The 72089-nt window shown below is 41.0% G+C and overlaps 2 protein-coding genes across 2 annotated transcripts; one reads left to right on the top strand and one right to left on the bottom strand.

The window, feature by feature from the left end:
* Nucleotides 1-3175: 3175 nt before the first annotated feature.
* On the bottom strand, nucleotides 3176-10715 carry LOC127533623 (glutathione peroxidase 7-like). The gene is made up of 3 exons (XM_051947168.1): nucleotides 10504-10715; nucleotides 5567-5828; nucleotides 3176-4425 (listed from the first exon to the last, which is right to left on the bottom strand). The coding sequence occupies exons 1-3, from the start codon at nucleotides 10633-10635 to the stop codon at nucleotides 4262-4264; spliced, it is 558 nt and encodes a 185-aa protein (XP_051803128.1). The 5' UTR covers nucleotides 10636-10715; the 3' UTR covers nucleotides 3176-4261.
* A 9796-nt stretch (nucleotides 10716-20511) lies between these two features.
* On the top strand, nucleotides 20512-67029 carry tut4 (terminal uridylyl transferase 4). The gene is made up of 30 exons (XM_051947156.1): nucleotides 20512-20659; nucleotides 23195-23750; nucleotides 23838-23989; nucleotides 32400-32516; nucleotides 32629-32806; nucleotides 34129-34217; nucleotides 34341-34392; nucleotides 34647-34716; nucleotides 35815-35941; nucleotides 37645-37764; nucleotides 47770-47952; nucleotides 48064-48238; nucleotides 48338-48888; nucleotides 49373-49523; nucleotides 50719-50805; nucleotides 51396-51499; nucleotides 54101-54158; nucleotides 54250-54353; nucleotides 54473-54562; nucleotides 55673-55786; nucleotides 55894-55971; nucleotides 56094-56271; nucleotides 56368-56415; nucleotides 56872-56954; nucleotides 57079-57194; nucleotides 57932-58086; nucleotides 58349-58446; nucleotides 65052-65619; nucleotides 66237-66407; nucleotides 66498-67029. The coding sequence occupies exons 1-30, from the start codon at nucleotides 20657-20659 to the stop codon at nucleotides 66584-66586; spliced, it is 4665 nt and encodes a 1554-aa protein (XP_051803116.1). The 5' UTR covers nucleotides 20512-20656; the 3' UTR covers nucleotides 66587-67029.
* Nucleotides 67030-72089: the final 5060 nt, after the last annotated feature.

Genomic DNA, 72089 nt, shown 5'->3' with positions numbered 1-72089 from the left:
TGAAAACTATCCACAAGTCGCATTGTGTAAAAATCAACGTATCCGACAGTCACTTCATAGTGAGAAAAGGCTCATAGTTCAATGTCTGCTCTATCTCTGTTTACAAAAAGTAATTATCTTTTAACCGTGACCTACCTTCAAGAACCTCTGTTCTCAGTCCTCTTCTGTTGTCCGCCCATACAACCTTTAGCCGCTTGACGAATTTCTCGTCACTTTTGATTGGAAAACATCCACAATGACTGCTAACCACTTCTCCACTGCGGCACTGTCTGATAATTTATTTTCGAAACAGCTTCACGACCTCCAGCTAACTGCCACAGGTCTTTGCTCTTCTTTCTTCTGCCTTTTTTTCAAACGACCCATCGCAAAACTCTGACTCCGAACGGTGTCCTGTATATTGAGCAGCACGTGTGTTATGGGCTCAGTCTATTGGATACTTATTTCGTTGATAATTAAAGCAGTGGTGTAGTCTACGTGATATGCAGGTATACGCCGTATACTCACTAGAAAAGGTCCCGAATTTCCGTATAACCACTTAAAAATGTGCAAACATATGCATCAGTATGTTTTTTAACATAACGTTCACTTTCCCGTTCATTAATTCGTCTTCTCTGTGTCAGGAAGTGGTGAAGCTGGATGGGGCAGGGGAAGGTGTCTGGCTGAGAACAGGGCTCACTAAAGGCCGACCGCGGTCCGGATCCGGACCCGACGCCGTCTATACGGGTGTAAATTTGACAGGTCGCTTCTATTTTACCGGTGCAGCTTTCCAGTGTTTATCATTGGTCTGTCAGCTCAGAAACGCACAGACCAATTATGTACGAGTTCAGGCGTGACGCTGCTCAGCCAATGACGTTGCTACATTGCATCGCAGCTCTGCCTTCAAAACCAGTTGAGAGGTGAGGGACAGAGAGGACAGTAGTGATGGAAGTTCGGCACTTTTCAGAGAGCTTTTGGCACGGCTTCCAAAGAAAAGCCGGCTGTTTCGGCTCCCAAACGGCTCCTAATTTATTATTGTTTGTAGCCTCATTTTAGCCTAACCAGGCAAATATGAATCATTTGTGTTTTGACAAACTCTTTTTCATTCAGTGTTTTTATGAGAAGCCTTATAATTGACTCATTTTGTGCATTTGTTTTGTTACAAAAACAGGCATTCTTACTTTTGTTTAATATTTCAATAAAACTTTTTTGCACAAAAATAAATGAACAAAACTCTGCACATGATGAAGAGGAAACATCAGCTCTACCTGATGGCAGGAGGAGGAGCTGCTGACGCTATAATGTCTATAAGTATCTAATTGGTAGTTTGAAATAAAGGAGCTGCTGTTGCTGTGTGTGTGTGCGCGCGCACACACGTGTGAGTGCACGCGCACATATATGAGAACCTGACCTGGCTTTGGTTTATGAGGCCGGAGTATACCCACTAGAAAAAACTAGACTACACCACTGAATTAAAGGTTAACTTACGTGACGTTATGTTACATTATGTTATGATACGTTACGGCACTCAAATATAGGGATTTGTAGTTCATAGATTCTTTGTCACACTTAGAAACACTGAATGAACATTTGGACACAATATGTTTTATGAATTTTTCATGTATTTTATACCGTAATTATGAGCATTACAGCTCTATAACTCCCAGGTCATGTGATCTTTTGCCTAAATAGATTTAGACCTGGTTTATTACACAGACTGTTTTATTGGTTTTGGACACTATTAATATTTTTTGTGAGTTTTTAATTAATTTCAAAATGTAAATATTAGTATTTTAGCTCAATAGTTCCTAAGTCATGTGACCTACAGACTCCAAATCTATGCAGGATTATAGTATCTCATAGAGTGATCAAGACACAGCACTTTTTATTCCATCTGGATACTTTGCATATTTTATATTGGTATTTAACTGTAAATATTAGCATTTTGGCTCAATAGCTCCCAGGTCATGTGACCTAGAGACTCCAAATCAATGATGATTGACAGGATTGTAAAGGGTGATCAACACACACCAGTTTTCATTCCATTTGGACACCTAATAAATTTAATATAATTTTTTACAGTAAATATTAGCATTTTAGCTCAATAGCTCGCAGGTCATGTGACCTACAAACTCCAAATGTATTCAGGATCATTGTATGACACAGATTGATGAAGACACACCACGTTTTATTCCATTTGGATACTTAATGAATTTAATAATAATTTTTACAATAAATATTAGCATTTTAGCTCAGTAACTCCCAGGTCATGTGACCTAGAGATTGACAGGACTGTAAAAGGTGATCAAGACACACCAGTTTTTATTACATTTGAATGCTTAATGAATTTAATATAAATTTTTTACAGTAAATATTAGCATTTTAGCTCAATAGCTCGCAGGTCATGTGACCTAGAAACTCCAAATGTATTCAGGATTATAGTATGACACAGACTGATCAAGACACACCACTTTTAATTCCATTTTGATACCTAATAAATTGAATATGGATTTTTTACAGTAAATATTAGCACTTTAGCTCAATAGCTTCCAGGTCATGTGACCCACAGGGGTCCACTGGATTGTTAATAAAAGCTGTTCTACGCCAAAACTCGCCAGCCGACTGACTGAATGAATGAGGAAATCAAACAGCGTGTGGCTGAAAGAGGGCGGAGACAGAGAGAAACTCGAGATTTCCTGAGATAAACCTGCTCCCGACCAGGTTAGAGTCACAGAGTCTGTTACTGCGGTAACTGACCGAGAGTTTAAGTTACCCCTCTTTGTGAAACAGGCTAGAGTTACCCCGCTTTCTCTGGTTAGAGTTGCATCGCTTTGTGAAACGGAAAACTTTCTCTCATTTCAGGGTTAACAAACTCAAGAGTTTTCACTAAACCTGCTTCGTGAAACATGCCCCTGGTCATTAATGGACCATCAGCCATGTGAGCTGGAGTGACTATCTATTCTGGTACTCCCCATTACTGAGAACTGAAGAAACCTCTTGGATCAGAAGTGAAACGTCTTCAACAACCTACAAGAGAAGTCCAGGTGATTTCGATTGAAACTCCTCCGAGTACATCAGTAGTCTAAACATCTAATGGCACAAATATTATACACAGTTACTGCATCTTATTCCTGTCTTAGCCAATATAACATATCCAAACTTCCGTTGCTCAAAATGTAACAACGAAGCTGCCCATTGATCGTTGTCAACTCAACTTTATTATTTGCCCCTTGAAGGGCGATTTGTTCACAGATGAGTTATAACATACATTATGTAGTGCTTATAAATGATACACAGTGGGATTTCAATTAAAGGATGTAACGGAGGATTTTTTTTTGTTTAATTTGTCTGATTCACATAAAATGAATATACTGACCTTTAGTGAACTTGTATGTATGGTTTCTAAAAGAATAAAAATTTTATAAAATAACTGTGGACATGGCAGGACCTGAAAAACATCAGCCAATCAATGCGCTCGGACCGAGGCGTTTGGTTTGCTCCCTTTCCTGTCAATCAAAAATCTTCCGGCTCAGGCCTAGTTACGTAGATTATGTACGCCTTGGACTTAGGTGTTTTCTGTATGTGTTGCTTTGGTATAGCTTCGTAGTTAGCTGGCGACTTGTTTTGCTCATCTTTTTTTACATAATGGCAGATAAAGATCCAGGGGGACCCAGCCGTAAAAGACAACTTCACAAGTGCTACGCAAGTTTCTGGAGGGGGGCGTTTCTTTGTAAATGTTACGAGGGGGGAGGTTAGAGGGGGTGAGGGAGAGGTTGTATGTGCGCATGCGCATGCTACGTCCAAAGTCGTAGGAAATTAAATCTCCTCTAATGCCTTTAAAGGGTTAACCTCAAGGAGCAGTAAGGGGTGACTTAATACATCAAAGAATGAGGATTTCTCAAGAAGGTGAGTCACAAAGTATTTTTGTTCTGAAAATATCTATAAGATACAACAGTCAATGTGTCAAGTTTATTCCACATATCAGTTTGAATTAAAAAAAAACCCACACACATAATGAACATGACTGAAACATTTGAAAACAGGATTTAAATGTAGCTTCAAATGCCACACAAATGACACAAAACCTGACACTGAATGTAAAATCATAGTGGAAACATCATCAGTGCTTTCAGAAAGCAAAAGAATGTGCTTTCATTATGTGAACTGCACAGCTTTTCTAGCAAAGTCAACTTCTACAAACGACATAAATATGTTCTGTTTATCCATTTGGGTAATGTACGAAAACTGCAAAATAGTGAGGAGCAAATGATTTTTAGACTAGGGGTTACAGCTCTTCTTTCTTCTTCAAGATGATCTGTCGCACCATTTCAGCTATTTTTGGTCGGATTTCTTTAACAGAGACTGTCGGTCCCCAAGCATCCACCACTTTACCGTTTACATCAATTAGATACTTCCAGAAATTCCAATCAGGTTCCTTTCCAGATGACTCTGTTAAACATAAGAGACAAAAGTTAAGTTAAAGAGTACAAATTTTCCTCCAATCTGTCTTCTTTATTGCAGGAAACTTCTACTGGAAGACACATGACGGCATCTGTGACACTTCAGCATCCCCATGGTAGCGTTTACTACTGTGCTAAGGAGTTATGTGACGATCGGTGTACGCTTGTCTGTCTGTCCATTCGCAACATTACTCAAAATGTGGATTTGAGTGGACTAATGGATTTGGATGAAATTTTCAGGGAAGGTCAGAAATGACACAAGGACCAAGTGATTCGATTTTGGCAGTGATGCGGCTTATAGTCTGAATACACGGATTTGTTAAAGACTTCTGTATCATATCATCATATTTCTGTATCTGCATCACAGCATCGTAACTATGACAAGTGAACACTACGTCAGCTGCCTGCTGACGATCACAAGATTGCGATCCTACTACCGCTGTGGACTTATCGGGATTTAAGCTTCGGAACTGACACGACTGAGCAGCCTTGGTGGAGTACTATGCTCTCTGAGTGCTTTTCTTATTTTGCATATGTCATCCTGGACACAGTGGCGTGGTGGTTAGCACTTTTGCCTTGCAGCTAGAAGATCCCTGGTGCACATGTCTGCTTTCCCGGGATCTTTCTGCATGGAGTTTGCATGTTCTCTCTGTACATGCATGGGTTTTCTCCAAGTTCTCCGACTTCCTCCCACAGTCCAAAAATATGCTGAGGTTAAATGATTATTCTAAAGTGCCCATAGGTGTGAATGCAAGTGTGATTGTTTGTCTGTATATGGAGCCCTGCGACATACTGGTGACCTGTCCAGGGTGTCCCCTGCCTTCACCCTAAGTCAGCTGGGATAGACTCCAGCTCCTTACGACCCTAATTAAGATAAAGCGGTGTATAGATAACGAATAAATGGATGGAATCTTGGACACAAGCACGGACAGTGCTGCAGAGATAATCTCTTCCTCACCGTTTTAAAACAAGATAGCTGCAGATGTCTTTTTTGTCTGTGGGAAATAATCCATGTTTAATTATTTTCAGACATTTTGTTGACAATCTAGGTAATGACTGGAAATAATTGGCAGATTATTCGATAATGAAAATGATTGTTCGTGCAGCTCTAAACTTTGCATCATACTCACCAATAAGGTGCTTGTAGACGTTGTTGGCCCCTGTTCCTATGACAGCAATTTTGCTGAACAAAGGGAAGGAGACTCCGTAGACTCTGCGTACAAAGCTGTCAATCTCCTTGTCGCTGCCGGGCTCCTGCTGCCCAAACTGGTTGCAGGGGAAAGCCAGCACGTTGAAGTGATATGGGCCAAAGTCCCGCTGCAGCTGCTGCAGGTCGTTGTAGTGTTCCTCAGTAAAGCCGCATTCACTGGCTACATTTACCACCAAGGACACCTAAAGCCAGAGAAACTCACTGTAAAACACTACAATACCGGTCCTCTCATGAACATTAAAAAACATACATCAGAAGGAGTATGTTGAAAATACAGGCCCCAAAGTAGAAACTCAATATAACAAACAGAACACACCTGTGATCACTGATACAGAAGGAAAAAAAGTTGTGATCAGTGAAACTAAAGGGAGTGAGCCTATGATTTCCAATTATCTATTTGTGTGAGCATTGTTAGAGAATGAGCTGTGAGGAACAGAACTCACAGTTTTTGACTGCGAGACTTTACAGAGTTGGAGAAGGATCCTGGAAGATCAGTGGTGACAGTTGCAGCAGAAATCAGGAGGTACTGAATGAGCCATAGCACCACTTATCAGACCTGCAGTAACTGTGTGTCAAAATGATGCTATGGAGAGTGCCCTACTTGCATAGTATACCTCTAAAAACACATGGGCAAGTGCTTCCAGCTTGGTGTAGGGGTAATCAGTGGAAACCTGAGTTTCTGTGGTAGTGTGACATTAAAAAATACATTTTTTAAATCTCAGTAATGAAAGGTGTGCTGACTTCAGTTGCATTGAGTTCCTACTGTGGGGTCGGTATTTACAATACAGTAAATCTAAACAATTTCTAGTCTGACATCAGAGCAAATACACTACAACTTAGAACTGATGCAGTTACTGTATTGTGGTACAATATTGAATCCTTTAACATTCACGTGATATTGCACATGACTGTACTTACTTCTCCAGGTGTATTTCTTTGGTAATACGCATTTCCATACGGTACAATGTTGTGTTTTCAGTTCACTAAATTTCAGAGGAAAATATTTTCACCTCATTACATGTGACCGCGGCAGGGATTGGCTTCTTTACAGTTGAATATTTTACACAAAGAACAATTTGATAACCATGAAAAATACAGCACATTATTAAACATTAAACCTGTAGTTTACAACCACTTTGGGACTTCTTAGTGGGGCCTCCTGCTGTGTTTCCTTATGTTTATGACAAGTTAGCAGTTGCATTAAAAAGTGAATAAATCTTATATGCCAGCTCACGGTTTGAACTGGTGAAAGGGATGAAATGAGTACTTTTGACACTATGTGTTAATAAGCAAGTTTTACTGTAAATTCTTGAGTACTTTTACTTAGCCCTTGATGTTCCAGTACTGGACCCAGGCTATATCTGGTATTAAAATGCAACCAGTCACTGTTTTCAGAGGGTTGCTGAGCAGGACACATTCACTCAGGAGGTCACCTGATAGTACTGTGACTAAAATGGCTGGAACATTGCTGCATTTCTGGTGTTACACCTGATATTTAACTTAGAATTGTGATCAAGCAAAAGTCAAAATATGACATTTTTACAAGCATTCTTGATCAACAAAGCCCATGGTGCGATTTTATAGCTGTGAAATTATTACTAACTGAATTATTTTTCTTTTTTCCCCTCCAAAACAAAACGCTGTAACATATTGTTGACTTTAAAGTATTATGTAGACTTTCTGACAGAATATTTACTCATAACGCGATTATTTTAAGTAACTGTATTGATACTTCAGATTAAATAAATGCAAGTATTTTCTGGTTACTTTCCTCCCTACTGACTGCATATCTTTGGGTTGCGGACAAAATAAGATACTTGTCATCTTGGGCTCCGAAAAACACTGATTAATATTTTTCATCATTTGTGACATTACACACGTGGACAAAATTGTTGGTACCCCTCAGTTAAAGAAGGAAAAACCCACAATTTTCACTGAAATAACTTGAAACTCACAAAAGTAACAATAAATAAAAATTTATTGAAAATTAAATAATCAAAATCAGCCATCACTTTTGAATTGTTGATTAACATAATTATTTAAAAAAAACAAACTAATGAAATAGGGCTGGACAAAAATGATGGTACCCATAACTTAATATTTTGTTGCACAACCTTTTGAGGCAATCACTGCAATTAAACGATTTCTGTATTTGTCAATGAGCGTTCTGCAGCTGTCAACAGGTATTTTGGCCCACTCCTCATGAGCAAACAGCTCCAGTTGTCTCAGGTTTGATGGGTGTCTTCTCCAAATGGCATGTTTCAGCTCCTTCCACATATGTTCAATGGGATTCAGATCTGGGCTCATAGAAGGCCACTTTAGAATAGTCCAACGCTTTTCTCTCAGCCATTCTTGGGTGTTTTTGGCTGTGTGTTTTGGATGGTTGTCCTGTTGGAAGACCCATGACCTGCGACTGAGACCAAGCTTTCTGACACTAGGCAGCACATTTCTCTCCAGAATGCCTTGATAGTCTTCAGATTTCATCGTACCTTGCACACTTTCAAGACACCCTGTGCCAGATGCAGCAAAGCAGCCCCAAAACATTACTGAGCCTCCTCCATGTTTCACCGTAGGGACAGTGTTCTTTTCTTCGTATGCTTGGTTTTTGAGTCTATGAACATAGAGTTGATGTGCCTTACCAAAAAGCTCCAGTTTGGTCTCATCTGTCCAAAGGACATTCTCCCAGAAGCTTTGTGGCTTGTCAACATGCATTTTTGCAAATTCCAGTCTCGCTTTTTTATGAGTTTTTTCAGCAGTGGTGTCCTCCTTGGTCGTCTCCCATGAAGTCCACTTTGGCTCAAACAACGACGAATGGTGCGATCTGACACTGATGTACCTTGGCCTTGGAGTTCACCTTTAATTTCTTTGGATGTTGCTCTGGGCTCTTTGGATACAATTCGAACGATCCGTCTCTTCAATTTGTCATCAATTTTCCTCTTGCGGCCACATCCAGGGAGGTTGGCTACTGTCCCGTGGGTCTTGAACTTCTGAATAATATGAGCCACTGTTGTCACAGGAACTTCAAGCTGTTTAGAGATGGTCTTATAGCCTTTACCTTTAAGATGTAATTTTTTTTCGGATGTCCTGGGACAATTCTCTCCTTCGCTTTCTGTTGTCCATGTTCAGTGTGGTACACACCTTTTCACCAAACAGCAGGGTGACTACTTGTCTCCCTTTAAATAGGCAGACTGACTGATTATGAGTTTGGAAACACCTGTGATGTCAATTAAATGACACACCTGAGTTAATCATGTCACTCTGGTCAAATAGTTTTCAATCTTTTATAGAGGTACCATCATTTTTGTCCAGGCCTGTTTCATTAGTTTGTTTTTTTAAATAATTATGTTAATCAACAATTCAAAAGTAATGGCTGTTTTTGATTATTTAATTTTCAATAAATTTTTATTTATTGTTACTTTTGTGAGTTTCAAGTGATTTCAGTGAGAATTGTGGGTTTTTCCTTCTTTAACTGAGGGGTACCAACAATTTTGTCCACGTGTGTACATCCCAAACAAAAACAGAACCTTTTAAACTGCGATTCACTCAAAAAAAAACAAAAAAAAAGAAAAAGTTCAGTTTCCTTTCAAAACAAATAGCTGCCCAATCAATGATTTGCAGAGCTACACAGACCAGGTCCACAACAGAGAAATAGGTGAGTATGTTCATGCAGCATGTCTATGTAGATTCTCAGTCTCTTGGTTAACCGTTTTCTGGAGCCAAAAAGAAAAGTCCACATGCTTCTGAAACATGCTAGCGCAGGTTAATATGTGTTGTGGCTACATGCTTCAGCTCACATTCAAAGCAGTGTTTTACTGCAAAAGTCTGCACATGCGTTCTTTGATAGAATTTCCCCTCATTCAGTTTGATGATCCTATTCTCTAGTGACATCTGGAGTCAGGATGGAGCAACTGCAAGTGGGATGTATCTGAGGTGGTGGAGATCTGTGCATTATTCTAAATCCGGAATGGAAAACTCAACAGTCAGCCGCATTCGCTGTTGAGTTTTCCATTTCCATGAAGCTGGAAAAAAAGGGAATCTCCTTGAATCCTGAGCAACGGAACCAACTGAAGGACCAGATTTCAGAAAATGGCGATGCCATTAAGAGAATATCAAACTTAATATTAATAAAGAAGTGTTTTAAATTCCCTGAGTAACTGGTATGGTAAAACTCAGAAACTTCTGTGAAGGAGATTTGTATATGTTTTAGGGTAAATTTGCAATCTTTTAAAATTGTTTAAGTGAGCATAATTTGAAGTTCTTAATTGAAATTATTTGTTTGTGTAAAAATTAAGTTTAAACTATGTATGATTATCTTCCCATTATAGAATTAAAAAAAGAGTCAGGCTTTTTAATACACATAATGATAATGATTTAATACACACAGATCCAGAGCTGCTTTCAGAAGCAGTAAGTGCACCCCTACCCCACCCCCGAAAAAATAATGATAAAAATTATGCTTTTCTTTAATGACAAAAAAATAAATAAATAGTAATAAATAAATAACTCCGCAGATAGAATCGTAAGCTTTTGCACTCCGATTACAGTTAACCTGGATTTGTGCTCCGTACCTGGTTTGAATGAGAAGCATGGAGCTCCTGCAGCTCTGCAGGCCTCCTGCCACGTAGACTAGCGGGGCTACAAGACGGGACAGCCAGCAGCCCCACTGATCCGCAGCTATTATGTTAGTCACATCTACAACACAGCGTTAAGAGGGAGAAGTGAAAGAAAGAAAAGGAAACATTCCCCAACCACGTGCATTCATGCAACCGGCTGTCATGAGGAGAGAGTGCTCGCAGCGAAGACACTGAACATCACCGACACACGGTGGAATAATGAGGAGTTCAGAGCGGGACTTACCGAACCCCGGTATTTCTCCAGGGAGACCAGCTTCCCCCGGCTGTTCACCACTTTAAAAGTGTAAAAGTCTTTCTGTTTGCTCTCAGTGAGGCTCAGCAAAGTCAGCAACACGGTGAGCGCCGCAAGAAGCATCTTTCCAGCCAAACTGCCAACGTAACAACTGGAAGAAACTTCTCCAAATCCTGTAGCGTCTGTAAGGCCAGTGAACACACCACCGTCTGGGGTCCGAGTCAGCTGTGAAGTTACACACACACACCGAGGACAACACTTCCGGAATGGGCCGCCACCTACAAAATAAAACCCGAAAAATTCATGTTGCAGTCATGGATGGGCCAATCAATCAATCAATCAGTCAGTCAATCAATCAATCAATCAGTCAATCACACATACATACATGTAGAAATGCAGAAGCTATAAAAACATTCACCTGCTTGGAAATGTGTCCCTTTTATTACCTTTCAGCATTGAACATTTGTCAATTCACTTTGGATTTTTGTGAAAAACACAAATCTCAAAGAGGGTTCTTTCATGACAAAGTGGAAACAGATTACCACAAAGTAACACCAGTTAATATAAAATATAAATTGTATAAGATCCAAGGCCTTGGCCCGTCTGGATTCTATACTCGGCACAGGGGCCAGCATCATTTGGACAGGGGCACTGGCCTCTGTAGGCCTCTGTGTAGAACCACCACTGAGACAATGGATAGATGGATGGACTTTAAAGGGTGTGAACATTTATGCAATCACCTATTTAGTGTATTTGAGGACCAGTTTTCCAGACAGTATCACCGCTCTATCCTGTTCCTGTAGTTCTCGGATTTTGAACGTCAGGAAACCAAACCACTTTTGTTACATGTGACTGATTTCAAATATTCTTGATGTTCCACATTTCAACACTGGCCCTAATGACCTCATTGTTTCAGCTGATGCATTTAAAATAAATAAATAAAACAGAATGTTTTTTTATTTGAATATAAAGTAAAATAAAAGCTTTTAGTGCTTAAATATCATTGTTGTCATTTTTTCATGTGTCCCTGTGATTAAACACTGACCCCACCTTGGCCCCTCCAGTAAAGTTGATCTAGAACTGCCACTGCATTATCTACACTGCTTAATCCTCATTAAGGTCATGGGCGGGCTGGAGTCTATCCCAGCTGACTTAGGGTGTAGACAGGAGACACCCTGGACAGGTCACTAGTCTATCACAGAGCGACATATCGAGACAAACAATCACACTCACATTCACACCTACAGACAATTTAGGCTGAATCCCAAACCGCCCCCTACACACTCCCCCTCCACTACCGAGTGTCACTCCAAAAGAAGTCACACTCGCACCTGTGGAGGGCACCTATTATTGAAGGGGGAGGGTATAAATACGACCGTCAGGAATGGGATGCTCTGTCGCCTCACCGGAAAACGGAAGACGTCATTGCCATGGTAACACAAAGACGCCTACTGTGCATGGCTGTAGCGCTGTGGCACAGGTTGCAACTAACAAGGATCGCTGCTGCTTCCAGAAGACGAAAGCGTCCCACTTTTTTTTCACTCACATGTTTTCCAATCCTATTATCTGGCATTTCAAATCCAACACATGAATGAATGAATAAATGAATTCTGTCAGTTGTATTCAAATTTTAAGGTGTCAGGGGGTGCACAATTAAATCAAACGTCAGCAGAGAAGAAGATTTGTTTCTTTTGATTTATCTTTTTACACCACTCTTTTTGTGATGTTCTGTCAGTGAAAAAGGCGTGGGAGAAATAATGGACGCATGTGGAACTTACATTGATAAGTTGTTTCCTCCTCCATTTCGACGTTGCACTTCCTGAAAAAGTTGTCCAGAGTGAGCATCGATGCAGACTCGCTATTTAAGGGCTGAACACTCTCCCTCCGCACTACGCGGTTTGGGATGGCCCTTAATATGGAGGACCCTCCGCGGGAATGCGCAAACGGAGGGGTAGTGTGTAGGGGGCGGTTTGGGATTCAGCCTTAGAATTACTAATTAACCTCAGTATGTTTTTTGGACTGTGGGAGGAAGCCATTGGACCTGGAGAAAACCCATGCATGCACAGGGAAGACATGGAAACTCCATGCTGAAAGATACCAGGAAAGCTGGCATGTGAATCAGGGTTCTTCTAGCTGAAAGGCAAAAGAGTCCACCACTAAGCACACACACAGTGCAGCCCAGCCTTTAAAGTAACTCCCCTGATTTAGGTGCACCCATTTTTGCAGTATACAGCCCCTGTAGCTGGTAGGTCCAATCACTGGTGAATCAGTACTCCAGGATAGAACTACACCATGAAGACAAAGAACACTGTATTTCCTTTGGAATCCAGTTAAATCCATCATTCAGAAATGGAATGAACAGACGTAGCACATGGGTAAATCTGCTTAGAGTAGACAGCCCTCAAAAAATGAGCGGCCATGCTAGACAGAGACTAGTGAGAGTGGCCACCAAGACACCTATGACTCTTCTGAAGGAGGTAAAAGCTTCAGCAGCTGAGATGGGAGATAAAGCACATACGCCTGTTGCCGAGGTTCTTCGCCCATCAAAACTTAATGAGGGAGTGGCAAAGACAAACCCACTGTTGAAAGAAATGTCATATAAATCTCTGCTAGAGTTCACCAGAAGTCATGTGGGAGACTCTGAATTCAACCAGAAGAAGATTCTTTGGTCTAATAAGACCAAAACAGAGCTTTTGGCCGTCAAACTAGCCACTATGTTTGGCACCATGATACATAGGCATGGCATCATCATGATGTGGGGATGCTTCTCAGCAGCAGATGCTGGAAGTTGTAAAGGTAGCGGATAAACCAAATGCCACAACATGTACACACGTGGACAAAATTGTTGGTACCCCTCAGTTAAAGAAGGAAAAACCCACAATTCTCACTGAAATCACTTGAAACTCACAAAAGTAACAATAAATAAAAATTTATTGAAAATTAAATAATCAAAAACAGCCATTACTTTTGAATTGTTGATTAACATAATTATTTTAAAAAACAAACTAATGAAACAGGCCTGGACAAAAATGATGGTACCTCTATAAAAGATTGAAAACTATTTGACCAGAGTGACATGATTAACTCAGGTGTGTCATTTAATTGACATCACAGGTGTTTCCAAACTCATAATCAGTCAGTCTGCCTATTTAAAGGGAGACAAGTAGTCACCCTGCTGTTTGGTGAAAAGGTGTGTACCACACTGAACATGGACAACAGAAAGCGAAGGAGAGAATTGTCCCAGGACATCCGAAAAAAAATGATAGACAAACATCTTAAAGGTAAAGGCTATAAGACCATCTCTAAACAGCTTGAAGTTCCTGTGACAACAGTGGCTCATATTATTCAGAAGTTCAAGACCCACGGGACAGTAGCCAACCTCCCTGGACGTGGCCGCAAGAGGAAAATTGATGACAAATTGAAGAGACAGATCGTTGGAATTGTATCCAAAGAGCCCAGAGCAACCTCCAAAGAAATTAAAGGTGAACTCCAAGGCCAAGGTACATCAGTGTCAGATCGCACCATTCGTCGTTGTTTGAGCCAAAGTGGACTTCATGGGAGACGACCAAGGAGGACACCACTGCTGAAAAAAACTCATAAAAAAGCCAGACTGGAATTTGCAAAAATGCATGTTGACAAGCCACAAAGCTTCTGGGAGAATGTCCTTTGGACAGATGAGACCAAACTGGAGCTTTTTGGTAAGGCACATCAACTCTATGTTCATAGACTCAAAAACCAAGCATACGAAGAAAAGAACACTGTCCCTACGGTGAAACATGGAGGAGGCTCAGTAATGTTTTGGGGCTGCTTTGCTGCATCTGGCACAGGGTGTCTTGAAAGTGTGCAAGGTACGATGAAATCTGAAGACTATCAAGGCATTCTGGAGAGAAATGTGCTGCCTAGTGTCAGAAAGCTTGGTCTCAGTCGCAGGTCATGGGTCTTCCAACAGGACAACGATCCAAAACACACAGCCAAAAACACCCAAGAATGGCTGAGAGAAAAGCGTTGGACTATTCTAAAGTGGCCTTCTATGAGCCCAGATCTGAATCCCATTGAACATATGCGGAAGGAGCTGAAACATGCCATTTGGAGAAGACACCCATCAAACCTGAGACAACTGGAGCTGTTTGCTCATGAGGAGTGGGCCAAAATACCTGTTGACAGCTGCAGAACGCTCATTGACAAATACAGAAATCGTTTAATTGCAGTGATTGCCTCAAAAGGTTGTGCAACAAAATATTAAGTTATGGGTACCATCATTTTTGTCCAGCCCTATTTCATTAATTTGTTTTTTTAAATAATTATGTTAATCAACAATTCAAAAGTGATGGCTGATTTTGATTATTTAATTTTCAATAAATTTTTATTTATTGTTACTTTTGTGAGTTTCAAGTGATTTCAGTGAGAATTGTGGGTTTTTCCTTCTTTAACTGAGGGGTACCAACAATTTTGTCCACGTGTGTATGTGAAATCCTTCAGAACAACCTGATGCAGTCTTTAAGAGAACAGTGACTTAAAAAAGAAGATTTTTATTCCAACAAGACAGTCACCCAAAGCTTACCACTAAAGCTACACAGAAATGATTCAAAGACAACAAGGGGAATGTTCTGAGTTCTGGAGAGTCCAAGTCTGCCAGAAACTTGGGTGTCATGATCAGTGACCAACTAACCTTTAAGGCTCATGTGGCCTTTGTTGCTTGGTCGTGTCTATTCGCCCTGCACAACAAATCAGATCCTTCCTGTATGAACATACAGCACAACTCTTCATACAGGTTCTCGTATTATCACGTAGTATCACTACTGCAGCTCCTTACTGGCAGGCCTCCCTGCATGCACGGTCAAACCTCTGCAGATGATCCAGAATTCAACCTGCCAAAAACAGCTCGTCACCCCACTGTTCAGATCACTTCACTGACTTCCAGTTGATGTCTGCATAAGATTCAAAACTCTGACACTTGTCTACAAAACTACAATGAATGCCTCCTCCTACCTGAACTCTTTCATTCAGGTCTACTCTCCCTCCTGCTCACTACACTTGGCCAACAAAAAGCTGCTGATCCAACCACCACAACAGGTCCGGTTGATAGATAAAACTCCTTTCCTCTATGGTTTCCTGGTGGTGGAACAAGTTACCAAACTCTGTTCCATCTGTAGAGTCTCTCTCAGTCTTTAAGAGGAGAGCAATACAACTTCTTCACTGAACACCTTTGCATGTGACAGACGGCAAAATATATTTTAAAAATCCTATTACATCTTCAGGCATCACAGTCCTATTATCAAACTTGAACTTGTTTTATAGCACTTATCCAGGGTATTTTGTCCTGACTAGATCCTTGCTTGTGTTTTATCTACTTTCGCTTTGGACAAAAGCGTCTGCTAACTGAAATTGTAAAACTATAGAACTGTAGTATGAATTGTGCTGTACATGCTATCAGACAGTCAGCCATAAAAATATGTGCAAAAGTCTGGACAAGAAAATACCTGTAAGATGCGCTTTAAAACAAAGTGATGGAAATATAAAATATTAAAATTTTAAAACCATTAAGAGCAACAAAATCCATTGAAAACATGTAGGCCTTGAGATTGTTCTGAAAAATGAGGGAGGAACATTAGACTGAAAGAGGATGGCTGCTCCAGAGATATTAAACTGTTGCCTGGGGACCAGACAGCCTTTATATTGTGTATTACAAATACACATAAAGTCAGTCTGGAACTGCTCCATTGAACCAAATCTAGCCCAGAGGCGGGACTACTGATCACAGCTTGAATTGGAGAGAGCCAATCAGCGTAACGCATGTGTTACGCAATCACTAAGCGACCTAACAACTGCCTTTCCGCCATGATATTTTGTAGTTTTAACAGCTTCCTTTGCCGTACAGGGGTCCTGAGGAAAATCTAAGCTCTCCCTTTCAACAGTGGAGGGCAGCATTACGCATTCTATCGTACAGCCTGCCGGAATTAAAAGAAGAAGAAGAAGTAGTCCAAACAGTTATGGCAACCAGTTTTAAGGACAAATTCAGCCCGTGCAAAACAGAGGAAAGCACACGAGAGAAACCTCGCTCTGTTGCGGTCGCCATTTCGTTTGTATGCGGGAGGTGCACAGGTGTTAGATGGGTAATCTCGGCCCTGAAGATGACGCATCGTTAACTCCCGCCTCTGGTGCTCTGATTGGTTCGGTCTGATCTGCTCGGAGCTTGACAACCTGTCAAAACGTGTCAATGGAGGAGGGCTAGACCGTATTCCCGTATATCCCTTATAACGGGAATACAAAGTCTAGCTAAGCTAGGCTAATTAAACTGTGACTGCAGAATTGATAGAATATTCCTTACTTGACAGAGATAGAAAGTACAGAGACAGACTCTGACCAAATACAGACTCAGTGACTACAGTATGTCATGGCTGCCTACGAAGAATCGCTCCATGACACGTGTGGTAACGAGAGACATGTACTTCCTCTAAAAATGTGACAAATCCAGAAAAACTGCAGAAATTCAACTTGTCCATTCCAAACTTCAAAGAGCTAAACAACAATTAAATTGCATTTTTTCCTTATTTTTTTGCTATATTCTAGTTGTCGTTTTTGTTTGTTTAAAAAAAATATATTCAGAACTGTAATTCTTTTGCTCTATTTCTCATCACACCATGTTTGATAGGCTTGGTAATATTGTTAACATGGTATTCATGTCAGTAAGAGTAAGAAAGAAAGAAAGAAAGAAAGAACGATTGATTACTGTCGTGATTGTAGAGCAGGGGTGTCAAACATTCGGTCCTAGGGCCAAAACCAGCCCCCCGGAGGGTTGAATACGGCCCATGGGAAGACTTTGTTAAGTGAAAAAATTACAGAGAAGACATTAAATGCAAATTGTAAAACTATAAATTTAAAATAATTTCTATATCATGACAAGTTGTTTTGATCATAAACTTTTTGATCACTGTTCTTTTGTCATTTTGTATCTCATTTTGGCAATAATTGGTCTTGTTTTTGTCATTTTGGTTTTGCTTTATTCATCGTGTTGAGCATCATTTTTGTTTGTGTTGTGTTTCTTGTCTCACTTGTGTTGTTTGTTTTTTTGTCTAATTTTTCTAATATTTGTCTTGTTTTTGATGCTTTTTTGTTGTCTGACTTTTGTCGTTTTGTTTCTTGTTTTTGTCTTTTTTGTCTAGTTTGTGTTATTTGTCCATGTTATGGTTGATTTGTAACTTCTTTGTCTCATTTTTTTCTCTTTTTTTGTTTTGTTTCATGTTGTCTCATTTTTGTAATTTTGTTTCTTGTTTTTGTCCTTTTGTGTGCCCTTTTTCCATCTTGTTTTTGTTGTTTTTTGTCTTTTTATATTTGATTTTTGTCATTTTGATCACAAATTGAAACACTATATCATTCAATTACACATGCCTGTGACTACATGCTTTGTGCCTTTGTAGACACTCTGATCTTTAAGTTGTAATGTGAAATGACAAACTGAGGTAGCCTTGCCGCGCTACACAACCCACGGCAACTAATTTAATTCTCTGCCAGGGTCGGTCTAGTTACCCTCGGTAAGCCTAGAAGTTGGATGCTCCTAAAACTGGCCGACGAATCACCATGAAGTGTAGAGTCAGAAGGCGGGCGTAACTAAGTGACAACAGAGGCCAGTGTTGCCAACTTAGCGACTTTCTCGCTAAATCTAGCGACTTTTCAAAGCTCCTAGCGATTTTTTTTTTGTCAAAAGCGACTAGCGACAAATCTAGCGACTTTTTCTACTGTTTTGGAGACTCTGACAGGAAAACTCGGCTCATTCTGTAGTTACTGTTTTCAACAAGCAGCAGGTCAGGTGCTGCTGTGAGCTTCTCCCCCTCCCAGAGCACAGGCTGTCAGTCCAGTAACCCCGCAGCAGTCCCAGTGAGGGGAGGGGGAGAGCCACATCACTCCGCGGCCAGACGATAGATGAATCGCGCATGCGCAGTCACTACAGATCCCATCCAGACTTACGGAGCCATATAAACTAGGGATGTGCGGACTAGTCGTTTAATCGTTTAACCGCCGACTCATTTATTAAACGTTTAGTATTTTACTAGTCGGTTAAACGCTAGTGTGCCTGCCCCACCCCCCGACCGGGCGCTGCCATGCAGCTCTACGCTCGGGCGGCCGCACGCTCGTCCTGTCTGGGCTACCTGGTTGATCCTGCCAGTAGCATATGCTTGTCTCTTTTTTCAACCCCCGCTATCCCCTTCATCATTAGCGGTGTTTTGACCACTCCAGCTACACCCGCCACGTCCCTTCCTGCCACCCCGAAGCAAAGCATCGGCTCCAGTATGTGCTGCTCGTGGACTGTCATGGCGCACCGACCCGCTGCCGTTACGCACAGACGCAGCCGCATTTTCTGTCTCAGTGGACGACTGAACATCTTCATCAGAGGGCGAATATTCCTCTTCAGAATATGAGTAAGCCATTACTTGACAAAGTACTTTGTCAGCGTTGACCAGACCTCTCGGTATGGTGAGTTTTCTCACTCTAAAATGTGCCGTCTTGCGCTCTGATACGCTCCGACGGCGAGTCTCGTCTCCTCGGTTTTCAAACTCTAAACTCCAAAACTTTGAATGAAAACACGCCCACAACTGATGCTCAGATTGAAGTTCCAGATGTCCGCCATCTCCTGGTGTACAGTACATGAGGCACACGAGGCAGTATATTTGAAGCTATGGCTTATTATGTTCAGCAATGTTGCTTGTCGCAATATTGCCACTTTGGTGCTTAAAGGGTTAAATTGCAAGTTTTCCGAACCGACTAGTCGCTAATTTTATTGGCGACTAGTCGGTTCGGAAATTAGTCGAAATTCCCATCCCTAATATAAACGCAAATGGTTCTTCATTGTCATGCTAAAATAAACCACAGCATTTAGCCTCTAGTACAAAAACATATTTTGGGTGTTTTATAATCACTTTTTGGTCTCTTCCACAATGTTATTCCTCTCTCCTACAACACTGATTACAATTACATGCAAACTGGGAAATATGCTAATTAGGCGATGACGTCATTTAGCGACTTCTAGCGACTTTTAAGACAGCCAACAGCGACTTTCCTTACTGAGGAGTTGGCAACAGTGACAGAGGCGCGACGATTCTGACAGAAACAACCGGAAACAGCCATAGAAACAAGGATAGACAAGAAGATGACTGCGCACAATACACAGTTATCTTTCGACTCGGCTTTGGTCACAGCCCTTAAAGATTTGAAGCTAAAATTCAACTTGAAAGATAAACAAAGGATAAGATATGAAAGATAAATAAGGCTTCACCGAACTCCCGCATCCTCTGATTTCCGGCGCTCTAGGAACTACGTCAGCCTATTCGTTGCGCTGATTGGTTGTATACCTACCCAATTGCTGCAGAGTGATTTGAAAGACAACCTTTTTGCCCGCCTCCCTCCCTGTCAAGAGTTCCTAGACCCTTGCGTCTTCAGACCTGGGTCTAGCACGGCTAGGCTAAAACTGAGGCATAGTGCTGCTGAAATTGAATTTAATTTTCTTAAGAAATTTCAGGTCGTTCATGATGCTTTGTAAAAACAAAATTCCTTAAATGTGAACATTTTGGCAGTAAAACAAAGGAAAAATACGACTTGTGGTTATTTGTAGGGCCCAGTTAAGATCAAATTGGGCTGAACGTGGCTCCTGAACTATAATCAAATTGACACCGCCGCTGTAGAGTTTCCGAGCCGTTCCTGAACGCAGCACGTTACACGCCCCTCTTCATCATCACAGGCACTCCCACAATGCAGCGGGGTAGTGTATTAACATGGCGTCAATGGTTGCTGTTTTTACCAGGGCCGTGGGATTTGAAAAACATTATGTAGAGCAGAATCATGGAGACAGCTAGACAATAATCCGTAATCAACCTTGGTGCTCGAAAGTAAGTTAGTCCGTGCTCTTGTGTGTTGCAATGCTCCAAGTGTTTCTGTTCTCTTCTAATGACTTACTGATATGTGGCAGCTGAGTGCCAGTATTATTTATTTCTCGTAGCTCCAGAGCTAGCAGCTCAGCCGGACGACCGGGCACTGCAGCTAACGGTAGTTAGCGGACGGAGACGGCAAACAGCAGCCTCGGCTCAGCAAAGAGTCCCCAGGAAGTCAACGAGAGCCCTCCCCATAACACAGGAAACACATTTTGGTTTTAATGGTGAGCATTTTTGAGTCGATAACAATTGTGCCCACACCCCACTACTTTTCTTTTCTGTTTTGGAAGTTTAGTGAACGATGTAAGTCCAAGTCTCTTTCCCCTGAACTACCTGAACAAGACGGTAGCCATAACTAATGATGTCTGCGACCCCTAACCTGCCAGTACCTGATTAAATCATCCCTAACACCGGCTGTGGAGGGGAGATGCACGGGGAAAGCTCTGCACAGAATAGACTACCGCCGATCGGGTATTTTCAGGGCTGCAGACTGCTAGTAGTCAAGGAGAGCAATGTCGTGTATTTGAAACCTATAATTTGACAGTAGAAATGAAAATCTGAGTGTTCAAATGTTTGAACAACACAAACTGCAACACAACACTTTAATGAAAGGCCTTTGTTTATATTTTACAAGAGTTGAATTTTCAGAGATTTTTCCTTTGAATCTATCTTTTAGTGCTGATCTGCAAAAACTTTTGATGTGGACCAAATCAGATAATGCAGTTTGCAGAATGTTGCTCAAGACCACAAAGTGGCACCAGAACCAAAGTCCCTTTATATTTAAAATAAATTTCTTTCATTTACAGTCCACTTTAGAAAAAGTAACAATATACGTAATCTGACAAATGCTAAACATCAAACACAATAATTGTAGGTGTGTATAAAATTAAAACCAATCACACATATTCTGAAATCCTTATCCGAAATATACAGAATATTCAGATTTACTCTATCCAACAGTCTTGAATGCAAAACATTAAGTTTACAGTGATGGTGAAGGGAAAAGCGTTTGAAAATGAATAGCCAGTAATACGATTTGTTCATGAACAGATAATTAGTTGAATTTGTTGCAGATTATTTTGATAAAAAATTCTACTGCTGCTGGTTTTGTCTGCTTTATATAATTGAAAATTGTCTGAAAATATATTTTGGTTTTGGACTGCTGATGGGCCAGAACGAGACTTGTAGCATGCTATGCTATCCCTGGACATGCTGTTTATAGACTACTGCCTTATTCAACAGCGCCACTGTTGCTCAGCAGCTCTGTGGTTGCATTATAAAAAGAGGCAGGTGGTTTGCTTTTTGACAACAGGTGATGCCATCCTGGTCTCATTCCCGTGAAGCAATGTTTCTGTCGCTATCATACTTAAGTGTTAGGTTCTAAACTACATACCCAAGTCATCATCGTTCCATGTAATCTGTGTAGTCTTCATGGTCTCCGGGGACTCCAGTTATGTCACGCGGGACAAGACTCCTTCCACTTTCACTCCGTTTGTAGGCTGCCCTGCCGGAGGTGACAGGACCCTGACCTACTGTTGCCATCAGATTAAGCAATTCCTCATCTTTCTCCTGAAGTTGTAAAATTTGTGACTTCTGCAATCTGGTACGAGACCATTTCCCTGCAGGGATTAATGAAGTTCTTCAGATTCCCATTTGAAGACAACCACAAGTATGATATAATGCCATTTTAGTTTCTTGAAAACATATTGACAAAGTTATTCATTTAGAAAATGGTCCAAGTGTTAATCAGTAATTAAAATCATTGTTAACTGCAGCATTAGCCTCATAAAACTGAAGTACCGTGGGGCGGCATGGCTCAGTGGGTAGAGTGGCCGTCTTGTAACCAGAGGGTTGCTGGTTCGATCCTCGGCCCGTTGTGCTCATGTCGAGGTGTCCCTGAGCAAGACACCTAATCCCTTCCGCCATCAGTGTGTGAATGGGTGAATGTGACGTATCATGTAAAGCGCTTTGGGTACCTTGCAGGTATAGTAAAGCGCTATATAAATACAGACCATTTACCGTGACAATGCTTTCTGCTGTTGTGCAACCAACTGGCAAAGTTGTGTTTAGAAATTTCAAATAGGTAGGGATTACACATCATGTGGGATTTTTTTGTGCTCTAATTGAGAAAACATCTGTCACTGAGGCTTTCATTGATTTCACACCAAAATATTTGAGTCTGATTTAGTGAACTTGTTGATTTAAGCACTTTGCTGTGTTGTGGAAGTGAAAACTTCTCCATGTTCTGCTTCCAACAGAATGTAATCAGCCCCCTAAAAATTCAAAGCACACAATTTTGTTCAAGTAGAAAACTCAAAATCAGTTAGAAATGACACCTACACCTCTTCTTCTTTTGAATTAAAGTTTGGCACAACATGCTAGTAAAGAATGCCCTTTGTAATTTGATTATCTATTTTCACATGGTGGAGTCAAACCAGGAACTCACTGATGAAGACATTTGTACCCATGTATTATTCTCCTTGGCCTCTTGACTGTGGGGTCCCCTGCAGGCCGCTTTTAAATCTTTATAAAAAAAATTCAAAAGTGACATCAAGGCAATTTGTATGATGATTCACACAGCGATTAAAACTTCATCTTCTTTTGACTGCTGGAGATTTCTCTCTATTAGTAGATAACTGTCTTTATGCTACTGTTGGAGAGCCTCGTAGGTTACATCCAAAATATGATCACAGTATTCTTTGCTCTGTAATTTTAATAGTTAGACTAAAAGCTATGATTTCTTTCTGTCTAAATTTCAGGTGGTCTGCCTCCCTGGTCATCTTCAGTGTGCTGTTGACTTGACCAGGGACAAGAGCAGCAGGACAGGAGGGATGGACGAGTCCATAAGTCCAGTAAAATCAGTCAAACAATCTCAGCCCAGAGGAGCCAAAGCTTGGTCCAGCGAGAAGTCGAATAAAGAGACTTCTGTTCAGAGAGAGCGTAACAAGTCTGCACCCCGTAGCAAAGAAAACCTCACTGCTGCAAAGGATGAACACAACATAGGCAGCCTGCTTAGCCGTGGGCCCGGCAAGACTTCTGCAGAAAACTCCCAGGACAAGAGGAGAGGACGAACCTCCAGGCTGACTCGGCTGACTGGAAGAACGAGTTCTGGTGAGAGAGGCAAAGGAAGAGTGGCAGGCTCTCAACAGCAGCTGGTGGCACAGGTTCCTGATTCCAGGGCGTCTCTTTCTGCAGACAGCAGCCCTGTAGCGAACAGAGAGCCCAGCTCTCCTGTAGTGCCTAGTACACCTGAGAAAGGCCTCACAGAGCAGGCCAAGAGCTCCACTGGAGCCCTAGCAAAGGAAAAGTCCCATGGTGAGTTACAAATGTGTTTTTTTTTTCTCAGATGATTAAGGCTTCTTTAACAAATGCATCTCCAGTGAACTGCTTTGTTTATGTTAGTGGTGAAAGCTGCCGCATTGATGCATCAGCCTGTTGAAGAGGGCACAGTGTTGAGGCCCACTGTGGAGGAAGGACCCCTTACAGAGCAACAGCTGGGCCTCCGACAGGCAGAGGAACGCCTCTACAGAGACTACATCCACCGACTGTTGAAAGTAAGGAAACGGTTCATTTCTGCCTGATGTCTAGCATTGTTTGTGACTGAATGTCTATCAGACGACCTTAGATATTAATTGTCACGCTTAGTTAGATGTACGAGGTAAACAGTGGCCTTTCCTGAACATTCACTACCATAGCTTATTTTAAGATGCTTTAATTTTGCTGTGCTGTAGTGATTTCTCAACTAATTGCTCTGGGACAGAAAGAAAATTAAGCAGACAAAGTTTTGATAATATATTGATTTTTTTTTTTTAAAGTTTCATGTTAGTAAAACATGCCCAGGTAATTTTATCCTCTCCATTGTGAGATTTTGTTGCCTTTCTCGATTTTTTACACTTTGTAAGCTGAACACACTCTTGGTTTTGAAGTGTTGAATTCAATTCAATTCAATTCAATTTTATTTATATAGCGTCAATTACAGTCAACTCGTCTCAAGACGCTTTACAGAACCCAAATGCCTGACCCCCAGAGCAAGCCCAAAGGCGACAGTGGCAAGGAAAAACACCCTTTTAACAGGGAAGAAACCTCGAGCAGAACCCGGCTCTATATAGGGGGGACCCATCTGCCTGCTGGCCGGGCGGGTTGAGAAGGACAGAAGAGGGCAAGGGGGAGGGATGGGAGAAGAGGGAGGGGTGGGAAAGCAAGGAAAACACAACACACATTTGGATACATGCATGACAGGATATGTGACACAGACAAAGTATAAGCTAACATTGAAAACTGACTCATAATTTACTCTTATGATGTACGGCTCTGACATTAAACATACTCCATATATAGCTAGCAGTAAAATTCAAACAGTATGTAAGTTAGCATAACAGTATAGTGAAGGCAATGCAGAGTTGACTGGTGGAAAAAGGGAGTTGGAAGCAGAGGGCTGGAGGAAGGTCAGCAACAGCATCCCACAGTGGACATGGTGGAGACTGGACCAGCTGGTGGAACATCAACCGCAGATCTGAAGCATCCAGCTCTGGGACCAGGGACACTCGGAGAAATAGCACAGGGGGAAACAGAGTGAATGTACTGCAATAACGGTATACATATTAAATGTAAAGGTAGATAGAGAAGGGCTCAGTGCGTCAAGAAAAGTCCCCCAGCAGCCTAGGCCTATAGCAGCATGACGAGAGGCAGAACGAAGGGACGTCCAAGAAGGAGTCAGCTGTGCAAATGAAGACACAAGCCGAACCCCTGTGGGTCACCCAGTCAGCCCCAACTATAAGATTTGTCAAAAAGGAACGTTTTAAGCCTGGTCTTAAAAATAGAGAGGGTGTCTGCCTCCCAAACCCAAACTGGGAGCAGGTTCCACAGGAGAGGCGCCTGATAACTGAAGGCTCTGCCTCCCATTCTACTTTTAGAAATTCTAGGAACAACAAGTAAGCCTGCAGCTTGAGAGCGAAGAGTTCTACTAGGATAATAAGGTACTATCAGATCTTTAAGATATGATGGAGATTGGTTATTAAGAGCTTTATATGTCAGAAGAAGGATTTTAAATTCTATTCTGGATTTAACAGGAAGCCAGTGAAGAGAAGCAAGTATAGGGGAAATATGATCTCTTTTGCTAACTCCTGTCAGTACTCTCGCAGCAGCGTTTTGGCTCAACTGTAGATGTTTGAGAGAACTATTTGGACAACCCGATAATAAGGAATTGCAATAGTCAAGCCTGGAAGTAACAAAAGCATGAACTAATTTTTCTGCATCACTCTGAGACAGAATGTTCCTGATTTTTACAATATTACGCAGGTGAAAAAAGGAAGTCCTACAGACTTGCTTTATGTGTGAGTTAAAGGACATGTCCTGGTCAAAAATAACTCCAAGATTCCTCACAGTAGTACTGGAGGCCAATGTGATGCCATCCAGAGTAACTATTTGCTTTGAAAGCGAGTTTCTAAGATGTTTGGGGCCAAATACAATGACTTCAGTTTTGTCTGAATTTAGCAGTAGGAAGTTAAAAGTCATCCAGGTTTTAATGTCCTTAAGACAATCTTGCAGTCTAGCTAACTGATCAGTTTCATCTGGCTTCATAGATAAATACAATTGTGTGTCATCTGCATAACAATGGAAGTTAATACAATGCTTCCTAATAATATTGCCTAAAGGAAGCATGTATAATGTGAAAAGTATCGGTCCTAAGACAGAACCCTGAGGAACTCCATGATTAACTTTAGTATGCTCAGAAGAGTTATTGTTGACATGCACAAACTGGAACCTATCTGATAAGTAGGATTTAAACCAGTCCAGTGCTGTCCCTTTAATGCCAATTGAATGTTCTAGACGCTGTAATAAAATGTTGTGGTCGATTGTGTCAAACGCTGCACTAAGATCTAACAAAACAAGTATAGAGACTAGTCCATTATCTGATGCTATGAGAAGGTCATTAGTAACTTTCACTAGAGCTGTTTCTGTGCTATGATGCACTCTGAAGCCTGACTGAAACATTTCAAACAAATTATTCCTTTGTAAGTGTTCACATAATTGATTTGCAACTGTTCTTTCCAGAATTTTAGAGAGAAATGGTAGGTTGGATATCGGTCTATAGTTAGCTAACACATCTGGATCTAAAGTGGGCTTTTTAAGCAAAGGTTTGATGACAGCAACCTTAAAAGCCTGTGGTACATAGCCTGTTACTAGAGAGAGATTAATCAGATCTAACATTGAAGAATTAATTAAAGGTAAAATCTCCTTGAAGAGTCTAGTTGGGATAGGATCTAAAAGACATGTTGATGGTTTGGATGTAGAAACTGATGAAATTAGTTCAGGGAGACATATAGGAGTGAAGAATTCTAAAGATTCATCAGGTCTAACAGCCAATTCAGAAGCATCTGTGACATTTGTAGGAAGGGCCAGATTAATTTTATCTCTAATCATAACTATTTTCTGTGTAAAGAAGCTCATGAAGTCGTTACTGGTTAAAGCTAAAGGAATACAAGGTTCAACAGAGCTCTGACTCTTTGTCAGCTTGGCTACAGTGCTAAAGAGAAACCTAGGGTTGTTCTTGTTCTCATCTATTAAAGATGAATAATAAGTTGTCCTGGCATTACGAAGAGCTTTTTTATATATTACTAGACTATTTTTCCAAGCCACATACACTTCCTCTGAATTAGTGGAATACCACTTTCTTTCCAGCTTTCGGGATGCCTGCTTTAAAGTCCGCAGCTGGGAATTATACCAAGGAGCAAGTCTTCTCTGAGATATAACTTTCTTTTTTACAGGTGCAACACTATCAAGAGTTGTACGCAGTGAGGCTGAAGCAATATTAACATAATAATCCACTTCTGTGGGGGTAAAATAATAATAATTGCCTTCTGATTTATCAGTAAATGTTGCTGAAGTAAACAGTGAGGGTATTATTTCCTTAAATTTAGATACTGAATTGTCAGACAAACACCTACTGTAATGATATTTGTTCTCAGCTGCTAAACAATCCTTTACTTTAAATTGAAATGTTATCATAAAATGGTCAGAAAGAAGAGGGTTCTGGGGAAATACTGTTAACTCTTCAATTTCTATGCCATAAGTCAGGACAAGGTCAAGAGTGTGATTAAAACTATGAGTTGGTTTATTTACATGTTGAGAAAACCCAATTGAGTCTAATAATGAATTAAAAGCTGTTGTAAGGCTGTCGCTGTCTATGTCAACATGAATGTTAAAGTCACCCACAATAATAACTTTGTCTGAACTGAGTACTAATTCAGATAAAAAGTCTGAGAATTGAGATAAAAACTCAGAATAAGGAGCAGGAGGACGATATATAACAACAAATAAAACTGGTTTCTGAGCTTTCAAATTTGGATGAGAGAGACTAAGAGTGAGATTTTCAAATGAGCTGTAATCAGGTTTAGGCCTCTGGTTCAATTTTAAACTAGAATGGTAGATTGCTGCTACTCCTCCTCCTCGGCCTGTGATTCGAGGAATATGACAGTTAATATGACTAGGGGGAGTTGATTCGTTTAGGCTAACAAATTCTTCCTGCTGCAACCAGGTTTCAGTCAAACAGAACAAATCAATCTGGTGATCAGTTATCAACTCATTTACTAGCAGAGATTTAGACGAGAGAGATCTAATATTTAACAGACCACATTTAATTTTCCTGTCTCTGTGTTCTGTTGAAATAGTGGTATTAATTTTTATTAAATTTTTGTGGTTACTATTTCTTTTGTATATTTTTGATTTGTGTAATTTATTGAATTTTGGTGGTCGGGGGACAGACACAGTCTCAATAAAGTTAACTGAATTACTGGAGGGTGACAGCTGTGAGGAAACTGCAGAGAGGTGTGTAAGACTACAGCTCTGCATCCTGGTCTTAACTCTGGGTTGTCATGCTTTAGGAGTACTAATAAAATCAGCCATATTCCTAGAAATGAGAGCTGCACCATCCAAAGTGGGATGGATGCCGTCTCTCCTAATCAGACCAGGTTTTCCCCAAAAAGAGCTCCAATTATCAATAAAGCCCACGTCGTTTGATGGACACCACATAGACAACCAGCGGCGAAACGACGACATGCGGCTAAACATGTCATCGCTGGTCAGATCAGGCAAGGGTCCAGAGAAAACTACAGAGTCCGACATGGTTTTGGCGAAAGTACACACCGATGCCACGCTAATTTTGGTGACCTCCGATTGGCGTAACCGGGTGTCGTTACCGCCGACGTGAATAACAATCTTACTATATTTACGATTATCTTTAGCCAGCAGTTTCAAATTTGCTTCTATGTCGCCCGCTCTGGCCCCTGGGAGGCATTTAACTATGGTCGCTGGTGTCGCTAGCTTCACGTTTCTGACTATGGAGCTGCCAATGATCAGAGTTGGTTTCTCAGCGAGTGTGTCGCTGAGCGGGGAAAAACGATTAGAAACATGAAGCGGTTTGTGGTGAGCCGGGACAGCAGGCTTGAGTTTAGGACTGTTTTTCCTACGAACTGTCACCCATCCACCCGGCTGTTCGGGCGCTGCTAAGGGACGGCTAACAGATGCTACACTAGCTAAGCTATTGCGGTCCGCACCGGCTAAGGGGGCCTGGCTAGCTGCTAGCGGGTTATTTTCCATGGTGCGGAGCCGCGATTCCAATTCGGAGAGCCTCGCCTCCAGAACTACAAAAAGGCTGCACTTATTACACATATCGTTATCACTAAAGGAGGCAGAGGAATAACTAAACATGTGGCACACTGAGCAGGAGAGGGAAAGAGAGGGAGAGGAAGAGGCAGAAGCAGAAGCCATGCTAACGACACCACACAGTGCTGAAACAGTGTTGAGCACACTGTTTTCTGGCCATGACTGTTGAAGATGTCACCACAAGCTTTGGGAACTATTCATGTTATTGTTTAGGTAGAACAATTAATCTGTTAATAAAAAATCCTTTCTTAGTTACAGATTAACTGATTTAAATAGTTGTCCGTAGCTGGTTTTGAAAGGGTAAGTGAACATCTGCAGGTGATGTATACTAGAGCTTGACTGTGAAATAGTTCAGTAAATATACCATACTAGAAGTTTGATCTACAGAACATGCTCCAATTAAACAACTGAAGCCCAACTACACTGTGAGGGTTTGAAGCCTAAAGAAGCCTTATTGTTACTTCACTCTGATAGTTTAGCTTTAAATTTCAGAATGATGTTTGCAGGCATGTTATTTGGTTGCGGATACGTGAAAATTCGCGTATCGAGGTATCAATTTTGAGACCCAATGTGAATCGCCCAAATTCGATGAGAAAAAAAAATATGAGGTGTAAGGGGTATAGGGTTGGATCGCACATAGTTGTCAATAGTGCGCTGGCAAAAGCACGAGTTGGAAACAACGATTGGAGAGCATTATCGAAAGTTAGATGTAGCTGGGAAAGCGAGGTGCATGGTGTGCGATGATGAGACAAAATACAGCGACAGAGGATGCCAAGCGCTGATAGACCACATGAAAACGAAAAATTATGCCAGGTAATTGTACGAAAAGCGCTCTAACCACCAAATGCCCAGCAATTTTTTCACCCGGCGGAGGGAAGAGACGCGACAACAGGACCAAACATACGAGATCAGTAGTGTGTACTTGCAACAACCCAGTGGCATTGCCCCACAAGTTCCTCAACAGAAGAGGCTCACTCCCATGGTCGATCAGAAAGCACACATAGTGATGACTTCATGTGGCTCATTCAAATTTGAATCCAGTATAAATATTTGGTTTCATCACATTAACATGACTTTGTGCTGTTTTGGGGGGTGCCTAGAAGGTCCCATACAGACATTTTTTAAGCCTTCATGTTTAAAGAATTCTAGGTGTCAGAGTTCACCAGAATGCACCATTTCAGTCTTTAAATTTCAAAAGTTTCTTGCATGGGAGGGTGGCCCCGCCCCCCTCACAAACCCTCCCCCAACTCGGTCGCTCCGCTCCCTCGCTTCCAAGGATTCACTTATTTCGTAATTTCCCAATGACATGCCTGTGTTTGGAAAGAGTTTGATATTTAAAGTGATGTCCTCACTTTTGTCCACTGAAGAGGGAAAGTTTCTTTATGCTTTTCATATATTTCCGACTTTTCTTGTGAATGACACTGGTAGCCCATGTTTCTCAGCCTTAAAGTAATAAGTAGCACGGTGGTTTATTTAAGATTGCATTTAATACAGCCAGTATTAAAAAGGATAATGTTGTTTCCTTCGAGTGGTGGTTCTGAAACTGTCACCTGTATTTAATCTAAGAGAGCTGTGATAGGCAGTATTGAATAGCTTGAGGGTATGGGCAGCGACACGCTTGTAAGCTTCATATCAGAATAGTCAAGCACAAGTCAAAATGTTTCCCATATAATCAGCATCTACTGCTACAAAAGGCGATGTTTATTTTGAAGAAAGAAACCTGGCTTTCATAGTCAGTTCCTCAAAATGACATTTAGAAGATAACTTTTCATCTAACCACATACCCAATTATTACTTCACCAAGGAATGCAATGGAGATATGTGAAGATCGGCGTTGGTTTGTTTGTCTGTCTGTTAGCAACATTACTCAAAAATGGACCAGCGGATTTGGATAAAATTTTTAGGGAGGGTCAGAAATGACACAAGAACCAAGTGCCTAGATTTTGGCAGTGATGCAGCTTATAGTCTGGATCCATGGATTTGTTAAAGATTTTTGTATTTTGTATTTTTGCGGCATGGTGTTACTGTAACTATGACAACAAGTGGACACTACATCAGCGGCCTGCTGACGATCACATGATTGCGATCCTACTACAAATCCATCATTGTGGACTTATCGGGACTTATCTGAAATGATACAAGGAACAGTTGATTAAATTGTGGGGGGCGTTTCTGAGTCCCATCAATTCCCTCCGGTCACTACGTATTCGGTACCTGTACATAACACACACATGCATAACACATCTCTATTAAATGACCACATGCTATGTTGCAACGATTTCTGATAATCAGTAACTAATAAACAAATGCTGCATTTCTAAAAAAAATGTGCTGCATATCCGACAATGCCATAAGGAGGAATGAACAGCCTTGGAAGAGTGCTACGCTGTCTGAGTGCTTTTCTAGTTGTATCAAGTAATGACTGAGGGAATATTTAGATCACACCAGATCACCGTCTTGTTTGCTAAAAAGCTTAGCCAAGAATTGGCTACAAAACTGTGTTTTGTTATTTTGCCACTTTTATATTTTAAATATTTAATTTAGAATTGCTAAAAAAATTAAAATGAAATGTAGTATGTTCTTGAAAAAATAGTGTCACACAAGAGACACTTACATTCTAGATGCATCAGAGGGCCCATTCTGTAAGACGCAGTTCTGTACTGAATAAGGAAAAAATAATCATTTTAGCTTGTTTGTGACAAGTGTGGACTGCCACGTGAAATAATTACGATTAATGAATGCTTCAGATTAGAGTTTATGTGCTTTCAGCTTCACTCAGGCTGGACTGGTAAAACAGCCGCCATAGAAAAGTCGGAAAGTTCAGGTTAGAAAACCATCAGATCGCTGCTTTTTCACTTTAATGGATTGATTCAAAAATAGTTTTTTTTTTTTTTTTAAATGGCATTGACCAGCCAAAAACCTCCAGTTTCACTTAAAATAATTTGAGTGTGTCGTTGGTTTTTGTATTGTATTTTTTGGACCCTACATAATTGAAGCGCTGTTTTCTAGAAGACAAAATGAAGTGAATACTAATGCTCTGCGGAAGTCTGGCTTATTTGCTACATTATGATGAAAATGGAAATTTTCCATTTCACTTCGTTTCATCTTTCTATCCTTTGGAATCATCACAATTCTATATTTTTCACATACAAGGGGTTTGTTTTTGCCTAATATGGGAAGGTGGTGTTAGTTGTTGTAATTCTGATTGCCTGGAGGGCAAAAATGACAGGTCCCCAAATTTCCAAGTGAAAAACTGAGTGAACATAAACTGACTGCCTTTTCCTCTCTTTGTTTTTGCAGCAGTCACCTGAGTATCCAAACTACCAATACTTATGCAAGCTCTGTTCTGTACACATTGAGAACATTCAAGGAGCACACAAACACATCAAGGAAAAGAGACACAAGAAGAACATAATGGTATGGGAATTTTAAATTTTATCCTCAGCTTGATTTGTTAGTGCTGTCCTGAACAGCCATGAAGTAATGGTTTCCACTCATTATTTGACACGTTGTGGTTGTAATGTAATAGGAGAAACAGGAGGAAAATGAGCTGCGTGCCCTGCCGCCCCCTTCTGCTGCCCAGCTGAAAGCCGTGGATGCGGCCGTTGTAGAAACAGCGAGACAGCATGGGATCTCAGAAGAGGACTTTGAGGTTCGAAAGGCTATGGTCATCAGGATGGAGGGGATCATACAGAGGCATCTCTCAGGTTGTATGCTGTGATGTCACTTAGTGTTTCCATTGTGTTGTAGTAGTCCAAGAGTAGTAGGAGTAGTTGCTGAACGTAGCTGTAGTTCAGTAAGCACAAAGGAAGAACAGCATAGAAGTCTGATGTGTTGGCCTCTGCGGCGAATATTACTTTGCCACTCAATGAGACTATGGACAGGACAAAAAACAATTTGCTGTCTGAGTTTGAGGCTGAGAACTGGCTTATTGTTTCCACCAAGTAGTGTAAAAAGAGGCAAATTCATGATAAACATTTACATTTCAAGTCCTGTTAAAATAGATCCTTGTTGACTTCCAGGTTTTAGTGCCTTTCATTATCAGGAGCAGCTGGTCACAAGTTGGACATCTTTCTGAGTGTGAATTATTCTGCATCACTACACACACATATACACACACACACATGCATATATATATATAAAACCACACACACTGTCTGACCCAAATAAAAATCACCAGCAAATGGGTAAGAGCCTTCTGTTGGATAATTACTGCAATGATCAATACGTTTAAGCAGCAGCAGCATTTTATTTAATCCTAGCTGATGGAGTGAGGAGCTTCTCATTTCTTAAACAACCAAGTTGAAAGACAAATCCTGTGGTCATGGAAAAGATGTTAATCTGTCTCAGAAGGATCAAATTATTGGCCTGCATCAAGCAAACAACTGAGGAGATTTCTACTAAAATCAGGTTGAGAACCGTCCAACGTATTATTAAAACCTGAAGGATAGTGGAGAACCATCATCTTACAGGAACAAATGTGATCGGTCATGTGGTCTGATCAGTCCAGATTTACCCTGTTTCAAAGTGATGGGGGCATCAGGGTAAGAAGAGAGGCGGATGAAGTGATGCCCTCATCATGGCTAGTGCCTGCCAGCCTGTGGGGGTTAGGGTTATGACCTGGGGTTGGTCAGGTTCACCAACCTTATGTTCCCAAAGAATGAGGTTAGCTGACTACCTGAATCAGGGTCATTAGGATGCTTCAGAACAGTGTGGACTGTTTGAAACAATATAGAACCTTGGATTTTCCTGTTGACTGTGAGTTTACTTGAATGATTTTGGACACTTTTTGTTCAAATGTAAATGGAAGCTGAGAAATATTTTTTCCACAATGATGCCTCTTGTACATCGTCTTGTTGTCTTTTGGGAGAAACCTGTTTCATTTCCGGTTTAAAAAAAAACAAACAAAAAAAACTTGCTGGTTGAATAAAAGTAACTAAGTCAAAATGTGCCAGTGGTATGATTAATTTAGGGCTTGGCTGTGTTTATTTATGCAGTAGCTTCCAATGTTTTTTCTTTGAATTTCCAGCTTGTTCTCTTCGTCTCTATGGTTCGTGTCTTACCCGCTTTGCCTTCAAGACAAGTGATATCAACATTGACGTCACCTACCCTTCCTCAGTAAGTCTGCCTGAGCTATTTCACAGAAGCATGTTGTATTTACTGTACTAACACAGGAGAACACTGCAAATCAGCAATGTTTGGTTTTCATAGATGACAGTCTCTTTCTTTTTGTCTCTTCAGATGACACAACCTGAAGTCCTGATTCAAGTGCTGGAAATCCTCAAAAACAGCTGTAAGATTTGCCAAGTTCATTAATAATTTTAACTTAATGCAAGCCATGATTAATTGCATGAAGTTTCAGATTTGACTTGGCAGAACTTTCATTGATTTTCTTACCTACATTTGTCTTGAACTTGGTTAAAATGTGCCTCTGTAAGGACCTCATAAATCTTACTATTTTGTAATCTAAAGGCCCTGCCATAAATCTGTGTTTCTGTGGTTTTCTTCAAGGCCATTTACTGTCTCTATTCTGTTTTCTCTTTTTAGCTGAATTTTCTGAGGTTGAGTCAGATTTTCATGCCAAAGTTCCTGCTGTGTTCTGTCGGGATGTCAGCAGGTAAGAACTACTTACCTGTACTGGTGGAATGCATTTTTTGGTCATTTTTACATCTCTGCATGCCTTCAATCTTTTTGATTTTTCTGTCACTAATTGTTAAATATTCACTTGTGACTTTGTTTCGACAATTATGAGTTGACACCTTAAAAATGTACCATCTCCAAAACAACAGCCTTTTTAGATCATTTACATTCTTATTCATTCTTCTTCTTCTTCTGCTTTTCTTTGTGCTTCCTCTTCTTCCCTCCTCTGAGCTTCTTTTTCTTCCTCACTAATTGTTAAATGTTCACTCGTGACTTTGTTTCGACAATTGTGAGTTGGCACCTTAAAAATGTACCATCTCCAAAACAACAGCCTGTTTAGATCATTTACACTTACTACTTATGTAACTGCACATTACGGTAGGACATTACTACGTTGTGTTGCGCTGCGGTAAAAGCACGACCTGGTTTCATGTGTGATTTCGCACATGAACAAGTGTTCCTTTCAGCAAAGTATTGTGCAAAATTTCCTGTTTAAAGGTTAGCTGTTGTCAGTGTAACAAATAGTTGTCAGTACATCCATAGTGTAAATGGGCCTCATGTTGCTGCCTACTGTGGAACTGTATCCATGGCAACATTAAACTTTTGGCGTCTTGTTAAACTTTTTATCTATTCACACAAGTGGAGACTTTTATTGTGCCATTTTCAAAAAAAAACAACTCGTGTCCAAACTCATATTTTGTACATTGTCAGGTTGCGCTGTCATCTCAGCGTATTTTCTGCGAATTTATTGAGTGCAGCATGTACAAAAACAGAAACAAATCAAGTTGCTAGGCCTCGAACTGCACACTGCAGAACATTATTTTATGACCTCTCCTTTGGTGCCACACAAAAATGTCTTCTAGTGAAACAGCGATGCTCCTCATATAAAGCCTGCACTCTAGTGTGGGCATGTTTTTATCTATTCTTTTTTTAAATTATTTATATTTTGCATATACGTTTTTCAGATAATGACCCTGACAGCAATAAAAGAAGCCACAAACTGTGGTTCCATGTCATTTCGAGAATTTGATCCAGTTTTTTGTTGTTGTTTTTCCACTGCTCTCTTTTGGCACAGTGGCCTGATGTGCAAAGTGAGCGCAGGTAATGATGTTGCTTGTCTCACCACCAATCACCTGGCAGCCCTGGCTAAACTGGAGCCCAGACTGGTTCCCCTGGTGCTGACCTTCCGTTACTGGGCAAGGGTAAGGCTCTGATTTGCAACGACATCAGCTGAAAAAAGAAATGGTTATCAGTTGCTTATAGGATTTAGTGTGTTCAGTTGTTTTCAGAATGTTCTGGTGCGTATCAGCTAGTCCTGATATTCCTTTTTAATTCAAAAACAGGTTTGTTGGGATTTTCTAGAATAAAAATGCACCTTTTTTAAGTCTTGTAAACAAGGTGAGAATTACAAGAGAATGAACATTCGTGTATTTATCCACACATATGATTCACTATTTGTACAGTTTCAATACAAAAAAAGTGCTCAGAAAGCGCAGTACTCCGCCAAGACTGCTCGGTCTTTGTATCATTTCTGACGGCTGAAATCTTTAGAAAATTTGTGGCAGAAATGAAGACCTCATATAATGTGACCATTTAATATAGATGTGCCCACAAACAAAATGACCTTGCTCTGAACACAGGCGTGTGTTCTGCATGTGTATGTTATGTACAGATACCGAATCGCGAGACCTAAATATGTAGCGGGCGGCGAGAATTGATGGGACTCGGAAACACCCCCACAATTTACCGTGCTTTCCCGACTATAAGCCACTACTTTTTTCTCACGCTTTGAACCCTGCTGCTTATACAACGATGTGGCTACTGTATAGATTTTTTTCAGGCGAGCTTCATGCTGCCAAAACATTTAGCCTCGTCGCATCATAATGAAGTTACTGAACAGGTCACGGTGGACCATTGACTCTGTTCAAATTAAATCAAACGTACTTAAACTAAATTCTTCAAATCGGTCATTTTGCACTTCATGCACACTCTATCATGGAAAACACACATAGGAATGCATATGATGCAGCTTTTAAGTTAAAGGCAATCAATTTGCGTGTCAAAGAAGGAAATAGAGCTGCTGCACATAAACTTGGCATCAATGAATCGATGGTGAGACGTTGGAGTCGGCAGCATGAAGAACTGACTCTGTGTTTTACTGCCTTGTTACAGGCACTGTTTGGGAAAAAAAATATTTAATTAAAAGTTGAAAAAATCTTTGTTACAATGTAGACACCTACAGCTTGTAGATAGATGCGACTTATATATGTACAAAACTTTTTTCTTTTTAAATTTAGTGGGTGCAGCTTATATTCAGGCGCACTCAATAGTCCAGAAATTATGGTAGTCACTTGTTTCTTGTATGATTTTTGACAGATAAGTCCCGTTAAGTCACCAGCAGTCGATTTGTGGTAAGATCACAATCATGTGATCTTCGGCAGGCAGCTGACGTAGTGTTCGCTTGTTGTCATGGTTACAGTGATGCCATACCGCTATCCTGCAATGATACAGAAATCTTTAACAAATCCGTGGATCCAGACTATGAGCCGCATCGCTGCCAAAATCTAATCACACACACACACACACACACACACACACACACACACACACACACACACACTTTGCCTCCTTGGAGAATTAATTATGTCCTGGTACTAAACACGTTGCATTTTAAAGGCATGTTGGCAAAGCTTTCGTATTTATTGATGGATTGTTCACTAATTTTAAATACACTGTGCGCACTAAATGCCACAATGCCAAACCTAAGATTATGTTCAGGACAAGCTATTTAGAGTATATTGAGTGTGGAGTTTACCTTTGAAAAGGTTGATTTCAGTTATACCTTTTTACAATCAAATACAACCATCTGAAAGAATTGTTTACATTTTATCGTTCATCTCCACAGCTATGCCACATTGACTGCCAGGCTGAAGGTGGCATCCCCTCGTATTCCTTCGCCCTCATGGTCATTTTCTTCCTTCAGCAGAGAAAAGAGCCCATTCTTCCTGTGTACCTGGGCCGTTGGGTAGGTGAACTGTCTTTAGAAAACTGTCACTCTGCCTCCTCACCGTTTGGAAAGAGAGATGAGAAATGCTATGTAGCAAAATTCAAAGGAATATGTGAACTAGGAGTGTTGTATTTGGGTTCACCTTTGTCATTTTTTTTAAAAGAAATGAAATAGAGGGAACTGTTTTGAACCACTTTTTTATTTTTACTACAATTGTTAAAATAATCACACATATAGGGTGTATTTTTGAACCTTTGTCAGGCTGTAAGATTCAATTACCTTCAGATAAATACACACCTGAGCACTGAAAATAAATTGTGAAAGAAAAAATATGATTCACCAAATCTCTTCTACAACTAACAAAAGCTTTTCTCATTTATAGCATCATGTGTCTGGCAGTTTACTTAATCTGATTAAAAACTAATAGGAATGCACTGTGAATTAGAAATGACAAGGCTGTGTTGATAAAATGTCTAAATATCTCATTTTTACTTGTCTTTGCCCCCTGCCTCTCTACTTTGATATAAAAATGGGGAAATAGACTGACCATCTTAAGGCCTCTACACACTGTGCGATTTTAACAATCTTTTTTAAGTTCACAGCTTTCTACACTGTACAACATGAATCTAGTAATCTTTGGCCACGACGTGAAGTTTGCTGTGTGCAGATTGTACGATGAAAACGCAGCTGAATCGTAGCCTACGATGTATGTGAGTCGACATGAATGCGCAATAAGTGTGTGGCATCCATCCTTGAAAAATAAACAACCGAAGCATAAATGGAGCACCTGCAGTCACAGGGAATCTAGGGAAACATGAAAGGATTTGATTTGTATTTATTTAATAACATACACTAAGTGCTGTTTCCACTATTTACAGCGGTGTGTGTATGTTTGCTAGCAGCTAATGTTAGACTACTAACCTGGGAGCTGCAATTTCGCTGCGATATCCTTCCATGCTTCGTCCTTTTCTGTCCGGTTGTGTTGCGAGCTGGAGGACTCGTCAAAAAAAGCTTCTGCTGCCGCAACTCCACTAGATTGTCTTCTTTGTTTAAATCCCACATCTGTTTGGGTTTAGTGCCAGTGTTGCGCTGATCAGTACGTCATTTCATCCTGCATTTCTGTAGGTTAGTTAGTTATCGTTGGTTACAGCAGCAGTCACACTTTGAGATGATCACCCCAAATTTCTCACAGTCAGAATTCGATCGCAGTTTGTCTTTGGTCAGACGACCATGACAACGACCATCCTTGAACCTGTCTCACAGTGCAATGTAGGACCACAGATTTAGAGTCATGACCAAAGATATTGCCATGATTCTTTCACTGTTGTTATCTTTCATCTGTGACGTTGGAAAATCACACAGTGTATAGTGGCCTTTAGACAGTGCAGTTAAAACTGTAAGTGTCAACCACCTGTGTCATACAGACAGTGTCTGTCTGGACCCACATAATTTGTCTGTGACTAGTATCATGTTTTGTGAAAAAGGCCTCTACAAAAAATCCCCCAAAGTATGCCCCAAAATATCCATGCACTGCTCTTTATGTGATCTCATTGGATTTTTTTTAGCACTATGCTGCATACATTTGCATAAAAATGAGAAACAAAACAATTTGATGCTGCTATAAATCATTAATATCTTCAAAATGTAAAATTTATATTCATTAGTTGCTCAGATAAAAGATAATATGACCCATTTAACTAAGACTGCATTTATCATTTGTGGCACCACTAGAGAATTGTAATGCAGACAACGCTATCAAAAGGTATTAACTCATCTGTAATGTTTAGATAAATTTAGTCAAGCATTTTTTTCCTTGAAGGCTGTGTTTCGTTAGGAAGGGCTCACATAGTTACAAATGTGAGATGACACAGTCAATAACAGGAAGAGCTTCACCAAGGTTACTTGAAGTTGGTTGTTAAAAGTTTCTTTGCACTGGGGTAAAGTGTAAAAACCAGCCCGGGGCCCAGAATGTAGCAGAATAAATCAAGTGTAATCAGAACACCTGTGAATACCTGAGTCACCACCTGTGTGAGTGATGTAGCTACTTATGTGCTTGTTAAACCACATATGGGGTCATGGTATGGTGGCACTGCAGTCCTCCAGAAAAGAATGCTTGTTCACACTGAAGTTGTATCCTGGTTCAAGACATGAAGTCCACATTTTGTGACGGTAATTTGTTTTGAACAGGCAGACATGTTGTTTCCCACTTTGGAGGTTTTACTCACATTTGGAGGACACAGTTACAGTGGGTACAATAAGTATTTGAACACTCTGCAATTTTGCAAGTTCTCCCACTTAGAAATCATGGAGGGGTCTGAAATTTTCATCGTAGGTGCATGTCCACTGTGAGAGACATAATCTAAAAAAAAAATCCAGAAATCACAGTGTATGATTTTTTTTAACAATTTATTTGTATGATACTGCTGCAAATAAGTATTTGAACACCTGTCTATTAGCTAGAATTGTGAGCCTCAAAGACCTGTTAGTCGCCTTTAAAAAGTCCACCGCCACTCCACTTCTCCTCCTAAATTAGAAGCACCTGTTTGAGGTCGTTAGCTGCATAAAAACACCTGTCCACCCCATACAATCAGTAAGACTCCAACTACTAACATGGCCAAGACCAAAGAGCTGTCCAAAGACATCAGAGACAGAATTGAAGACCTCCACAAGGCTGGAAAGGGTTACAGGGCAATTGCCAAGCAGCTTGGTGAAAAAAGATCCACTGTTGGAGCAATTATTAGAAAATGGAAGAGGCTAAACATGACTGTCAATCTCCCTTGGACTGGGCCTCCATGCAAGATCTCACCTCGTGCGGTCTCAGTGATCCTAAGAATGGTGAGGAATCAGCCAAGAACTACACGGGAGGAGCTGGTCAATGACCTGAAAAGAGCTGGGACCACCGTTTCCAAGGTTACTGCTGGTAATACACTAAGACGTCATGGTTTAAAATCATGCATAACACGAAAGGTTCCCCTGCTTAAACCAGCACATGTCCAGGCCCGTTTTAAGTTTGCCACTGACCATTTGAATGATCCAGAGAAGTCATGTGGTCAGATGAGACCAAAATGGAACTTTTTGGTCTTAATTCCACTCGTCGTGTTTGGAGGAAGAAGAATGATGAGTACCATCCCTACTGTGAAGCATGGGGGTGGTAGCATCATGCTTTGGGGGTGTTTTCCTGCACATGGGACTGGATGACTGCACTGTATTAAGGAGAGGATGACCAGGGCCATGTATTGCCAGATATTGGGGAACAACCTCCTTCCCTCAGAGAATTGAAGATGGGTCGTGGCTGGGTCTTCCAATATGACAATGACATGAAGCACACAGCCAGGATAACCAAGGAGTGGCTTCGTAAGAAGCATATCAAGGTTCTGGACAGTGGCGGCTGGTGAATTTTTCTCTTTGGGGGGGGGGGGGGGGGGCACTTAATTTACCAAACCAAATAGCAGAGTCTGCAACACCGGAATACAAGAATTGATGTAAATTATGTTCACAGCCATTTGATGTGCTATTACTATGCACCACTACGAGGGTACACCTAAGCACTACTGCTGAGTCAAATAGACAATTAAATGCACATAAATGTTACCAGCTAGTGAATTTGAATTTATCTCCCCAGTGTTTGATATGATTTGCTCCAGATAAAGTGTAATTGGTACACACAAACCCTTAAAATCTCCTTTTCTACAATTAAATTAAGAATGTATAAATATGCTAATCTATTTTTTACTTCAAAAGTAAAAAAGGAAACAATTCATTTTTCCAGCTTCAAAGAGTGCCAAGTGCTTCTTCTGTCCAGAAAAATCTTTGGAACAACATATTTATATTTACGTACTCAAATAAACAAAAACAAATCCATACCTGTGAAACCAACAAACATTGGACACTTTGTTAAAAAAAAACCCTAACTATAAGGCTTAAAGCAGACAGCGCTTCTATGAGCTAACTTTTACATTAACAACCTTACATGACAATGAGAAAACGACAATGAGAAAACAGCAAATCTGCATATTTAAGATCAAAGCAATAAAAATTTGTCACTTTGCCTGAAAAAAAAAAACTGAAACCATTAGGCATTATACTATGTATAACTGCATGTGACAAATAAAACCTATCTTAGGCTGTGAGCCCAAAGTGCTTCTGTCAACTAACATTAAATATTTACAATGAAAATAAAGAAAAACAGTAATTCCTCAGATTTCAGAACATATGAAAATCAACAGGCTTTCAGTCTAAAGTGCCACTTGTGTCAACTGACATTTCTATTTACATTATTAAATGACAAAAAAGTAAATCCTCACATTTTAGAGATTAAAGCCAGCACCTCTACATCTGTGTTAATTTTTGTATGCAAGTTTTGCTTTTCTCTCTTTGAGACATGCAAATTTCTCAATGACTCTATGGTTAAAATCTGGGGTCTCCCTGACAAGTTTCTTTTCCATAGAGAGCATGGCCAGTGCATTAAGATGATCCTGCGACATCGTGTTCCTGAGGAAGGTCTTGATTCTTTTTAGTGTTGAGAAGCACCTCTCAGATTCAGCTGTCGTCATTGGAGTCGTGATGAGGATGTTCAGGAGAGACACAGTCTGAGAAGGTGTCCTGAAGATTGTTGCTCATGAAGAGCTGGTACAGAGCCACAGCACCATTGCAACTCCTGAACTCTGTGCTGCTGAAGATGAGCGACAGTTCAGTTTTCAGCTTGCCCTTGTTCAGCATTGGATAGGCCTCCATGGTGGTGTTGAGCGCTGCTTCAGGGAACTGGCTGTCGTACTCCTGGAATCTGTCTCCTTGAAGCAGTGTAGCACTGATTAGGTGTTTGGTGAAGGCAAACCTCTCTTTTTCATGGCCCAGGATTGTGTCACAAACCTATAAAGAAAGACACATTATATCACACAGAACCGACATAAAAATGTCTTGTCCAATTGTTCACATAACAGCTTACTATGATTATAACACTGTAAAAGACCATACAACACACTCAGGTCATGTCCATATTATTGAATCTTATTTGGAAAATGTTTATCTACAACAGAATAGCATATACTTTATTGGAGAAAGTGGAGGTTTGGAAATATGGTTGTGGACACCTTCATGTCCCTCTTTAATTTAGCAGCTTTCAAACATGTTACTTTACAGAGGAAAATAACAGACTTCAGCCTTGAATACCAGTGTTAATTCAACACAGATAATCAATTATTGTTGCTGACATATGTGTATGCACTAGCAGCTGTTGTGCAGTTGAATTCTGTGTTTCATAAATGCCCTGCTGTCTACATGTGGCAGTTTGTCCAACAGGTTTATGAGCGCTACATGGAGCCATGTTGTTCAGATTGCTAAGGCCAGGAGGAACCGGTCTAATACCAGTTGATATTAGATTTATTTATGAAGCTGTGTGTCCTGATGAGTGGTGAGAAAAGTTTGGATTGTTCAGGTCACCACTCATCAACTTCAGGGAGAGACGACGTCCACATATATATAGAAAGGAAGGACAACAGTCACAGACATATCGTAGGATACTAAGTTACCAGAGCCTCAGCTTTGATCTCACCTCTGTAGCTATCCTCTGTAGTTCATCTGGTCCCAGTGTGCGGCGCTTCTTGGCCAGCTGCTGCTGAGGCACACAGCTGTGATGTTCTTCACTGACAGTAGGGAGGGAGTCTCTGAGCAGCCCCAGAAGAGAAAAAAATTAAACTTTAGTTGTCAGGAAACGGAAAGAAATTAAGCACATTAAGTATCATAAACAATGAGCTATTATGGTTAACATTAATCAGAAGTTTTTTTTATTACAGTCATGTGATGGGCACATGACTGAGTGTGAGTTTTTCATTTCACACAAATTATCCACAAATAAATAATGATGGAAACAAAATCATTGTCAAAATCAATCATTGTTACTCATCACTAATACATCCAAGACTGCATTAGTTTTAAATATTTCCTTTAGCATTAAGTGTTTGGGTAAAACTCAGTTTATTTTATTTTTTCACAAACAATAATGATATAATGTAAATGAACTGGGAATTAAAGGTAATAAAGAAAATGTTAATACTCTGAAAATGATCAGTTCAATCAAAACTTTTATTATCTGGACTGATGGATTAAAAATCTAACTAAGAGGAAAATGATATTATATAATAATTTTATTACAGTTTCTGACTTGGACATTTTTGTCCCATAGTACTGCGTATGACACTTTTTGTGAGAGGATGCATAAGGGTTTAATATGGTTACATACAAATGTATTTACCTGATCATCTGCACGTTGTCGGTGAAATGCTGCGTCACTCTGTGGACAAAGACCGAATCCATGGACCTCTTCTGGAGTTGGCTGTAGAGTATGTCCACATGAGGCATGATGCGGTGGAAAAGATCCAGGAAGAAACGGAAGGTAGCATCCTCCAGGAGTCTCACAAAACCTCCAGCTTCACGGACAGTGGTAGAATCTAAGTCACCTGAGTCCCTGATGGTTTCGAAGCACTGAAAGAGGTCGTCTTTGTGCTCAAACACAAAGACGACCTGGTTTGGAAATTTGTCTCTATAGGACAAAAATTCCCTCAACCAAATTATCAAGTGGGCTGGTCGGTTAATTGGGATGCCTCAACCCACTATGTCAGCCTTGTATAGCACACAGCTGCAGCGTAAAGTCAGCACCATTCTAAAAGGCTGCTCACATCCCCTGAATGGGGAGTTCCAGCTCCTTCGTTCAGGCTGCCGGTTTGTGGTCCCTAAGGGACTGACAAAACGCTATAGGTGCAGTTTTGTACCCTCAGCTATTTTAATGCTTAACTGCAAGTCCACCAGGTGAACACTCTTGTGCAGATTGTTTTTAGGTAGATCAGGATATGTTGGAGCAGTTTCCCTTTTTTTATTTCTGATTATGCTTTTTGTGTGATTTGTCTGGTCTGAATGTTTGTTAGGTGTTTTGTTATTTCACTTGTTGTTGGGATCGCCGAGTTCCTTTTTGCACAACAATTTTACCATTTGGTACAATAAAGAAACCTTGAACCTTGAACACAGTGTTGACAGCACGGCTGTGGAAGTTCCACCTTACTGTGCTTGCTCTTGGAAGCCTGTGTGCCACCACTCTGTCAAGCACGACACCTGCTGCATGATAATGTTGAGCTGGTGAGCATAGCAGTGGACATAGTGTGCATTCGCATACACATCACTCACTTTCTTCTGTACACCACCTGTGGCTCCTCTTATGACACTCACACCATCATAGGCCTGGGAGATGAGCTTGCTCTTCTGGGGCCTCATTTATAAAACATTGCGTAGGATTCATACTAAAGTTTCCGAAAATCCGAAACGGGCCTATGCCCTTCGCCCCTGATTTATAAAACTGTGCGTAAGCACAGCTGCATGCAATTTCTTGATAAATCACACACCAGCTGGAAGATTGCACAGGTGGATCCACCTCACATTCCGCCCACAACACACCCACATTTTACCATGGATGGTTGATGCAAAGTAACTCATGAATGTATCTGTATATAAATAAGCTGCGGGATTCACGGCATTTTACGCAGCACCGGCCTGCAGTCTTTTCACTGCTGTGCGTCAGGATGAATGAATCATGTGTTGACCCAGGCCACCCTGCCACTAAATTTGTTCTGATCATGTCCGATGTACAAATAATTTGTACACTGATTAAATGTACATTTTTTCGGTTCACATAGACTAATTCATTTTCACTCGGGGGTTGTGGTGTGAAGCATGTGTGCCTGCGTGCCTGTACAGGCTGATTAATGGTTGGACGCTCATCCCATTCGGCCGCATATGGATAAATAAACAAAAGTGACATAAGTGACAGTGAAGAGTGACAGGAAACGGGGAGAAGAGTAGGGGGAAGACATGCATAAAAGTGCCGCGGGCAGGAATCGAAGCCGGGCCACTGCGTCGGAGACCACCCCTGCAAATGGATCTTTTGCTTTCCCCGATGAGCCATACGGGCGCCGGGTGATCAGTAAACAAAATTATTTAATAAAGATCACTGCACCGGCCCCAGATGTGGACCGGCCCTTCGGTCAAACGACCGAATGAAATAACGTTCAATCCGCCCCTGTTTATATATGAACATAGTTCTGCAAATACAGTCGTCGGCCGAATGACGCACTATATGAACACTCTCATCATGGCCTCTCAGGGCGAGCGCAAAGGTACCACAGAACTTAATGCAGTCTATTATTTTAGACAGCACATGCCTATTTTTGTCGACCTCCTCGTTATGTTTACGGATGCCTATCCTGTAGCCATCATTAAGCTGAGCTGCTATGTTAGCTCTCCCAAACATGCCCAGACACATAGCATTTTCCATGTGGCTCCTAGCTTGCTCATGCCTTCTTACTTTCTCGGAAAAATGCTTTAAATCCGCCATACCTGTCTGAATCCAGGCTTGATCAGTTCCCTTGGTTTGAAAAAGCAGGCAAGGGAAGCAAAATAAAGCACCTGCCTCACTGCATCCTGTCAGCCTAGACGTCTTCTCATACCAGGCCCGTGAAAAAGACCACGTGTATCTCCTCCCTCTGTCCTCCGACTGTTGTCTAATTAAGACGTCCGGCCGGTCAGGTCCGAGCGCCGTCACTCTGTTTCTCCTGCAGTGTTCTCCTCTCGAACGGCGTTGTTTTCAGTGACTTCACTGAATTTTCTTTCTCCATTTTCTCCTTTTTTGGCTCTCTCAATGACTCGTTGATAAGCTTGCTTGCTAATTACTCCTACACTCTGCGCTGAACGTCACTCGCTTGGCGCTTTTAATTAAAGGCAAGCGGATGAACAAACCGCTCGCTCTCTGCTGCCACCCCATGGCCGGTGGTGTGTAAAGCGATCAGAGGGAGACAGCAGGGCGCGGTCAGCCTGCGCCCCGCTGTCTCCTATCTCTTACATTGAAGAGGAACGAACTGCGCATGTCAAAGTTATAACGAGAGTCAATGGGGAAAGATGAGTGCGCCCCGGCCGGATATATGTCCACTATTAGTAACTGTAGACGTCTGTGGGACGTTTCTAGTCTGACTTTTTATTACAAATTATACATTTTAGTAACTCTCTACAGGCTCTATTATCCATTTTGCTTGTTAAAAACATAGGATATACATGTAAATGTAATTTTAGAAATGTTTTATTAAAGGAAGGGCTGTGACTCTCCATGATGTGAGACAGAGGGGGCGGCGCCCTAGCGCCCTCTATTGATAAGCCGCCCCTGGTTCTGGAGTGGCCTCACCAGTCTCCAGACCTAAACCCAATAGAAAATCTTTGGAGGGAGCTCAAACTCCGTGTAACTCCCAGCAACCTGACTGATCCAGAGAAGATCTGTGTGGAGGAGTGGGGCAAAATCCCTGCTGCAGTGTGTGCAAACCTGGTGAAAGATTACAGGAAATGTTTGACCTCCGTGATTGCAAACAAAGGCTACTGTACCAAATATTAACATTGATTTTCTCAGGTGTTCAAATACTTATTTGCAGCTGTATCATACAAATAAATTGTTAAAAAAAATCATACACTGTGATTTCTGGATTTTTTTTTTTTTTTTAGATTGTCTCTCACAGTGGACATGCACCTACGATGAAAATTTCAGACCCCTCCATGATTTCTAAGTGGGAGAACTTGCAAAATCGCAGTGTGTTCAAATACTTAGTTCCCACTGTACTGTGTTTTTTCCATTTGTAATTATCCCGTAAACTACCATGTGTCTGTAAATTGTTAAACACTCTGCCCAGGCAGTCTCCATCAATCTGTGTCATCAGGATAGGACATTTATGTGACTCTACTGTATATCTGACATGTTTGCATTGAGGGGATTTATTTATTGCTGGTTTACAAATGACAAACAAGATCAGTTTAAAACTCCATACCACAGCAACAGTGAATGATGGCGTCAGACATAAATTGTTTGTTAGAGATTGTTATCCTGTAGTCGTAGTCGTTGAATGAAAAAACAAAGCTGTGTGAAGAAATTGAACAGTCACATCTTTGCTCACAGCTAGGTTTTCTCTGTTATGTTTTACTTCATTTTACTCCTTTCAGATTGAAGGCTTCGATGTGAAACGTGTAGACGAATACCATCTAACTGGAATTGCGTTGGACATGTTTGTCCGATGGGAACACAGACCTCCAAGCTCCACAGAGAACCGAAACGATGCCAGAGGAGAAGGCAGACCCAAACTGGAGCAGAATAAGCCTAATGATGCTCACTATTCAGAGGGATTGGTGAGTTGTACTTGAGCACGCTGTCAGATTGTTGAACAATTTATGGGAGGTCGTGTTAACATTGTTGCTTTGCCACCATCGCTTTAGCAAACCTCTTATTTTCTTGTAAAGACCCGCCTGACCTTGGACCTTGGTAAAGGCGTGTCCCTGGGCCAGTTGTGGTTGGAACTCTTTCGTTTCTACACATTAGAGTTTGCTCTTGAAGAGTACATCATTAGCATCCGCTTAAAGGAGCTCCTCTCTCGAGAAGTGAAGAACTGGCCTCGTCGCAGGCTCGCTATTGAAGGTAAGAGACCTCCTTGTTTGAGTTGTCTTTCCCTCTCTCTCACACACACACACACACACACAAAAATTTACATTGTGTGTCTTTTTATAATTCTTCTAGATCCTTTTGCCTTGAAGAGAAATGTTGCACGGAGCTTGAACAGCCAAATGGTGTTTGAGTACATCCAGGAGCGTTTCCGTACGGCTTACAAATACTTTGCTTGTCCCCAAAAAAGGGGCTCTGGAGGACATCAGAGAAATAAGAAAGCAGGGGAACATGGCACAAAGTCAGAAAGGGTTCAAAAGAAAGAAACTGCATTTGTGAACAAGGAAGAGGATGATGGGAAAGGTGAAAGCAGTCAGGGTGCTCAGAGAGGGCAATTTGAGTTTAAGGAGAACGAGGAGTGTGACAGCGATGATGAAGGTGGCTCCAGAAAAAGGGAGGAGAAGACTTTAGATGCCACGCTCATGGACATGGTTCTCAATGAGGGGAACAAATCTTCTTTCTCCCCCAATGGCCTGCTGGACAGTGACAAGGATGGGGAGGAGGAGGAGGAGGAGGAGGAAGAGCACGAGGAGGAAGAAGAAAGCAGTGTTTCAGAGAAGGATGTGCCTGTTACATCAGATGATTTGCACTATGTGTTTGACAAGATGATTTTCACTGGTGGAAAGGTAATTCTAATGAACACCATTCACCCGCTATTTTTTGTTTTGTAGTTAGTAGCACAGTCAGCTAAAAGTATTCAAATTTCAAATCTTGTATGTGATTATTTGTATATAGCTTCCAAGCTATCTGTACCTCTGTGGACAAAACAAAAACATACATGGTTGATGCTTCTTCTATATTACAGCTGTGAAAGCAGAAAAGCTCATTTCTCTGTCACTACTACTGATGAATGCATGTCATTTTAGTGAGATGTTTAAACTTAGGAAGGGCTTTATTACTGCGTGATGGGAGTGTTGAGAATCCTGGTACTTTGATTTTAGTACTTCGTAGACAGCGTAATCATTACGACATTTTATTTTTCAGTTTTGCAAAGTGGGGCATTACCTCACTATACTGTTGTGGCACAGTGATGTCCTGTTGATTACACAATGGTTCCAGCAATGATTATGTCAAATATGTCATTTAATGCATGGGCTTTTTTTGTTCCAGCCTCCAACTGTTGTGTGCAGCATCTGCAAACGAGATGGTCACCTGAAGGACGAGTGTCCGGAGGACTTTAAGAAGATTGAGCTGAAGCCTCTGCCTCCTATGAACGAACGCTTCAGAGACATTCTCGATGGGCTCTGCAAGTTGTGCTACTGTATGTAGTCACTAACGCAATACTGACTTTTTGATCATTTTGGTTTTTTGTAGTGGATACTTTCATTTAGCTGGAGTGAAATAAACAAGTTCTTTGTTTACTTCATATTGAATATATTAGACAACAGTTGGCATTAACTTCTATTTATTTTTTGTGTAGCTTGAATGTGTTGAAAAAATACCCCCACACTATTAAAACTGCTCTATATCAGTAAATCAGTATGTAAACAAGAAAAGCACTCAGAGCGCAGTAATCTGCCAAGGCTGGCCAGTCATATCATTTCCGACAGATGAAATTTTGAAAAAATTTGTAGCAGATATCACGGCAACATAGTGTCTATTTAATGTATATGCGCCCACAAACAAAATGGCCTTGCGCTGAGCACAGGCGTGTGGTGTGCATATGTACGTTGTGTACGGATACTGAATCATGTGACCTAAGTATGTGGCGGTAATTGATGGGATTCAGAAACACCCAGACAGTTTAATCAATTGTTTCCTGCATCATTTCTGATGGATAAGTCCCAATAAGTCTGCAGCAGTGGATTTGTATTAGGATCGCAATCATGTGATCGTCAGCAGACAGCTGATGTAGAGTTCACTAGTTGTTATGGTTACAATAACGCCGTGCTGCTATTGATGATAGAGAAATCTTTAACAAATCCGTGAATCCAGACTATAAGCCGCATCACTACCAAAATCTAATCACTTGGTCCATGTTTCATTTCTGACCTTCCCTGAAAGTATCCAGATCTGACAGTCCATTTTTGAGTGATGTTGCTAACAGACAGATGGATTCACAGAAGAACAAATGTACGCTGATCATCACAAACAAAACTCTGCCGCGTTCCTTGGCAGAGTAAAAAACAGTGTTGTGGCATTACAGACATTAATGTACAGACACTGCATCACTATAAAACAAAAGAACGCATCGTAGAGCAACATCACAAAATGACTTTTTTATTGTTTGTTTGACAAACGACAAAATATGTAATTTACGATGATGATGACCAGCAGCATTTTCTCGCATTGCTGAACCTGAAAACTGTGCAATGTGTGGAATCTGGTTGAGAAAGGACTTTATTGATTAAAGCATCATTAATAGCTGCTGATTATCTTTATTTTGTTTGAATAATCAATTAATGGGCTCCTCATTCCAGCTTTGTGTGAATATATTTGTGTTCTGCTATTTGTAGATGAACTGTCACCTATACATGCTGAGCAGCAGAAGAGGGAACAGATCCTCGCAGGCCTGGAGAGGTTTATAAGGAAAGAGTACAATGGTGAGTTTTTCGCAAAAAAAATTACTTTTCAGAAGGATTTTTCCTGCTTTAAGAATTTTTGGCTCCTTCAAAAGTTTTTTTTCGTCTGGTGTCAATATAAAAACGACGACTAAAAGCATTTTTTAAACCAGTTGTGAATTGAGATGTGATGTACCCAGCAATAGAAAACATTTCAACTTTAATGTATTTGAACATACCATGCTTACCGTTATGCACAGTCACCCGCCAAAGGGCCATTCTGAGCAAAGACACCTGGTCACCTACTCCTTCCTCTTCTCTTGTGTTAATTTGTTGCTCACTTATGATGTATCTTGAGTCCTTGTTCTCTACAGTTCAATTTAAAAGGCTTCCATCACTTAGTGAGCCATAATATTTTGCTTGGAAAACTTGGAAAATCTGCAGTAATTGTTGTTCCAGCACAAGTTTAAGTAGAATTAGTGTAACTGAAGAGAATATTTCTAAAGAAAAACTCCACAACATTGCCGTTTTTATGTGAGCCCCGTATTGTAAAGGACTTCTCTGGGTATTGTTTGACAGCATTTACATATGGACATAGACGTATATATTTTTCTCTGTTTTTGAATCCACAGAAAAAGCTCAGCTCTGCTTGTTCGGGTCTTCCAAAAATGGTTTTGGCTTCCGTGACAGTGACCTGGATATCTGCATGACTTTGGAGGGTCACGAGACAGCAGAGGTTGGCAGACAAAACACACATACACACACAAAATGATGGACCACCCCAGTTTTTCCAGTTTTTCTCATTGTACTCTGAAATGAAAGCACAGAACAAATAAACAAATAAATAATATAAAAAAATCAATTAGGGACCAAAATATACTCTAAACTCTAGACACATCAAAGTATCCACCTTTGTCAGATAAAACAGCTGAACACACTTGTGGCATTCTTTCCACAATGGAAATCAAATATTCTTCAGAAAGTTCTTCCATCTCTGTTGCAGAAGTTTCCATAAATGTGTGGTTCTTGTAGGTTGCTTTGCTTTCACTCTTCTGTCCAGTTCATCCCAAACCAGCTCCATGGGGTTTAACCCTTTAAGACCCACCATTATGCAAGTCTGCCAGGACATATTTTTACATGCTGTAGTGCCATTTTTGGAGTATTTTTATTTGATTTAAATAAAAATAATCCTTATATCGCAGGTTTTAAAAAATATGAATTGACTTATGTCTTAACTACTGCAAAAAATGCTTAAAAATGCAATAAACCTTAAAAAAATGAAAATCATTTCTGTTTTTTCCACATAAACTTCAAAATACAGAATTTGCACAGCTGTATCCCTCAAATTTGTAAATGTACAAAAGTTACACAATATCCTTTGGAACAACAAGAAATTTATTTGGAGTCTGCACATCATTTGCTTTTTGAGATATGGTCAATTTTGTAACCTGGAAAAAAAGCGAAAATAAACAACAGTGCAAAATTTGCAAAGAGACAACATTAACATCAAAACAAATCATTTACAATAATGCAATCAAATGTCTAAGTGTGCCAGATACTTATCAACACACATGTACAAAACCATAGTCAGACGGAGCTGGGCCCCTTCCTCTCCCTCTCGCTGGGGTGCCAGGAGATCAGGAGACCTTCATTCTCTCCTATTCCTCCTCCTCCTTCCCAGCATTGTAAACGCTGCACACAGAAAAAGTTACGTAGTACGTTAGAAGTGCGCAGCACATGACTTGTAATAATGATGCATATTTTGCGCTGAATGCTTTCAGTGTTACATTTTGCTTTCTTTACTTTTCTCCAACTCAAAACAAACAACTTCTCATGAATATAGACTTACATGTCACTGGAATTATCAATTCCTTTGACAAGGTCAGCTTCATCCGTGCTGTTTACGGAATCCGGGCCAGACGAGGAGCTGGACTCTTCATCCGACGTGTGACAGGTCGTGGCCACATCATGATCACGTTTTTTTCAATGTAGGAAGTCCTCCAAATAATTAATATGCGCACCGTCGCGCCGGCGCTACACTCGGTTCTAAAGGTTTAAGTCTGGAGACTGTGCTGCCACTCAATGTTTTCAAGCTTCCCATCTTGTTCTTTTTTTTCTTAAGGTACTTCTGGCATAGCTTGGACTTAATGTTTTGGGTCATTATCTGTAGGATGAACCTCTGACCAACTAGGAACACAAGAGAGGATACTGCATGGCACTAGAGAATGCTGTGGTAGCTGTTTAGGTTCAGGATTCCTCTCATTCTGTACAAGTCATTGATCCTGGATCCATTCAAACAGCCCCACACCATCACGCTTCCTCCTCCATGTTTGACAGTTGATGTCACACACTGAGGAACCATCCTTTCTCCTACTCGACAGCGTACAGAAGTTCTGCATGATGAACCAAAGATTTCAAATGTTTATTCATCAGTCCATAATACCTTCTTCCAGTCTTCAGTAGTCCATTGGCAGTGTTTCATTTCCAAGGCAAGCCTCTTTTTCTTATTCTGAAATCTCAGCAGCGGCTTTCTTCCTGCAACTCCAAGTCTTCTCTTCACAGTTGAAACTGAGACTTCTTACTACGACCACTATGAAGCTGTGCTTGAAGCTGTTGTCTTGTGAGCAGCCTATCAACAAGTTGTTGACGCTCAGAAACTTGTCTTCTGATTCTGTGGTGGCTTTGGGTCTTCCAGACCTCTTCCTGTCAGAGTTTCCTCCAGAGTGCCTTTTGATGGTGAAGAAAACTCTACCCTCTGACACCTCGACTTTCTTTGCAGTTTCTCTGCAGGAATGTACTACATTTTTAAGTGTTATGATGGTTTATCTCTTTTCTATTGTTAATTTTAATCACCATTTTTTTAGCAACACATTACTTTCCGCAGTGCAGTACTGTTCAAATAAAGCTCTGGAGGGTGTGGTGCCACGGTGTGTTCCAGCACTACTTTTATGCAGACAGGAGGGTTGTAAGTAATGAAAAGTTGGGAGATCTGTAGGATTTGGTAGCACCAACTTTCAAGGCTTTATCAACCTCCATTGCTGCTTTAAGCTGTTAACTTATTTGTTGTTTCCTGAAAAAGACCTTTTTGTATAGTTCTGAAATCTACATTATTTTTCAGTTTTGGGTAACCTTATCTTTTTTTTGTTTTTTTTGTTTTTTAATCTGGCAGTTCACCACTTTGTACCATTTCAAGCTATTCATTGGACTTGAGCTACTTGAATTTCAATTTTTAAAAAACTGGTAAAATTGGGGCATTCTAAAACTTTTGTCTGGAAGTGTATATTTATATGTATGTATATTTTTTGCTTTTAATGTACATTTTTGTCCTTCTGAATAGAAACTGAACTGCAAAGAGATCATTGAAGGCCTTGCAAAAGTGCTAAAGAAGCATACAGGTGAGTTAAGGTTTTACTGTCTCTATAAAACTTGGTGGTCCTTGCGTGTGTCCAGGACTGGTTGTGACCTCCCATTTTCCCATTGTCACAGGTTTGAGGAACATCTTGCCTATCACCACAGCTAAAGTGCCTATTGTGAAGTTTGAACACAGACAGAGCGGTTTGGAGGGGGATATTAGCCTTTATAACACTCTGGTGAGTGCACAAGGCCTTGTTATCAGATGTGTCATCAGACAACAGAATAAATGCTGAGACACGCCTTCGTTTAGTGAGTATATTTTTGTGAACTTATTTGGATGGATGGATCTTTGTAGGCGCAACACAACACCAGAATGCTGGCAACGTATGCAGCTCTGGATCCACGTGTGCAATTCCTGGGATACACGATGAAGGTCTTTGCAAAGGTATGTAGAAGCTGGTAAGCAGACACAATAAACCCTGACTGACTGCTTCTATGCAGTTTATGTTGCAGCTTCCGGTTTATTTTTACATCTGACTGAATTTAACATTTCAAGCACTCCCTAAAAACATCCAGATGACTATGCCATTCTGACATCAAAAACCATTTGATTTCCTACAGGGTTACACCAACTATTTCAAAGTCATTGTTATTGAACTTTATTTGTATGTGTTTGTTTGAATATTGAAATATTATGCATTTCCAACAATTTTCCTGAGTATCATTAACTTTTTTGAGGAGCAATTTTAATTAATGAAGGTAAACTTAAATATAAAGTAGACTCATTACACATAAAATGGAATAATTTAAGCATTTCTCTGTTTTAAATTTGATGGTTATGGCTTATAGCTCATAAAAGTCAGAAATCCAGTACCTCCAATAATACAGAAATGTCCAACTTCTTATAAGTACATTGGTTTATGCACTCTAGACTTGGTTGGGGCTCTTTACCACACATGACTTCATCACTGTGGCGTGGCATGGAGTCTGTCAGCCTGTGGCACTGCTGAGGGTATTGAAGCCCAGGTTGCTTTGATGGTGGACTTAAGCTTGTCTGTATTTTTTGGGTCTGATGTTTTCATTTTCCTCTTGACAATACCACATAGAGAGTCTCTCCAGGTAGCTGAGTTGGCTGGCCAGTCATGCACAGTAATATCATGTCAGCAAACCATTTGGTAGCAGTTTTGGGTCCGTGGGCAGGTGCCAAGTCCTGCTGGAAAAGGAAATTGGCATCACTGTGAAGCTTGAACACTTCATGCTGGATTTTAAACACATTCTGTGCCTCTCAGTTTGATCCAGTTTTATTTATATAGAATGGGCGTGTGACAAAATTTGCACCACACCTGCCCTTGCAGACATGTGGATGTGGGAAGTTGGCTGATTTCTGCACTACCAAGGCTAGGATTGAACATTTGAGCAGCTTTTGCAGAACAGGCCTTTCTCCTGACTAAATGCTGATGTCTCATTGGCTGTGCGCTAAATAGCAGATTCCTGAAGGCGCTGAAACAGTACAGTGTTGTCTGTACCTGTAACTAACCTTCCTGTTTGCTCACAGCGCTGCGACATTGGGGATGCATCCAGAGGAAGCCTCTCATCTTATGCTTACATCCTGATGGTGCTTTACTTCCTGCAGCAGAGGCAGCCCCCAGTGATACCTGTTCTACAGGAGGTACCTACTACTGTTTAATGACTGAGACACGAGTTACGCTTCAAGTATAAACATGTGTTTAGTCTTCAGTAAAATAAAATAAAAAACTCTGTATGATGTCTTTTTAGATCTTTGATGGGAAGACTGTTCCCCAGCGGATGGTCGATGGCTGGAATGCTTTCTTTTGTGATGACCTTGAAAATCTTGTGAGTTAAATTAAAATTACTTTACAGAAACTCAGACCGGCTCAGTTAATTTGGCTGCTGTTTCTACTCTCACTTCCTTTAGATTAAAGTAGATCTGTTGTTTGTATCTTCTGTCCAAACAGCGTCAGCACCTCTCAGAGCAACAGCCAAACACAGAGTCAGTAGGAGAGCTGTGGTTGGGACTCCTACGCTTTTACACTGAAGAATTTGATTTCAAAGAGCACGTCATCAGCATCCGCCAAAGAAAACGCCTCACCACCTTTGAAAAACAGTGGACCAGCAAATGCATTGCTATTGAAGGTACTCTCACGTCTCTGCTTGTCCCTATGAATTTATCTGCTTCTCAAAGTTGCAGCCCAGCTCTTATCTTCTAATCACTCGTGTTCTTTTACTCAGACCCCTTTGATTTGAATCATAATCTTGGCGCTGGAGTTTCTCGTAAAAGTAAGTCCTTTTGTCTAGCTTGTCAGTCACTTTTGTAGACCATGATAGCATTTATACAAAAGTCAGTTGTAGTTTTTTAATAAAGAGCACTATTCTGTTGTGAAATGGTATGTATTTATTAATGTTATACATCCAGATGCCGCTACTGCTGCTGTTATTGACTGAACTGAAAATAGAGTGACCCGGAAATATCAGCAACCATGTTTGTTACATGTTTGGGATAGTGAAGCAATCTCATTTCAGTTGTACATTATTGACTCTAGCCAAATGCAAACACACATTGTGTATGGTTTAATACACTGAAAGAATTTCATTCACAGTAAGTGATTAGTCCAGACAATAACACTGTTTAATTTCTTTGGCCAGTGAATGAATTTTAAGGTCATGAAAACCTTGTCTCAGTTTAGATCACTTGTCTTGGTGTTGGATTCATGCTGCATCTTATTGCTCTTCCAGTGACAAACTTCATCATGAAGGCCTTCATAAATGGAAGAAAGCTGTTTGGAACTCCCTTCTATCCGGTCCCTGGCACTGAAGTGGTGCGTCATGCACAACTCGACTTTTATACTTAAACATAGTATGATTAAAAGCTAAGAATGTGATAACTGTTTGGTGTCCAAAGAAAATTGTTACTTGTTTAAAATTTGCGCTGTTCTGCTGCAGGACTACTTCTTTGACTCAAAGGTGTTGACGGACGGCGAGCTGGCGCCTAATGACAGGTGCTGTAGGATCTGCGGGAAGATCGGACATTACATGAAGGACTGTCCAAAGAGACGCAGGTTGTTCTCTCTTCGTTCACAGAAATATTTCTGTCAGTGTGATAGAATTTAAAGAAAACTGAGAAGTAATAAATATGCTACAAAATCATATAACTTCTAATTTGTGATTTCTCACAGTGTAGAATACATTCAACTTTCATATGATCATTTTTAAAGCATCTCTGTCCACAATACTGATGTGTAATATATCCAACATGTTTGGGAGCAATACTGTTGTAATGTAATTTTCCAAAAAATTGACCAGTAAGGGCTGAGCAGCCTTGGTGGAGAGTTCTGCACTCTCTGAGTGCTTTTCTCGTTTTTGTCTGTACTGAATGTATCAGATGTTGGGGCAGCTGTGGATCAGGTGGTAGAGCGGGTCGTCCAATGATCGAAGGGTTGGTGGTTTGATTCCCACTCACCTAGTCATGTGCTGTTGTGTCCTTGGGCAAGACACTTTACCCGCCTTGCCTCCAGTGCTGCTCTCACACTGTGTAAATGTCGGTGGTAGTCAGAGGGGCCGTAGGTGCAGATTGGCAGCCATGTTTCCATCATTCTGCCCCAGGGCAGCTGTGGCTACAAATGTGGCTTACCACCACCAGAGTGAGAATGTGTGAGTGAATGAATAATGGATCCATTGTGAAGCGATTTGAGTGCCCAGAAAAGCGCTATATAAATCTAATCCATCAGTATTATTTTCCATTATTGTAAATTTCTTCTATAAAGTAAAGTTCTTCTTGAACTTTTTGTTTTACTAGGATGAAGAAGAAGGAAAATGACAAAGATGAGGACATCAAAGAGGAGGAGCGGGAGCCCAAGGACAGACGTTGTTTCCAGTGTGGGGACATGGGCCATGTCCGGAGAGACTGTCCTGAGTACCGCCACCTCAAACAGAGGACCCCCGGTGCACCAGGTAAGCACAACGTCCACTTAAGGTGTTCAACTTTGATTTCAGCTTAGCAAAACATTACCAATGAAGTTAGTTTTTCAACAGTAATACGTATTTTCTAATACATGTCTTGGTTTCAAATAACATTCAACTTGATGACTTTTGTCAAAATAGGCTTTGATTTTCATATACATAACAGGATGCACTGAATATTCTCAGTGGTTCAGGGTCAAAGTAAAACAGATCGTAAAAAGAAAAACTTAAATGCATTCCTATTTTTCCACAGCTCCTCACATGGTACGAACAGTAGTGAACTCCCAGTCCATCCCTACTCCCCAGGCAGCTGCAGACTGTCCTGGAAGGACCAGACAGCCCTCTGAATGTGTAAGTACAATGGCTAGACGTTATAGGTCTTTTCCCCAGTAGTACAAAATACATATAAAAGATCATTTTCTTCCATTTGTTCAGGTTTTGAGAGAACTCTCAGATTTCTATGCCCATCGCAGTAAAAGGGATGAGAAAGGAGTTTTTTGCTGGGAATATCTTAACCCTCATCAGTATACCTGGGGTCCATAAGTTGTCATATTTTTTTATTTACAAGTTGGATTTTTCAGTCCCTTCAGGTAGTTGTCACCCACATAGTTGCCATCACATAAACCAAAGCTTATTTGATTTCAACCAGGTTTGTGGTGTATTATATAAAAAAATTATTTGGGGTCCACAGGGACCCCAGCCAGACTGTGCATCTTTTATGTATGTTTGTGTTATGTTACTCTTGTGATGACTGCTTCAGTTGCATTGTGTTTCATTTTAATTCAGGAATTCTTACACTGATACTGTAAGCAACGCACGTCAGTAATTAGGGTCCGAGCACCGAGGGTGCCGAGGACAGGCGGTGCAAGGGCACCGACTGTCCAAGGCACCAGTGGTGCCAAGGACCCTATTGAAACCCTAGGGTTTATTAGGGTCCGAGCACCGAGGGTGCGAAGGACAGGCGGTGCCAGGGCACCGACTGTCCAAGGCACCAGTGGTGCCAAGGACCCTATTGAAACCCTAGGGTTTATTAGGGTCCGAGCACCGAGGGTGCGAAGGACAGGCGGTGCCAGGGCACCGACTGTCCAAGGCACCAGCGGTGCTAAGGACCCTATTGAAACCCTAGGGTTTATTATTATTATTATTAGGGTCCGAGCACCGAGGGTGCGAAGGACAGGCGGTGCCAGGGCACCGACTGTCCAAGGCACCAGCGGTGCCAAGGACCCTATTGAAACCCTAGGGTTTATTATTATTATTATTAGGGTCCGAGCACCGAGGGTGCGAAGGACAGGCGGTGCCAGGGCACCGACTGTCCAAGGCACCAGCGGTGCCAAGGACCCTATTGAAACCCTAGGGTTTATTATTAGGGTCCGAGCACCGAGGGTGCGAAGGACAGGCGGTGCCAGGGCACTGACTGTCCAAGGCACCAGCGGTGCCAAGGACCCTATTGAAACCCTAGGGTTTATTATTAGGGTCCGAGCACCGAGGTGCCGAGGACAGGCGGTGCAAGGGCACCGGCTGTCCAAGGCACCAACGGTGCCGTAGGACCCTATTGGAACCCTACGGTTTATTATTATTATTATTATTATTATTATTATTATTATTATTATTATTATTATTTGTCTCTCAGAACAACTGCATTTTTGAGGGCCTAAACATGCTCAAAAAGTCATGAAAATTTGCACACACATCAGAACTGGCGAAAAATTTCATATTTTGTAGGGCATGTGGAGGTGTGTGCAAAAATGGCTCCATAGCGCCCCCTACAAAATTTTAAAAAGTGGTATTAGGCCAACTCAGAGGGAGTTTGGTCGAGAGCAACAAAATTTGGGAGGCATATGCAGCACATCAGGAAACACAAAAAAGTCAATCACAGCCATGCTCTACACCCAACAGGAAGTGCGCCATCATGCGTTAACTGTACAAAATCTATGATGAACTCCTCCTAGGGGAAAAGTCTGAGCGATCTGAAATTTTGCCAGTACATACAGCAGACCTTCCTGAGAAAAAGTTATCAAAATCTTCCTCCATAGTTAAAGGGTGTGGTCGTGGCGGCCTGTCGAAATTTGATCCTTCGCCATGAAACAGGAAATGCTGTCTAACTCTCCTGAACATGCTCCGATCTGAATGAAACTTTACATGTATGATCACAGACCTGCCTCGATGACATCCATACAGCAAGATTCATTCACAGTCACAGCGCCACCTTGTGGTATCAAGAATTTGACATTTTTTAGACTTTCATGTGCTATTCTTAGCCTGTTGCTCAGATTCACCTCAGATGTTGTGACATAAGCCTGAACACATTGATGATGAAGCACAGAAAAAATGGTGACGTGTGATGAAAAGGCGTGTCTGTGGCGGGACGGCAAAGTTTGATGTTTCGCCATGAAAATTGAAGTGTTCATATCTCAGCTGCAAAGGATCCTATCTGCCCCAAACTTCATGTGCTGGACACCAGAACCAGTTTGAGGACATCCACACTGAAAAATTTAGAAAAAGTCATAGCGCCACCTCTTGGTAACAAGCAGTTTAGAAATTACATTTGCACACACCATTGCTCCAAACTTTGTCATATCATTCTGAAAATTGGTCAGCTGATTCTTCACCCCCAGACAATACCACAGTGTGAAGATTTTGATATTTGATGAAATGCTGTTGCCGTGGCAACGCCTTGTTTTTGTGACAAACAAAGTACTTTTTGACAGGCTTAGAATGTTCAACAGCTCACCAAAATTTACACACACATCACAGTCGTCTCAAGGAATAACACTGTCTGCATCTCTGCAGGGCATGTGCTATAGCGCCCCCTGCAGTATGTTTAATAAACAGCCCCGGCAGCATGTTTCACCTGCATCCACAAAATTTGGGAGGCCTATAGAGCACACCAGGACACACAAAAAAGCCTCTTGGAGCCATCCCCTAAACTCAACAGGAAGTCCGCCATTTTGAATTAAGTAGATAAAATTTCTGTATTTTTTTCATTTTTGAGAGCGAACTCCTCCTCGGGGTTAAGGTCTAGAGAGCTGAAATTTTGCCAGGATATACAACACGATGTTATGATCAAAAGTTATCAAAGGATTCTTGCAGAGTCAAAGGGTGTGGACATGGCGACCTCCAGAATTTTGATGGTTCGCCATGAAACATCAAGTGCTACCTAACTATCCTCTGCATGCTCCAATCTACCTCAGACCTCACATGATTAAACACAGTCCTGTCCTGATCACATTTATTGGCTAAAATACATTCACAGCATCTACCATAGCGCCCCCTAAAAGAATTTAAAAAATAGCCTCCACACAGACTTTCACCTATGACTATGAAATTTGGCATGCATATGTAGCACATCAGTGCAAGCAAAAAAGTCTCTTGGAGTCATTCTCTAAACACACCAGAAAGTCAGCCATTTTGAATTAAATGTCAGATTTTTGGTGTTTTTGGTCATTTTCAACAATTCATTTGTCACTGGCAATAACTCCAAAACACCTGAATTTGGGAAACTATATAAGAAACGCCTTCAGGTTGCATATTTGCGAAAATTGTTCACAAAACTCAAAGGGCATGGCCATGGCGGCCAACTGAACTTTAATGTTACGCCATGAAGCAGGACGTCTTGTGTAAATCCCCTGTACATGCTGTAATCTACCTCAAACTTTACATGTTTGATCAGAGTCCAGTGCTGATGAGTTTCATAGACCACAATACAGTCACAGACATAGTGCCACCTGGTGGATGGACACAAAGTGCTGCAAAAATAGTCTGTACATGCTCCAATCTGTCTGAAATTTGACCTGAGTGCTCAGAATCCAGTCCTCGTTACATCCATGAGCCTAAATACACTTTGTCGCAGCATTGCCTGGTGGACATGCTTGGGGTCGCCGACCAGCAAGGATGCGAGGACCCGTTCAACGCTGCTCGCAGCTTTAATTATTATTATTATTATTATTAGGGTCCGAGCACCGAGGGTGCGAAGGACAGGCGGTGCCAGGGCACCGACTGTCCAAGGCACCAGCGGTGCCAAGGACCCTATTGAAACCCTAGGGTTTATTATTATTATTATAATTTTTTTTTTTTTTTTTTTTTTTTTTCTCCCGTAAAGTAAATTGGCTTTTTGGCGGCCTTATCATACTCCAAAACGCGTGAAATTTGGCATGCACATCAGGACTGGCGAAAAATTTGATATTTTATGGGACTTGCGCATGTGTGTGGCAAAATGGCTCTATAGCGCCACCTGCAAAATTGAAAAAGTGGTCATTAGGCCAACTGCCACAATGTTTCATTTACAGCTACAATATTTGGTGGGCATATGCACCACATCAGGACACACCAAAAAGTCCATCACAGCCACGCCCTAAACCCAACAGGAAGTCGGTCATCTTGAATTTGCTGTACATTTGTCAAAATTAATAGCTCCTAGGGGGTAAGTCTGAGAGAACTGAAATTTGGCCAGTACATGCACCAGACCTTTCTAATGAAAAGTTATCAAAAACTCAACCAGAAGCCAAAAGGTGTGGCCATGGCGGAGCCTCAAAAAACTGATCCTTCGCCATGAAACAGGAAGTGGTGTCTAATTCTTCTGACCATGCTCCAATCTGCCTGAAACTTTACATGTATGATAACAGTCCTGTCCTGATTTCATCCACATAGGGATATTCATTGACAGTCATAGCGCCACCTTGTGGTTTCAGGAAATAGACATCTTTTACACTTTCATGCCCTATTGTTACCCAGTTGATCATATTCACTTCAAATGCAGTGACAACAGGCCTGAACACATTGATGATGCATCCCAGTGAAAATGGTGACTTGTCATCAAAGGGCGTGTCTGTGGCGGCCAAACCAATTTCGATGTTTCGCCATGAAAATGTAACGATTCATATCTCAGCTGAACAAGATCCTATCTGCCCCAAACTTCACATGATGGACACCAGGTCCAGTCTGAACACATCCACACTCATAAATTCCGCAAAGGTCATAGCGCCACCTGTTGGTAATAGTAAGTTTAAGGCCTTATATTTTCAGGTACAATGGCCCCAAACTTGGTGATATCATGCTGGAAATTGGTCAGTCGAGTCTTCACCTCTTGACAATCCCACACTGTGAAGGGTGTGACATTTCATGCAACGCTGTTGCCGTAGTAACCAAATATCGCCATGCAAAACAAAGTGCTGTTTGACAGGTTAGAAATACTCCAATGCTCACTAAAATTACCACACACATCACCATCGACCCAAGGAACGACACTGTATGCATCTCGGCACTGCACATGCTATAGCGCCCCCTACAGTATTTTTAACAAACAGCCCCCCCAGCACGTTTCACCGACATCCATGAAATTTGGGAGGCTTATAGAGCACATCAGGACGCACAAAAAAGCCTCTTGGAGCCATGTCCTAAACCCAACAGGAAGTCGGCCATCTTGGATTAATTGTGAGATTTTTGATGATTTTTCTCATTTTTGAGAGTTAATACCTCCTAGGGGATAATTCCAGGAGACCTGAAATTTTGTCAGTCCACACAGCAGGACTTGGTTTGGAAAAGTTATCAAAAGTTTAACCAGAAGCCAAATGGCGTGGCCATGGCGACCATCACAGTTTTGATGCTTCGCCATGAAACAACAGCTGCTTTATAACTATCCTCTGAATGCACCAATCTGCCTCAAATTTTACATGTGTAATCACACTGCAATCCTGATCAATTCCATAGGCCAACATACCCTTTCAGTCGCAGCGCCACCTGTTGGATGGACAGGAAATGCTTTATAAGAAGCCTGTACGTTTTCCAATCAGCCTTAAACTTTACATGACTGATCAGAGTCCAACCCTGATCACATCCACTGTTTGAAATACACTCTCAGTCGCAGCGCCACCTGGTGGATAGACAGGAAATGCTCTATAACTGCTCTGAACATGCTACAGTCTGGCTGAAATTTTACATGTATGATTGGACTCTGGTCCAGATGCGATTCAGAGGCCGACATACACTCTCAGTCACAGCGCCACCTGGTGGACGTGCGTGGATTCACCGACCAGCGTGGATGCGAGGACCCGTCCATCGCTGCTTGCAGCTTTAATTATTATTATCCCCCGCCGGCCATCCGTCCATACGTCCGCATTTCGTTTCCGGAGCATATCTCAGAAACTACTTGAGGGATTTCATTCATATTGCACCCAGGCCATCTCTATATAGTATAGATGTGCCTTTTGGGGTGCATGACCTTGACCTGATTTTCAAGGTCATAGGGAGGCACTCCAAATATTTTTTGGTTTCCAGATCATAGCTCAGAAACTACTTGAGGGATTTCACTCATATTGCGCACACTAAGCCTGTTGGTAATGTAGATGTGGTTTTTGGGGTGCATGACCTTGACCTGACTGTTTTTTTTATTGTAGTGAAGATGTATCATTTTGTAGGTGTATCGTCCAGTATATATTATTATTTCTTGCACTTAGAGGTACTATATATAAGGCGGGGGATGTTTTAAGCGGAGCGTGTTTATTACCAATATTATTTTCATTGTTTCTTTCATATTTGTATCTATAGAAGTCACAGGCTTTAGGTAAATATATATTGAGAGGATATAGACAGGTACAGAAATGTGAAACAGCTGAAATACTGCTGGCGTCCAGCTGGACCCCAAGTGTACAAATGAAGTAGGTTTTGCCACGTGCACTGATGAGGGTTAAACAGGAGCGTGTTTTCAGAGAGACACTGTCCTGACTCCTCCACGGAACAGTTTTTTTTCATAGTCTTCATGAAGACGCTCATTTCTAATGGTTATATTATTGTTGCTAAATTCTCAGACTTACATTTTTTAAAATCTAATTAAGGTCTTAAAGAGGATAGAAGAAAATGTAATTTTGTCATAAGGGGCCTTGACATGTCCTATAAATTAACTCACAATCCCATCTTGGTATTTCAGCAATTCTAATTTTTGTCTTTTTTCTTCTCAATAGTCCGACAGTCGGCAGACTCCGCCCTACTCCCCGCAGCCCACTGCTGTTCCCCAGAGTTCCTCCCAGTCCTCCAGTTCTCCTCAGCCTTCCCACAATAAGACCGGTTCAGCTGGTCCCCAGAAGCAGCCGGCTCACCCCCAGGTCCCATTATCTCTCTTTAGTTTTCCTACCTCCCATCCCGGCCAGTACCATCCAGGAGCGCTCACTGCACTGGGACTTCTTCCCTCCCACCAGCATCAGCCACACCAGTCCCAGGGCCAGCCTCATCACCCAGTTCACATCCCCTCCACCTCCTGGCCCATCCATGGACCAGTCCTTACTACGTCCTCTCCCACTGCCCCCTCCCCACCCGGCTTGAAATTTGCTCTGCGTTCACCATCGGGGAATGGGAGTCCCACCGGCTCAGGAGGCAACCCCAGCCCCATGAATCTGAACGATCCCAGCATCATCTTTGCCCAGCCGGCAGGGAGACAGCTGGGCATCGGTGGCCCAGGACGGGAAGGCCACTGGCACAACCACTTGGCACAACCGGGGTCGCTCTTGGGCAATGGCACTGTAGTCAAGCCAGGTATTCACTGGGTGGTGCGTCTATCTGTGTGTGAGATTCTATAAGTATCTTTATGTGTCTTACAGAGCACCTACGCTCTGGGTACACTTGGTTGAGTGAGTAGTTTCTGTGTCTGATAATGTTTTTGGAGTATCAGGTGGTTCTGGTTCCAGGTTCTGATGCTTATTGAATCTTTTCCAGAGAAAACCAAGCACAGTGTCTTCCAGAAATTAAATCTCTGCAGTTTGGAGAGTTTATTTCTCAACTTGCAGTGGAATATCCATTTTATTCAAAGTCTCAGTGTGCAAATGTTCCCTCACAAGAAATCTAGCCGTCACTGTTTTGCGTGAACATCGAAGCCGCATCCTTGGCTTCGTCCCGCCCATGACGACTGGGATTACTTTAAAGAAATACAAACAAATCAGAGGGTTTTCACCTTGAGCAGAATGATCCTGTGGTGCAGCCACATCATTATGTGTTGCAGAATGAGCTGGGAAAGCGAGACTAATTCTAATCTAGTAATTATCCTTCTTAAACCACTGAAGATGGGATATTGACCGATAAAACTCAACCAAAGTTTTAAAACTGGATTTTTTTCAGGCTTCAAATTTAGTGTGTGTTTTTTCCTGTCTCTACAGAGTCCGGTCACCCAGCCCAGTTTGTAGGCGTGAGTCAAGGCTCTCGGCTATGGGAGCACAATAAACCCCCCCAGTACACCCTGTCTCCATCCTGGCCCTACAGGATGCCCCAGAACTTCATTCAGCAGGGCAACGGAGGCTACCAGCCAGGAAAACCATTTGTGGCCCAAGGTCAGACATGAAAGAGAAATTCTTATTTACTCGTAAGTTGTCCATTTGAACGGATTGACTTTTTGTTTTAACCGTTTTGTCATTCTGTAGGTTCTGTGGTGCATCCAAATCCCAGTTTCCCGCTGGTCCCACATGTCCGGCATCAAGTCAATCTGAATTTCATCCAGCAGAAGAAGTAAACATGCTTCTCCTTTTTAATTAGGATTATGGTCAGTTACATAACAAAGCAAAACTATGTACTCTTCGCATCATTTGATCACGGGAAAATTTTTAAAATGAATTTTATCATTTTTGTACAGTTTTTAAGTTTTATTTTGTCTCATTACATTGATTTGTGATACAAATGTCAAATATTTTAATACCCCCATTTTTGAGGGGGTCCAAAAAGTGTTTTTATTTTATGTGTAAAGTAAGGAGGAAAGATGTAAACCTTTATTTTTATTAGCTGTGTTCATACTTTGCTTGCCACAAAATGAAGGCTTTGAATAGATGTTTGTTTTAAAAACAATCTAATGTGTCACCCTAAGTATGTAGTGCCAAAAGCAGGGATAGCAAGAAATGGGAAAACTTTCAAATCTAAAAAAAAAAAAAGGCTACAAAAATAAAGGAAAAAAACAAACAACTTTTCTGGGTCATGTGAGTTAATCCCTTTAATGAATGATCCTGGATACTGGACAGTTTTATATACAGTAACAATGCAGAAAAAGTTTCAGGCCACCTCCAACTGTGGAACAACATTCTGTTGCTACTCTGTTAGAATGGTATGCTGTTCTGTTTCAGTTCGCCATATTCATGTTAACTAGTGTCTTTGCTGAGTGGTAGATGTATTTTTTTTTGGAGGGGTTGTTATTTGGACCAATGAGACATGTCTGTCCTGCAGGTGTCCATTTCAGTCACACAGAGGTGCTGTAGTTGTGACTCACAGCCACTACTACTAGCATCTGCAGGATGCACCAGAACAAACCTAACCACAGAGCCCCCTTCCCACAACCCAGACTGGTGCCAGACTCCAAAGGCAAACGCACCCCATCGTTCTGTATTCACATCCTGATGGGTCAGAACTGTTTTGGCTGCACAAGGCAGAACAACACAATATCAGGCTATTGGTTTTAATGTTGGGACTAATAGACACACAGTCTATTATAAAGCAAAGAAACGAAGATCTAAATGTGGCTCTACATTGCATCATGGTTCTGTTCGTATGCCAGAGTGTCAATGAGCAAGACACTAAAAACCAAAATAACTAATAAGCAGAGCAGTGTAGGGAGAGAAGGAGAGCAAATCAATAAACACAAACTGCTAAATGAATGAGGAGGAATATTGTATAACATTATACATGGAGACAGCTCCTCGTCTACAGGGAATAATTGCTGTTACAACATTGTAATGTATTTCTAATTCTTTGAAGTTGTAGACTTGTGGCTAGATGTTGGGTTAGTAAAACTGCTGTAAAAGCGTCATCTTCAGTGTTGTTCGGGCCACATTAAATATAGATTTCGCTAGCAAGGTATTTAGCCATACCTTATGGACATAGGCCATAAATTAAGGCTTCCTTCTTCATGCCAAAGATCTTTATATTGTGGTATCGTCATGAATAGAAAACCCATTCTTTAAAGTGATTGGAAGGTTTTACAAATATGAAACATCAGAATAGAAGTAATAAAAAACAACCTTGCTTGCAATTGGAGGTTTCCTGATCATGAAAATGGTTGTCTCAAAAGGACCAATAAAAGGCCGTATACTTTCTGGGGCACATGAGATGGTGCAGTGGTTAGCACCATTGCCTTACAGTTGGAAGGTGTTGGGTTTGTGTCAACTGGGCTGCGTTTTGTCTGGATGCTCTCGTTTTTCATTCAAAGACATGCGTGGTAATGCTGATTCTAAACTGATGTGTTCCATGGTTTTTTGTCTGTCCACGCAAACATTGTGTCCAGGGTGTAGCCCTCCTTTTGTCATGTCAGCAGGGTAAGTCAGGCCACTCTACGCGTCACAGGATGAAGCAGAATGAGTGACCAAGGGACTATTTAGTTGTGACTACTGAGGGAAAAAGGCAGCGAGGCTGAATGGCGCCACCATGCGCCGCTCTCCTAATACACTCATGGATGCATAAATCAATAGAGTGTTCTATTCTCCAGCAAATGCTGCCACATTACAGTATTGTACAGCCCACTTCTGCTGTTTGCAGTTGGGGTAGAAAATCTATGTTGCAGTGACACTATGTTGGTACCGAATCTTATGTGTTCAGCAGCCAAGATACTTTACTCTTGACTGGCAAGTTGGAGTGTCACATTGATTGATACTTTCATTCTTTAAGCCTCACTCATGGGGAGACTAAAAAAAGATCTCGTAGCTTAGTGGCAAATTACGAAAAAACCTACACAAAATGATGCTTTGTGTGGAGTATGCGAAGTCTATAATGGCTCCCATACCTGGGCTGGATCATTTTTACCTAAACCATTTGTAGAAGCAGAGAAACGCTTGGTAATTTTAGTAGAATGTCATTTTTCAGAAATAGGGGTGATTTCACATCGATTTGGTGTCTCACTGAGCGACGGATCAAGAGCTGCCCCTTCGTCCTCTGTTGATCTCTGCTGAGAGGAGAGCTGCCAATCACACAGCTCCTGTCTGACAGCTGAGGAGAGCCTGGCCTTATCTCAGTCCTCAGACACACCGTTCTGGACAAAGACAAGAAAAATGTGTTGCTGATCTTAAGCCGCCGTCCAGTTTTCTACTTTGCTGTGGATGATGCATTATAGCAGACAAAATGAAATGAGAAGTCAGTTTAGGAATTTAGCTTTATATTCATTAGAGAACATGACTAAGATGGGATGTGGCTGGAATTCAAAATGAATCCCGAATGCATCAGAGTAAAGCTATCCTAAATCTGTTAAAGATTCCTAATTAAAGGTTTATTTACAGTTTTTTTGGTACATTTCTTGAATCAACCTCAGCATTTGCAAAACAATAAGTGCATTTCTCAAAACAGTTTGTACAAATAGCAGAACACCATGGATTACCTGCAAAAGCCAGTCTCTTGTTCAAAATCCTTAGTTCATCTCTCAAAGTAAATATCTGAGCCAGTGGCATCAGAATGACAAGTCCTTGTGTCATTGTGTGTGGTTAAGACAGTCAGATTGCTTAGTCATGTTGTCATAACAATGTTCTCTGAAGGGATGTTCTGATGCAAACTATGGCTAAAGTTTTGATGACAATTATTGTAAGTTATAAGTTATGTCTTAGTGTATGTAAGAGACTAGACAAGATTCACATTTATGCTTTTACTGGTTCTGTTGTAATTTGTTGACAGATCACGTTATTGTGATGCAGAAAGGAGAACAGTGCTGTATAGCACAATCAATCAATCAAACTTTATTTATATAGCACTTTTCATACAATTAAAATGCAACACAAAGTGCTTTACAACATTTAAAAACATAAACACACAAAGAAAAAACAAAAGTAGATATGAGAACATAGAACAACTTCCTGAGGGAAAACTGTACATACTGTATGAATTACACTGCAGTCTTCCTACACCTCCTGACGTTTCTGTCTGTTCGGCCACAAATTCCTCATCCACATCACCAATATCTTCTCTTGTGTCTTTGAGAGATTTCAGAAACCCCTAACCCTTCACACATTTCTCTTAGTTAGAGAAAGTCAAGATTCACCTCAATTCAGTCCAATGGAAATGTATAGAAATATCCTTAACATGTTATGACAACTTGTTCAACCATTTTGCATGTAAAGACTGATGTGATGAACTAATGCCTAAATGTTGTGGGGGGTGAGACTTTTCAACAGAGATCCATTATAATACATTTTGATCATCATGACATACGCAGCTGATAATGTAGGAAACGGCAAAGAATTGTACAGAATCATTTGCATGGATGAACCAAAGCATTTGCAACTTGTTCAAAGAAATGAGAAACTGCTTTTTTAGTGCACAAGTGACACAATGATGTGAAGATTGAAGAAGTTTTTAGAATTTCAGTTCTGATCTGAGAAATGTGCCAAAGCGGTTAAATCTACAGATTCAAGGTAGCCTGAATTTACCTAAAGAATATTTTAAAGCATTTTTGTCTGCACTTGTTTAACATAACAATTGATGGCAATTTTCTGCTTCTGTCTCTTCATTAGCTTTAAAACTAAGATTTTTTTCCTTATATGACCTTTAAAAAGTTAAGAAGTGAGTTATGATGCATTCATGACAATTTTACAAGAATAAAATATCACATTCTGTTGGATCCAGTAATTCTGCTGCTCTAGGTTCTGTGACTTGGAAGAGTCCATATGTATGCTGTATTTATAGCTTCTAATCAGAAGAGGGTAATTTACTTATAACAATGAGTCAGTAAACACTAATATTATTGAACCTGTTCCACAAAATATTTAGCAGCAACTCCAAAAATTATGAAACGGAAATGAAGCACCCCAATGCTGCACCAACTGTAGCCAGGATTTTTTATCAAAATAAACAAAAACAAAAAAACAATCCAGCCGGTCTCAGCTAAACCAAAACCCTAACCTTCCCTCAGTATCAGGATTATTAGGATCATACAGAAGTTATGATAGAATTTATTAATTAGATAGGTATGTAGTAGGTGTGAATGTGAGTGTGATTGTTTGTCTCTATGTGTAGCCCTGTGATAGACTGCTGACCTGTCCAGGGTATCCCCTCCCTTCACCCTAAGTCAGCTGGGATAGGCTTCAGCCCCATTACCTCAATGAGGATTAAGTGGTGTATAGATAATGGATGGATGGAGGCTTTTGGACAGTGGGAGGAAGCGAGAAAACCCACACTGCACAGGTAGAACATGCAAACTACACATAGAAAGATGTCAGGATCTTCTAGGTGCAAGGCCACGGTGTTAACACGACCCACTGTGCAGCCCAGCTCATAAACTTTATTGGTCTCTCACCTGGGAAATTTACAAGTTACAGCAAGTAGACACAGCTGAGGCACTAAAGAAGCAACACAAAAAATACAGGAGTGAAATAAAGATAATTAAAAACTATGTACACCTTTCACGTGTACATATGAGGCATGCTCAAGTTACACATGCGCACGTACAGGTATGACATGATGGATAATGTACAGAGAGTGTGCTCTGTCACTGATTCATTGGGCCTCTGAACTCCCAGAAGAGGGAGCTCTCTCCATAGCTACTTCACACTCCAGAAAGATGCCAGAGAGTGAGCAAGGTGTGTCACATCTTTATTGATTCTCTCCTTTTCAGACCCAAATTCATAAAGAATTTATCTGCTTTATTTCCAACACACTGCTGAATTTTATCTTGGTTCATTTGTGCTCGCTAGTAATCCTGATGTCATCTAATGCGCATCACATGCAACTGACCAGAGCTGGTCTGAACACTGGTTTACAGGTTGTGTTTCTTTCTGTTCATTTCTCTTGAGACTTAATCAAGGTAGGCTCTGCCACCAACAGTAAAAACTGCTGCACAGATTATTATTGAATATGATTCAATTCAATGCTGCACACAGTGAATTAATGGCTATACAAGTAATACACACTGCCTCTGACATTAAATCATCGTCAATATATTCTGGCTTTGTTGATAAGAATTTCTAATGTAGGACTTAAGGTGAAGGCAGGGGACACACTGGACAGGTCAACAGTCTATCAAAGGGTTTGGCTCCTTCTCACAATTTCTTCTT

This window comes from Acanthochromis polyacanthus, chromosome 4 (assembly GCF_021347895.1).
Source record: "Acanthochromis polyacanthus isolate Apoly-LR-REF ecotype Palm Island chromosome 4, KAUST_Apoly_ChrSc, whole genome shotgun sequence".
Taxonomy (NCBI): Eukaryota; Metazoa; Chordata; class Actinopteri; family Pomacentridae; genus Acanthochromis; species Acanthochromis polyacanthus.
The sequence above is the reverse complement of the archived record's forward strand: the minus strand, read 5'-3'. Positions and strand labels throughout refer to the sequence as shown.

Excerpts from the sequence above, each read along its gene's own strand:
- LOC127533623 (XM_051947168.1), bottom strand. The coding sequence starts at position 10,635 with ATGCTTCTTGCGGCGCTCACCGTGTTGCTGACTTTGCTGAGCCTCACT. Across the intron at positions 5,829-10,503 it reads TGGAGAAATACCGGGGTTCG|GTGTCCTTGGTGGTAAATGT; the intron begins GTAAGTCCCGCT and ends CTCTGGCTTTAG. Across the intron at positions 4,426-5,566 it reads CGTCTACAAGCACCTTATTG|AGTCATCTGGAAAGGAACCT; the intron begins GTGAGTATGATG and ends TATGTTTAACAG.
- tut4 (XM_051947156.1), top strand. Across the intron at positions 35,942-37,644 it reads CCTTCCGTTACTGGGCAAGG|CTATGCCACATTGACTGCCA; the intron begins GTAAGGCTCTGA and ends TCATCTCCACAG. Across the intron at positions 48,889-49,372 it reads TGATTTTCACTGGTGGAAAG|CCTCCAACTGTTGTGTGCAG; the intron begins GTAATTCTAATG and ends TTTTTGTTCCAG.